At 38.0% G+C, this 69,341-nt stretch overlaps 8 protein-coding genes across 18 annotated transcripts; 4 read left to right on the top strand and 4 right to left on the bottom strand.

The window, feature by feature from the left end:
* Positions 1–18,366: 18,366 nt before the first annotated feature.
* On the bottom strand, positions 18,367–28,096 carry LOC106653918 (glycoprotein 3-alpha-L-fucosyltransferase A). 3 transcript variants are annotated; one of them, XM_023462657.1, is made up of 8 exons: positions 27,282–28,096; positions 24,816–25,458; positions 23,710–23,817; positions 21,803–21,991; positions 21,482–21,706; positions 21,201–21,389; positions 20,897–21,132; positions 18,367–20,810 (listed from the first exon to the last, which is right to left on the bottom strand). In XM_023462657.1, exons 2-8 carry the CDS (start codon positions 24,990–24,992, stop codon positions 20,471–20,473), a joined length of 1,464 nt encoding a protein of 487 aa, XP_023318425.1. In that variant the 5' UTR covers positions 24,993–25,458; positions 27,282–28,096; the 3' UTR covers positions 18,367–20,470. The 3 variants fall into 3 exon arrangements, with proteins under 3 accessions (XP_023318425.1, XP_023318426.1, XP_014229066.1); XM_023462658.1 differs by lacking the exon at positions 27,282–28,096 and adding an exon at positions 25,536–25,928; XM_014373580.2 differs by lacking the exon at positions 23,710–23,817.
* Positions 28,097–29,587: 1,491 nt separating this feature from the next.
* LOC106653922 lies at positions 29,588–37,734 on the top strand. Of its 3 annotated transcripts, XM_014373588.2 has the most exons (12): positions 29,588–29,865; positions 30,192–30,278; positions 30,342–31,084; positions 31,315–31,504; positions 32,230–32,396; positions 33,511–33,986; positions 34,072–34,303; positions 34,381–34,573; positions 34,659–35,144; positions 35,224–35,724; positions 35,883–36,735; positions 36,813–37,734. In XM_014373588.2, exons 1-12 carry the CDS (start codon positions 29,862–29,864, stop codon positions 37,531–37,533), a joined length of 4,653 nt encoding a protein of 1,550 aa, XP_014229074.1. In that variant the 5' UTR covers positions 29,588–29,861; the 3' UTR covers positions 37,534–37,734. The 3 variants fall into 3 exon arrangements, with proteins under 3 accessions (XP_014229074.1, XP_014229072.1, XP_014229073.1); XM_014373586.2 differs by having other exon boundaries at positions 30,192–31,084; XM_014373587.2 differs by having other exon boundaries at positions 30,192–31,084; positions 34,659–35,129.
* A 414-nt stretch (positions 37,735–38,148) lies between these two features.
* Positions 38,149–39,446, top strand: LOC106653905 (28S ribosomal protein S10, mitochondrial). 4 transcript variants are annotated; one of them, XM_014373555.2, is made up of 6 exons: positions 38,149–38,421; positions 38,506–38,613; positions 38,688–38,815; positions 38,893–39,094; positions 39,205–39,265; positions 39,363–39,446. In XM_014373555.2, the coding sequence occupies exons 1-5, from the start codon at positions 38,410–38,412 to the stop codon at positions 39,250–39,252; spliced, it is 498 nt and encodes a 165-aa protein (XP_014229041.1). In that variant the 5' UTR covers positions 38,149–38,409; the 3' UTR covers positions 39,253–39,265; positions 39,363–39,446. The 4 variants fall into 4 exon arrangements, with proteins under 4 accessions (XP_014229041.1, XP_014229040.1, XP_023318429.1 ...); XM_014373554.2 differs by having other exon boundaries at positions 39,205–39,282; positions 39,363–39,443; XM_023462661.1 differs by having other exon boundaries at positions 39,375–39,423.
* Positions 39,124–40,289, bottom strand: LOC106653906. Of its 3 annotated transcripts, none has more exons than XM_014373557.2 (3): positions 40,089–40,289; positions 39,853–40,008; positions 39,124–39,740 (listed from the first exon to the last, which is right to left on the bottom strand). In XM_014373557.2, exons 2-3 carry the CDS (start codon positions 39,944–39,946, stop codon positions 39,340–39,342), a joined length of 495 nt encoding a protein of 164 aa, XP_014229043.1. In that variant the 5' UTR covers positions 39,947–40,008; positions 40,089–40,289; the 3' UTR covers positions 39,124–39,339. The 3 variants fall into 3 exon arrangements, with proteins under 3 accessions (XP_014229043.1, XP_023318430.1, XP_014229044.1); XM_023462662.1 differs by having other exon boundaries at positions 40,079–40,289; XM_014373558.2 differs by having other exon boundaries at positions 39,853–40,289.
* Positions 40,290–41,154: 865 nt separating this feature from the next.
* LOC106653902 (beta-1,3-glucan-binding protein-like) lies at positions 41,155–43,748 on the bottom strand. 2 transcript variants are annotated; one of them, XR_001339420.2, is made up of 8 exons: positions 43,530–43,748; positions 43,263–43,348; positions 42,899–43,035; positions 42,577–42,740; positions 41,890–42,269; positions 41,542–41,643; positions 41,269–41,458; positions 41,155–41,171 (listed from the first exon to the last, which is right to left on the bottom strand). XR_001339420.2 is itself a non-coding variant. In XM_014373550.2 (7 exons), exons 1-7 carry the CDS (start codon positions 43,687–43,689, stop codon positions 41,345–41,347), a joined length of 1,143 nt encoding a protein of 380 aa, XP_014229036.1. In that variant the 5' UTR covers positions 43,690–43,748; the 3' UTR covers positions 41,208–41,344. The 2 variants fall into 2 exon arrangements, 1 of the variants encoding a protein (XP_014229036.1); XM_014373550.2 differs by lacking the exon at positions 41,155–41,171 and having other exon boundaries at positions 41,208–41,458.
* Positions 43,749–44,049: 301 nt separating this feature from the next.
* On the top strand, positions 44,050–45,294 carry LOC106653904 (frataxin homolog, mitochondrial). The gene is made up of 3 exons (XM_014373552.2): positions 44,050–44,370; positions 44,673–44,793; positions 44,865–45,294. The coding sequence occupies exons 1-3, from the start codon at positions 44,129–44,131 to the stop codon at positions 45,111–45,113; spliced, it is 612 nt and encodes a 203-aa protein (XP_014229038.1). The 5' UTR covers positions 44,050–44,128; the 3' UTR covers positions 45,114–45,294.
* Positions 45,295–45,542: 248 nt separating this feature from the next.
* LOC106653795 lies at positions 45,543–51,371 on the top strand. Its single transcript, XM_023462642.1, has 13 exons — positions 45,543–45,617; positions 45,823–46,099; positions 46,172–46,316; positions 47,226–47,425; positions 47,509–47,615; positions 47,787–48,008; positions 48,633–48,836; positions 48,926–49,258; positions 49,330–49,428; positions 49,876–50,031; positions 50,125–50,472; positions 50,929–51,265; positions 51,337–51,371. Exons 1-13 carry the CDS (start codon positions 45,543–45,545, stop codon positions 51,369–51,371), a joined length of 2,538 nt encoding a protein of 845 aa, XP_023318410.1.
* Positions 51,372–51,442: 71 nt separating this feature from the next.
* Positions 51,443–56,994, bottom strand: LOC106653852 (short neuropeptide F-like). The gene is made up of 5 exons (XM_014373445.1): positions 56,940–56,994; positions 56,695–56,797; positions 56,085–56,305; positions 54,904–54,960; positions 51,443–53,043 (listed from the first exon to the last, which is right to left on the bottom strand). Exons 2-5 carry the CDS (start codon positions 56,780–56,782, stop codon positions 52,981–52,983), a joined length of 429 nt encoding a protein of 142 aa, XP_014228931.1. The 5' UTR covers positions 56,783–56,797; positions 56,940–56,994; the 3' UTR covers positions 51,443–52,980.
* Positions 56,995–69,341: the final 12,347 nt, after the last annotated feature.

Raw genomic sequence — 69,341 nt, forward strand, 5'->3', positions numbered from 1 at the left:
TATATCTTCTCACGCTGGAACGGTTCTTTTTTTGTACCTTCGCCTCGCTAGCTGCTGATGCAGCCACGATGCGTCGTCGTCGTTGTCGTCGTCTTTTTGCTTTCATTTCATGCTCAACCGGTGCAAACACATACACACAGACACGTAGCATACGTATCGCACACATAAACATCGGCTGCCGTGTTGTGCCTCAGCCAAGCAGATTCCAAGCACGCTTCCATCGCTACGCGCGCTTATAAGCTTGTTTAATGCCTTTGTGTGTACGCAAGCTTGCGAGGAAAGATTAGTAGTCGATTAATATAGAGAAAACGATCGAGTAAACATGTTGCTCGAGCGATTATTAACGTATTAACGACTGATTAGCTAAACGCTGAACTTTGCAAAACGTGAGCCGAGTACGAGAGTCTGATTTTTACCGCTCCCGAGTCGAATGAAATTGATGCGAGAACTCGCGAGTCCGAGCGAATCGTGATTGTTTTCCCAAACGATTGCCAACACTCGGGACTGCGTCGTTGAGCGTTACTTTGGTCCGCATGCTAACTATATACAGCTGGTAAATCGTACTGCTACGGAATGAGTGTGTGCACGTCAGACAATCCAACGAGCTGCATTTAATCCTTGAAACGCGAAGATCATGAGCTGAAATTGCGAACTTGGGCGTCGTTGTCATTCACGAACAGAATATATATGCGCGTCCGATCGCACGTGTCCACGTATATAACTCGATCCCCGACACATTTGAATCTCACTGAACACGTCCGTGTGGTTCGACATCACGACTCGATAAACGTTTGTATCAGTTGGCGTATCGAAAGGCGAGCAACTTCTTCGTCAGCCAAAAGTTTTGCCTTTGAATACGAAATGAAATCACACGGCTTGTCGTCTGCAAAAGTCGAGACATTTTCTTCCGAAGACACATCTTATTCTTTCTTCGCGTTATTTTAATTTTCATCGAGTCTTATATAACGTGTTTTTGCGTATTATTTAATGAAGGCGTTGCTATTATGAGTCATTTTTTCATTCGGATCGTCAAATGTACGTCAGAATGACCTATGATAGAAGATGCTAATTTTTCTTAAGTCAACTTGAATATAATTACAGAGCTGTGACGATGCCGTTCTCGAGATGAACTGTATAACCACAAGAGAATCAAAAATAACGTTGATTTTTTGCTCACACTTATAAATCTACATACGAAAATCGTTTTCTCTCTTTCTCTTTCTCTCTCTTTTTCTTTAAAGAAATATTAGCTTTAGACGTTTGCTTTGACTAGATGGAGCTAATAATAGCATTCGACTAGTCCATTTATAGGGAATAAGAATAATTTCAAGAATTTTGGGATAAAGCGATGATCAATATTATCATTCAACTTGCCAAGACTCTTATGTCAACGGAGATAACAAATAGCCTTCTCATCTCTGACGAAAAACAATAAATAGCTTATAATTCATGCAAACCGAATATTAGTGGTAAAAAGCTCGAGCATTGTCACGATTTTGATCGCTTAAGAAGTAAACGTAAAAAATGCGTAATCATAACTCCTCCGTGACGAAAAAGTTTTATTAATTTACAAATTTATTTTGATGATACAACGATGCGAACATTTTTTAACTTGCACACTCCAGACTTACTTGTGTTTTTCTAGAGTCATTAGCAAAGTAAGTGAAACAACAAGCAGAAAAGATGCCATTCACACCTTTTCCTTCGTAAAATGTGTAAAGCAGGACTATTTATATACACGAGCCCATGGATGCGGGCTTTCGTTATTTCCAAGCCTGACCTACATTCGTTTGAACGTTTCCGCGGACGCGCGCGAGCAAGCACGAGCTACACACAGTTGTGAAAATAAAAAAAAAAGAACCTAGGTGACTCGGTGGGAGGGAAAAGACAATACGGAAGAATCTGGTCTTTGTTAGGCAGTCCCTGAATGCTTCAACAGTTGAACCTCGCCTACTGCTGCTGCTGCTGCTGCTGCTACTACTGCTCTTGTATTAGACTCGCAGTCATAGTATTTTTGAATGACGAATTTAATGAAGTCGACGCGAATGTAGGCCTGGTTAAATTTTCTTTAGCCCAGCTTACACGTGCACATGTATACACGCTGGGTAAGCTCGAGAATCAAAAGCTCGAAAGAATATTCACGCTTTGATTAAGTGACAAAAAAATGAAGATGCTTTGATTGTCGGCTACGCGATGATGAAAGTGCATTGTGTCACTTCTGGCATTGCCCGAAAGCTACTGACGAGGAAAATTTTCAAATTTTGATTTACGAAAATGCTCTAAAAAACATTGGAGATGCTTGGGCAATTTACAAAGATGTACTCTTTGAATATTTAATTATATGTAAATTGTTAATAATATTTTATGCATTTTTCAAACGGAATTGAATAAGTGTAACTTTTTTTATAATAATGTTATAATCAAAGTATAAACCTCCCTTTGCTATTTATTTGATTCGTGAATATAAGATGATAATAGGGGCTTTTACTTGAGTGTAAAATAGTAATAGGTACTTGATCAGGAAATATCTAAATTACAGGTTTCATAATGTTGAACCAAAACTTCGAGAAGAACGTTAATATGTTACTCATAAACGTAAAGATATTTGAACGCGTCTTGGGGTAATGAAATCGATTAATGTGTTTCTACGATTACATAAATTTAATCAAAAACCGTAACTATGAATTTTATAGACCATCATTAGTTCCCTAGTTCATGTTCATTCAAATTCGTAAAACTCTTGAATCGTCTAACGTCTTACAATCTCTATAACAGCAGTTAGGAACGTCAATCGAATGGGTATAAACGTGAAATTTAAACGACGAAACCATGTACGTCTCTTCGTGGGCCGCTCGGAGTCGTGATTCATTTTTGACATGACGTTGGAAGGTAATAATAAACCTGTCTTACATGCGAACTTTTTTTATGAACAAGCAGAGCGCACGTCTCGTTGCGAAATGTTTTTTATACATACGTCTGTGGAAGTACGAGCCCGAGATAAAAAGCAGAGAGCTGCGCGCGGCTTGCGAGAGCTCCTCTTGTCTCTAAATGATAAATTGTATCTCGCTTGAAAAATCCGAGAAAAGTGCAGAAAGAAAAGGGAATCGGTTGTGAGAGCACAAAACCAGCGGTATTTTATCTGTATAAGACACGTACACCACGCACACAATTGCAAGCAGCAGCAGTAGCAGCAGCTGTGGAGTAACAAGATCGGATGGTGATGCGTCTTTGCTGATGATTGCAACTATCCGGTTAGATTTTTCCTCTCCCTTTTTTTCTGACAATTTAAGCTACTTACGTGGCCAGAGACCAGCTCCGCAGTTTCCTCTTCTTTACTCGAGGAGCTCAAGAGAGAAAGATCGAAAATCATTCGTTGGCTCGCGTGCAGAGCGTTCCCGAGCCCTCCAGGGACTAGTGAAAGATGCACCCCCTGCACGTACGGATACTCGATGTACGCTTTATGAACAAAACTCGGCTGTGCCCTCCCGACGATTCTGGCATTCCACCGCGCCTCAACATTCGTCTGATATAAAATATTAATTTCATTGTTCACTCTGAATTTCGTCATTAAAGCTCATTGCCTTAATTATTAAAACAATTTTGAACAGTCGCTAAATTTGATTTTAAAAAATATACAGCAGCTACAATCGGACTTGACATGTTTCATAAAAGTATCAAGAAGTTTTCGTTCGCTTCGCTCCACTTTTCAATAATTTTCCAAATAATACTCATTAAAATGGAAACACAATACGATGATAAGCTTAAATTCAGCTGCATGGCCCCTTTTTAGCCGGGAGAAAACACAATGCTCACCTGTATTTGCTTATATTGTTTTTGGGATAATAATACGAATTATCTCTGTCTTGAAACAAACCGTATTTTCAAAGCGGGGTGGCAGTGTCGCTCGTTAACCGACTCGTCGTCCGACGAGAAGCTTGAATAAATAATACCATACGGTCTTGCGTCCGCGCGTATGCTCGCGCTGCATAACACGTCCTATATAGATATATCTGCGCATACATCAAGCCTGGCTTTAGCTTTCATGGACAAGATAGCAACCTTCGCGCGCGCGCGCACTTTTAATTAAAACGAACGACTCTCCGCGCCTGCACACCGCTAAGCACACATTGCTGATAGCAAAGTGCTTTATACACGAAAAGGAGTACACCATATACGCCAGTTTTTTATGTCCGAGTACTAAACGCACTTAACTTTCGAAAAAAGATAAAAATTACCGTCACGGTTAGGCCTGCAATATGAAGTTATGCCTCGGCCAACTGCTGCTACTGCTGCCACTGCTGCTGCTGCTGCTACTGCTGCTGCTGCCGCTGCGTCGCGACTCGCGCTAAATATTTCACGTCCAATTCGATTACTTTGGCCAATTTTACTACTTTTTTGTAGTGAGGTCAGGTGCCAGTGTGTAGCACGCTGGAAATTCTAAAGCTCTCCTCGTTGTCCATGCAATATTATGAAAGTAGAAACTAGAGAGACACCCCACGTTCTCGTAACTAACTTGAAAACGTCGCGCAACGAAGATCCTCTGACACAAAAGCCAACTTGACCACTTATACCATCGAACGGAATATCGATTAAAAAAAAAAAAAAAAGAAAGAAAGAAAGAACAAAAAGGGAAAAGGAAGTATTTCAGCTCGGCAACTCGTTATGTATACGCAATCATCGATGAGCAGCGAGCCGTGCCGCATTCTGCAAACTTTCGAATTGGCCTGCGCGCAGTTTATTTAAAAGCTCGAAACGCGAAGCTCGCGCAAAAATCCTCCGTATTTTCCCCAAGTCGCGAACAAAAAACTTTGCCCGTATAAAAGCTCCGCCTGCGAAATCGCAGCTGGTTTTCGCAATCGCGCTCGCGCACAGTTTTCTTCCGCGCTAAGCTGCGGCTCGAGACTGCTTGCGAACTGTATACATACATACGCGGACGAAAATTCTCGCGCGAAGAAAACGCTGAAAAGTGCATTTTTCGCGCCCTCCCCGCAAGCCAGTCGATAAAAAACCCGCGAAAGCTCGAAACTTAGTGGGCCGCTTTGGTAAGTGACAAAAACGCACATTGAATCCAGCGCGCGGCTGGCGTGAATTAGCATGCGAGCTGCAATTACTTTGCAAAAGTGAGCACGTCTATATATGTATATAGGTGTCGCATATATAATAACACATACATAACGGCAAAAAGTCCACGCGTCTCGGGGGTAATTTTCTTTCGCGCGTGCGTCTGACAATTACCATTATTATTATTATCACTGTTATTGTTATTATTTTACGAACTTTGTGGAATATTGCCGCGGACTTTCAGAAAGACAGAGCGCAAAACTTTGTTACTTATTCTTTAGGGAGTGTTTTATTGTGTTATTGTTGCATAACGCACCGGCGACGTATTATTCATCCGATACTCCATTTTATTCCATTTTTTACGCGAATGTGCTCCTGTATTTTTACAAATATACCGCAAGATAAATATTTATAAATTTGCAACTTTTTCTAGCGTCGAGTAATCACAATACGATTGCGCATCCTAAATATGCGAAACAAGCTGTAGGATCCGCCCGGTGAGTCGGCGAATTCCGCGCGCGGCAACTACAAGACAAATTAAAAACTTTGTTAATTAGTAGCACACACATATAAAGTTAGTCGGATTATATAACCGCACGTCGTGCATTATCCAGCTGCGCCTCGACCCCGATTCATCGAAATGAAAATTTCGGGAGAAAAAATTCTCAAAAATTATATCATCGTACGCGCGTATGCGTTTAGCCCGCGGTAAACGAATGGAGAGGGTAAAATTCATTTAGCCGTAAATAGGAGAGCTTTGGTGCATAATGTGTATATAGGCACGCGCGACATTCGAGAGTAGTATACGCGTCGTAGAACTGCCGAGCCGAGCCGCTGCCAGCGACTCTGACAATTTTCACATCAATTTTCAATTACTCACGCGCGGTTATGTACCCCGATCGAGCAGTCTCTACTTCATAATGGTACACCAATCAAGGCCGGCCATGTTCGGCTGATTATCGCGCGCGAATACGTATATGTATGTATGTATAGACGCCTGCCACGCACGTACACACAAACAATGACACGCGCGGACAGAAGAGAGTAGCGAGCTCTGAGAGTAGCGGACCCCCCGCGCACACCACGCGAAATTCACCTCGGCTATTATGCGTTATAGAGCGAGATAGAGAGTTTATATCCACGTACATAGCTAACGGAATTCATAGCGTTTATGACTTTGCTACTTGCTCACGCACCCGCGTGTGTGGTCAACTTCAACGATAGTAACACGCGTTGAACGTTGCATAATTATCATTAACACCTGTTGCGGTGTAAAGTTTAGCAACCGAACTGCGTCTGAATCACTTTCATGGCCAATGTTCCTTCGTGGATTTTTTTTGGCTCGCGAGCGAAATCAAATGTAAAATGAATGTATTTGGATTGCCACATCGTGAGTCGTAGTTGACATAGGATTTATGATGTATTTTTATGTAACTTTGATTAACAAAAAACATCAATGAGTGAAACGATAGTTATTACTAACGCTCGATCAGTCCTTGCTTCATCGACCAGAACATATCCTCTTTCGATAAATTGAACAAATATTTGAAATTATCCGATAGAGATGAGGAGGATCATGGTCGAGATGAGAATCTTTTCTTATTCCAACGCCTCGAACGTAGCGACGGTTAACGAGCCAGCACCAGACTTTCTAAATCAAATTTTCAACAATATAATACGATGAATTATATAAGGGCGAAGAGAACAAGCTGTTCCAATTTAGTTTAGAACTAAGAAAATTCTTGGATAATGGCTTGCTAAAGTTCACAATATAACTTCAAGTTAATCAACTCGAGAGATAGTTCAAGATAACTGTAATGCTTTTTCTCATTCATCTCGTGGACGTACACTTCATTTTATCTGCCAGAATTAATTCATTTATTTTTTAATTGTTATTATTTTTATAGTTCTTTAACTTGAAAATCGCAGCGTTACCGGTATTTTTAGACTCATTCGCAATAAAACATTTTTCGCAACTTGTGTGAATACGTTTTTGCAACAAAATTCGATACAACTCGAGCTGTAGGCGAGTAACTCAAACAACCCCTCGTTTTGCAGAAAATGCATATCCACAGCCGGCGTATAAACACCATTATGATTCGGTAATTATACATTTTAATTTAATAACATTGAATTATAATAATGCGTACAAAAATACATACGAGAGCGAAAACTGAGGGGGAAAATGTATTGTCGGAGCAGAAAAGTCGTTCCTCCGTGCAAGCTAATTTTATATGCACGACTCGTATGAGCGTTGCAGAAACAAAAGAGGTCTTGGCTAGAAAAAATTACACGGCTTATTCCACCGCGTGGTATAAATAAATATGTAAAGGCTTTGAAAAATTAATCTTTCTCCCGCAGCTCGAGCGCGCGCAGCAAGCCGTATACATAAACACAAGTTACACGTTCGCGCGTAAAGCCGAAGAGGCAGAAGCGAGCGCAGATCCTTTGATCGAGCTTGCGTCCCGTAATTTTGCAACGGAGCGCATTTGCGTCTATACGACGGAGATAATAAAAGCCTCTCTGCTCTATTGGTCATCGACGTTTAATCAAGCGCGTGTCTCGCCTCGACTCGCGGCCCCTTTTTTAACGCACCGAGCGTGATGTTATACAGGTTGTGCTCGTGTGCTGCAGCCCCGCGCGCGCAACGTGTGTGCACTCTGTGTGTAGTGTTGTTTTTTTATACACACTCACACGGCAACACCTCGACGCGCGAAGGAAAGGGTAGGAGCGCGCGGAGAGCCGGGGATTCAAAGAGTTGCACCGCGCCGAGAGACGCGTGCGAAACTTTGTCTCATTACTCACGACTGATTTAGTGTATAGTAAAGTCAGTCGCGCGCGCGGAGATGCTTACACGCGCGAGCTTAAAAAGTGAAAGAAGCCAGGAGAATTAGCCTAGTGCGCTGGAAAAACCTTTCAAGCAAAAACTTCGCCTCGGCTAGTTTTTCTCCGCTATATTTATACGGCAAAAGGAGAGCAGCGTGCACGCGTTGCCAAGGTTGCAAAAGATGGAATCTTCTTTACGTGCTTACAGCTATATTTTCAACGAAACTTAATCATCAATAATAATACTTAAAAAAAATTGTTCGTCTGAGATGCAAAAGCTTGGATACTGGCTGCGGGACTGAAAAATCTGAAAAAAATGCAAAAATTAGACTATTGATCGTTATTTTCTTTTTCCGTTAGGTTCTCGATAGGTGGACTCCAGTTAGTATCACTAGATTCTGCTTTTTCGTTTCTTTTTGCGTTTTCGTTTTTTGTTTGTCGTTAATCGCTCAACCCAAGGTTTAGCTGTTTTAAACTTTCTTCTTCTATTTTGAAGTTTCTACTTTACTCTGATAGTCCTATCATAAGGTATCAATACTCACGAAAACCCTCCTCAATAAAATTCTGCTTATGCGTCCATATTATGCTCAAAAAATAAAAAGTACAACACATTTTCATTATTTTTCACCAATAAAATAAATTTGAAGAATTAAATAACTTTTTGGGTTGATGGAAGTATTAAGGAAAATGATGTATCAACTAGTAGGGTTTCTAATAATTTTAAAATCTTTGGAGTTTGTTTAAATTTAATTATTAAATTATTTCCTCGTTGGTTTTTTCAATAAAAACGTATTGTCATTACCATTCACGTCTTTTTTGGGGAAAAATAATCCAGTATTCATCCGAAAATTTATCAAAATTGTACACTTGTAAAAAATCCAATAGCCAACTAAATGTCTCGTTCACAGCTCCAAACGAGACATGAAATTCCACCTCGACTAGAAAAAAGGTGTATAATGATGACAATAATGACTGTAATAATGACATATAGATTCAAGTAAGATACAATCAAACTGGTACAATTTTTATTAAAATTTTAGAAAACATCTGTATATATAAGTATCTTTACGTATTTACAATTGTCAAGAAAAAAATGAGTGCTTTTCGTTATTATGAAAAACTATTCAGAGCATATGATTGCAATGAGTTCGAGTAACCATAATTATTATACACATAGGTCGTCTTATTATGCAAAATATAAATTTATCTCCAATGAAACTTATCCGAACTTGATCCAAAATATTTCGAAAGTCAATATATTATATAATATACTACTAGTATTCACTATTTAAGTCATATTTTCCTGTAAGTTTAAGACATTAATTATTGAAACTCCAAGTCTTCTTATTTTTCTTGAAAAACTGGTTTATGGACGGCCAAATTGATTCTAATTTATAAATTTTTTCAAATTACACGTGGGGACCCGAATTGCCTATATGCAAAATCTTATCGCATTTATCGTATGCGTAATCTTTACAAACATTGAAAATTATCCGATTGGTAGCTTTTGTGAATTTCATGGACTTTCAGTATGAATATACATTGATATTGTTATACAATAATTAATGATTTTTGTGTACTTTCCTTTGGTGTCTGAGCCTTTGCACTTTTTGTCCAAATTTTTTCTCGCATTTGTCGCATGCATAATCTTGGTGACCTTCATGAATTGTCTTTTGGTGTAAAAACAAAGTCGATTTTAATCCAAATTTCTTCTTGCATTTGTCGCATGTGTAATCTTTCCGACCTTCGTGGACTGTCTTTTGATGGTCAAGCAAAAGCCGCTTATATCCAAATTTCTTCTCGCATTTGTCACATGCAAAATCTTTCCGCCCTTCGTGTACTAACTGTCGGTGTCTAATCCATTTCGACTTTTCTCCAAATTTCTGCTCGCACTTGTCGCATGCGTAATCTTTGCGACCTTCATGAACTGTCTTGAGGTGCAAAAGCATATGGGGTTTTTGTCCGAATTTTTTCTCGCACTTGTCGCATGCAAAATCTTTGCGACCTTCGTGTACTGTTTGATGGTGTCTCAACAAATCTGATTTATTTTCGAATTTTTTCGCGCATTTATCGCAAGGGTAATCTTTGCGACCATCATGAACTATTTTTTGGTGCCTGATAAAATCCGCCTTTCTTCCAAATTTCTTCTCGCACCTGTCACATGCATGATCTCTGCGACCTTCGTGTACTGTCCTTTGGTGAAGAAGAAAATACCATTTTTGTCCAAATTTCTTCTCGCATTTATCACATGCGTAATCTTGGCGACTCTCGTGGATTGTCCATTGGTGCTTCAACAAATCTGATTTATATACGAATTTTTTCGCGCATTTATCGCAAGGGTAATCTTTGCGACCATCGTGAACTATCTTTTGGTGCCTGATAAAATCCGCCTTTCTTCCAAATTTCTTCTCGCACCTGTCACATGCATGATCTCTGCGACCTTCGTGTACTGTCCTTCGGTGTAAGAGCAAAGTCGATTTTTGTCCAAATTTCTTCTCGCATATATCACATGCATAATCTTGGCGAGTCTCGTGGATTGTCCATGGGTGCTTCAACAAATTTGATTTTTGTCCATATTTAATCTGGCATTTATCGCACGAGTTATCTTTTCGACCTTCATAGAGTGTTTTTTGGTGAAAAAGCAAATGTGATTTATGTCCAAATTTCTTCTCGCTTTCATCGCATTCGTAATCTTTGCGAAACTCATGGACTGTAGTTATGTGCGAGAGCATATTACAATTATGTCCAAATTTTTGGTCGAACTGGTCGTACGTGCAATCTTTGCGACCAACGTGTACTGTCTTTATGTGCAAGAACAAACTACGTTTATTTCCGAATCTTTTCGCGCACTTTTCACACAAGTAATCTTTTAAAACTTCGTGGAATATTTTTTTGTGCTTGAGTAAAGTTGATTTATTTTCAAATTTCTTCTCGCACTTGTTGCACATGAAATCTTTTCGATCTTTATGTACTAATTTTTGGTGCGTAAACAAACTCGATTTTTTCATAAATTTCTTTTTGCACTTGTCGCAAGCAAAATCGTTACGGCTTTTGTGTTCTGATATTTGATGTCTACTCAGATGACTTCTGAACTCAAATTTTTTTTCGCATTTGTCGCATGCGTAGTCTTTTGGTTCATTGTGAATTGTATCTCGTTGGGTTGTCATGCTTGATTCTAGTGTTACTGCCCCTTGACAAATGTCAAAAATGTGGTTTTTATCGTCTGAGTCAACTTCCTCGGATTTCTTCTCACTTTTATTCATTTCGGTGTCTAAAATATATGATGGATCTTTCTATTTAGTACCACAGAAATTGAGTGAGCAAAATTTCATTTTTGGTATTATTACTTCTTTTATCGAGATAGACAACATTCAAACTAATTTATTTTTCATTATAAACATTGTTAGTGTGTCAAGGGATGATGTCAAAATCGTTTATGATAATATTGTTTACAATTAAATTAACAATTTATCTGTTTATAAATAGTCCTTACACATTTGAACCAGTTAAAAATGTAAACATGATGTTGATTTATTAGAAGAATCAGTAAGTTTTAAATAAAATGGAAGTGTAATAGAATGAAATATAACAGACCAAGTTGAGGTTCTAGACCTCGAGATCACCCACACCCTTCACACTCGACTAGGACATTTTTTTCTATTTATACTGATTTAAAAATACGTTTTGACTTAAAACATTTTAAAAAAATCATGAAGTTTTCAACAATGCAAGCCAATCATTGAAAATTAGTAAAAAAATGTTATGGTGATATGAGCCGATATTAATCTCGAATTTTTTTTATCGCCGTTACCAACGGCAAATATAGGTAGGGACTCTTCGTACTCATGACCTCATTTTTTAAATGCTCGAGATTGAGTTTTTTGAGGTCTGGAAAGAAGTCCGAGTCGAAATGGAACCCACTAACAGAAATTATCGCGGTCTGGCCCTTTTCCACCTAGAAATTCGCCCCAGCAAAAATGCGTGTTCTCCATTGATGCAGACGCATTTCAGGAACGGCAGAAAGTACTCTATTCAAAGAACCGTTGAATTGTTGCATCATACATTTATTTTGAAAATATAGTAACCCATTTACTAAGCTCGCGTTTATCATACACGAAGCAATGCATAAGACCTCATCTTGCATAGAAACTAGGCGGAAGCAGGCGCCTGCTGCAAGACACATAAATAAACACACGTGCATAGTGTGAAAAGGATTTCAAATGAAAAGACGCGTATACGTTAATTCATTTCAGAATAAAAAACTAAGAAACAAAAAGGAACTAGCAAAATGCCAGAACTCTATTTTTTCAATAAAATAAAGTACTATTCCAGCTGACTGAAGAAAACAAAAAATAAATAATAAATCAAATATTTGGTTTGTGTGAGATAAATTTTTTTGATTACCATGTGCATTGTATTTGGTTTTAATAGTTTTGTTTATTCATATTTATTGGAAACTATCTTTTTATTCATTTTTTAACTCAAGTGTCAGTGGTTATGCTTTCCAAATATTTAGGTGATTGGATTTCTTAAGTCTATGAACTTTAAATCCTTAAGCTTGTTCTATGTATAGAGACAATAATCGAATTAGACGCTAAGATTTTATCGAACTCCCAACAAGAGGATTGATGAAATTATTTGCTCTGAAATTCAGTTACCACGTAAAAGGAAAATTAATATTTTTTCGTAAAGAAGTATTTTAAAACCTTCAAACGAAGTTCGATACTGTACAGTTCAGTTTAATATTTTAACAGATTTTTCAATTAATACTGAGATGATTTTAATTTTTACGTATTAGAAAAAGTCAATATTTAATTACGAGCTTCATTGCAATTCTGTGAAAAAATACAAATTATAAATAAACACTGCCAACTTTTGCGAAGAGCTTTTTTCTAAAAATATGTTTATTTCTATTAAAGAAGAAGGGAATTTGTATGATTCTTATATTTATAGAAAAAAAACTAAGAATCGAAACAGTCCTCGAGTGTACAGTGCGATTGGTTAATAGTCAAATATTTACGAGTAATGTAACGCATTTCAACTTGAATTTGAATAAAGAGAAAAAAAGTTGTCTGAATCTTTCCGAAATACTCAATCACTCTCAATTTTTAAGCACAAAACTAGGTAATAGTCGATCTCAAAATTTTTATTGAATTATTTTTAAAAGTATCGAAAGACCGAGAAAAATCTGAATTCGATTAACTTATGCTACGGGTAAAATTGATAAAAAAATTAATTCATCACGCACAGAATTCATCATTCCAAATTCCTTCAGTCGCGAGCATTATTTTAAGATTTCAGCCGTCTGAATATCAGCATACTCAAGCTCAGTTCATCTCGGTACAGAAATAATGCTCGAACGGACATTGAGGCGACCCGACGAGAGATTGTCCGCGCGTGTACGTGTGATGTATAAAAAAAGCTCGTCCACTGATCGCTTTGAGTACGGTTGATCAGCGGAGCGTCAGCGAAGCCCCATGCTCCATCGTCATCAAAGAATATCTCGCGCGCAAATGCGCGCGTGAACGGGATTATCGCTCAATAACGGCATAAAATGCGTATGCGACAAAATATAATTTACTCGCTAATGTACACAGTTTGCCATTATGCCTCTCTCTCTCTCTTTTCTATCTCCCCTCAGCCGAGCTTGTGCATGCACGCTTTAACACTCTAACAAGGCGCAGCTAATTCGCTTGGGCAATTTAGCAAACCAAGCGAAGACATATCGTCTGAGAGTGTTAATTTGTGCGTAAAATCGACTTCTCTTGTGTGAGAGCCTACTGTTGCGCCATACTGCTACAGCGCCGAGCGGCTGTAAAGCACGCGCAAAAAAGATGTCTCCGCGTGATACGAAGAGACGTATCTTGTCGCCCAGATTTGCGTCTTTTTCACCCCCGGCTTATACGTGTATCGGAGGCACGCTTACATGCGCATCGCGACCTGTTTGTGCTTTGGCAGTAAAGCTTTCGGGGGTTTTCATACAAGATGATGAGTCAATTTTGCTACTGTAGCCGGGCGCACGGTAGCTGAGCCACCACACTTGTGTGTTATACGTGCAGACTACTCAGCTTTTGTGCGCGCCGTTTTCTTTGGCTCATATATATATTATATAATGTGAAAAAAGGAGTTTTTAGACGAGCAAATATGCAATAGACTGGCGCGCAACACGCTAACGAGAATTTTAGTGAAAAAATTTGCTTTGACGTGCTCTGATAAGTTCGTGACATAACGACGCTTTCGTATACAAGACAAGATAAATAATTCATATATATACAGAGTCACTTTTCCGGCACGTCATCTTGCTTTACGATATTTATTTTTGCATCCTGTATTAGCTAGTTGTAAGACTATACACGCAACATAGCGTGGATTTTTGAATTTTTGAAATGTATTGTACGCCGCAGCGCACCGCTACGGGGCTTTAATCAGACGGATTGTTTTTCAAAGAGTATAGTATCAATTACAGGTGTCGTAATTCTTTGACAATCTAGGCCAGGAATACGCGACAAAATCCAATATCACTCGCAGCAGCGTTCGTGGCAAAGTTTGAAATTTTATTCGAAAAAAGCGAAACGAAAATTTCGCGACAAAAAAAGCGAAAATAACAGCAGCGATGGTTCGAAACGCGATCGCGTCAATTACAAAAATGAAATAAAAATTGTCCCGAGACGTAGTTCGAAATTGCTGACGCGCTTGTGGCCGTTGAACAAATTAAGCAAAACTTATTATCTACTCGGTTTCCTTTACACGATTGTCCACTTATAGTTGTTGACTGGCAGCAGCAGCAGCAGCAGCTACACGCGCCGCACGAGAAGCAAACTTTTCGTCGGCCAAGAGTACGTGTATTATATACCTGTAGCTTCTTAATGTATACAGTTGCACTGCGAGCAGCGGAGAAAGGTGCAGTACTCTATATAGTACGCACGTCGACTATATAGACTGCTATAGACGAGAGAGAGCCACATTTACGGCGACGACGAAGCTTATAAGTACGTATAACAAGAGAAACAGAAATCCAATACGAGCTGGAACACGCAAAGGGAGAGCGCGTGTACCAGTTACTCGGGGCGAGTTTGCACACTACTGGGTGCAAACTAAGTAAGAAAGCCTCGACTCGAGCTTTCTCGGGGGCAAATTACAGTTAACGAGAGAGAGAGAGAAAGGGAGAGCGAGCGAATCCTTCGTATTTCCAACTGTTTCATTGCCCGACGCCTCGCGCACACACTCCACCAGCTCGCTCGCATGTGCATATAATATATATAGATAAAGGAGCGAACGGACTGCACGCGTGTCGGGACACTTGCTCCGTAAAAGCGCCTTAGCTCGACTCCCTTACTTATTTCCAGATCCCTTTATACATATTCGCACATGCACATTGTTCTACGCATCCTGTATGGTCGCGCACACGGACATTCACATGCAAATGTAAGGTCCATCCGTGGCAAGATATTATTGTAGGCAGACGAGCTGCGCGAGTTTATACACGTGCGTCTCCGTGTGTGTGTGTGTGTAGGTATACGGCAAGCCTAATGGACGAGCGGCGGTGCACGAATAGCCCGGGCTATATAGACTCTGTGCAGACCAAGCGAGCTTATATTATATCGCTGTGATTCGATTAATTCGCGCTCCTGTGTGCTCTGCTACCTCGTGTATGCGCTATATGTAATGTGCAATGCACACGTGGCTGAGAGAGAGAGAGGAAGAGAGAGAGGGAGACGAGAGACGACAACAGAGTTCGATGTGTTGCAGTCAATAATGCCACTCTCGGATCGTTTTGCTGCACACATGTACAGAGAGAGGCCAGCTCGCAGAGACTCTGACCAAGCTCGTTCGTGCATGAATACTATTAGTACATAAAGTCCTTGTAAAATACAAATATATTATACGTGCAGGCCTTTGTCGCTGAAAGCACGATTATTCAATAATACGCAGTTTTTAATTTGTCGCGTCATGTATCATTTTATACCAATGCTTATACAAACTGTAGTTTATCGAATTATGCTCTAGAGTTGAAACGTAAATTAAACTTAAAGAGAGCCCCCGTTTTCTGCCTTAAATTAATTAGAAATGAAAGAATTACTCTCAATTATTCACGATTATCGGAAGAAATTTGTCAAAAGCTGCCATTGTTAATCGTGCCTATTGCAATTTGAATATATTGGGTATAACTGAGTGGTTAAACACAAAAAACGTGTGTATAGCACGGACGAACAATGGCGAACGCTCTTCCATATTATATTCAAAGCTTCGATATTGTACACACAAACCAAAGACGAATATTGGCTATAGGTAAGGACGAGGGGAGTCGCTAGATCGCAGGCAGTACGTGGCCGATGGAGCGTGCGAATTGAATCAAACCGCGAGAAGCGAGTGCAGTAAACCATAAAAATGCTGCTTGCGACTGCTGGATGCTACAGAGAAAGAAAGAGGGAGAAAAAAAAACTGCCCTCCGATTCCCGGCTCCTCTCGCTTCTCTGAATACGTATAGATGTACTCGCTCTGTGTGGGTCTGTGTGTGCTATCCGTTGTTGTTTTGTTCAACGTGCGAGCATACATTGTTTTCTTCTTTTTTCCGCAAGCACAAGCCTTTTTGCGCTACAGACCAAGAGTTTGATGAGCATTTCGTTGAAAATCTCGTTAATTGAAAAAAATACTCCATCTCTCACTCTGTATGTTATACATTTTTTTATTTTTTTTTTCACTGGACTAAGCCTTTTGATCGCAAGTACTCTATTAACAAAATTGTTTTCTCTCCGAGTAAACTGGTGCCTTCATATCGATTATTAAACATTATTAAAGATTTTCTACCTAGGATTTGGTAATCTTTTAGATGATTATGTAATTTCTATATTGTTATTCTTAATATTGAAAATAAAATAATATTATTAGATGATATTATTAAATAAATATTAATTTCTAAATCACATTCAATGTTCATAAAGCAATCAATTAATTTTCTCTAAATGTACGCATTGGTTGACTTGCGATAAGATTGTTGTTTGAACAATAAAATTTAAACTAAATAATTAATTATCAAATCATATAAACATTGTGAACGAACGCATAGTCAGAAGGAAAAGAATTGCACATCGAATGTCAGCGAGTATATCTACACGCTCACACCGAGCCGAAGGTGTAAATATACTAGCACGCAAACCAATTTTAATTACGCTAATGAATATTCCTTGGCTCTCTCCGAGGCGAGCGAGTACTGCGGCCAAGTGGCTTTGCGCTAGTTTATAATACAATGTGCATCGCGCTGAATTCTCCGGAGCATACGTGCATAGCTAGAATGCAGCTGCGGGGAATCAAGAGACACAGCCGACCCCAACTCGCGCGATTTCAACCACGCCTCGTGTTGCCTCAGCCATGGCCAAGGAGATTTCATACTTCGTAACTTGCCGTCTTCCAGTACAGTATTTTCACTTTTTTCTTTGTCGATATTAAAGTTTTAATCGAATGATTTACTTGAACAGTTAATTCAATTTTACAATAAGCTAAAATCATAATAAAGAAAAAGTTGTCAGAAATTTTTTTAATAACAAAAAAGCATATTTGAGTGACATTTTTCATGAATAATAAACCACTGCTAATGAGCATATATTTTTTTATTTGATAAACTTCAAATCTATCAAAATTTATTATGGGTTGTACTTCTATAAAACATCCTTACGATTATGAAGAATTGGAATTTCATTTGTAAAGTTAAATACTTTGCGCAAATAAATATTAAGATCACTAGTCAGAGCACTACAAACGAATAAAATAAAAAATTTGCTCTCATAATTACAATTTTTCACAATTCAACTGAAGCTCCAATTTTCTAACACTCTTAAAAATCAGTATCTCACCACTTTACAATTTCTTGAACCATAAAAATATTATCACAATTAAAAATAACTACGATATCACTATTGATATGCATTTCCACAAAATATAATGTGTATTGACTTGAAACAATAAAAATTGTTGTTCCATATCTAAAAACAACGAAATGCTCGTTTATTTACTACATCTTACTTCTTTGAAGTTATTACATTCACTATGTATAATTTTATCTACTCTTAGATATATATTACTGTATACAGCAATGATTTTGGTATTTTTTTCTTCATATGAGAGAAAAGTTTTCCAATTGTAACTCCTGAATCATTAAGTTGTGTAACATATCCTTATTCTCTTAAGTTCATAATACAATTCACATTTTCGTTCGCGGGCTTTATACAACCCAAAAACAAATAAATAACGATTAACACCTTACATCCGACTATTTACAATTCTTAAAACTAGTTGACTGGATACATTAAGTACAGTATATGGTACATCCATTAATTTTCAAAATAACAATGAATTAACTAAAACTTCATTCCTCGATATATCACGATATACGTCAGTCATTCTCTACTGTACAAAATAAAATAAAAATTCGCTATAAATCTAGTAAAAGATACATTTTTTCAATATAGTTAAATTTGTTTTTACCAACAAAAAAACTAATTCGGCGACCATCGAAGATTTTTTTCTACAACCTCTTTATAATAGAATTTTTTATCTTATATTATGTAGGCTATTTTTCGATGTGCTATCTGATCATGGTTACAAATTAGATTTGCATAATTAAACTATAACATCCGTTTTTGTTAATTAATAATTATTTTAATTAAAAATAAAAATACTTTAAAATCACAAAAACGAGATCAACTCGTAATTCTTAATATTATTAATACCATAAATAATACTGAAAATTCTTGAAACTTTTGATTATCGAAATAAATTGTTGTAATTGTAAAAACATTAAAATTGTGCTTCATCTTCGATAATGTGATTACAAACTTTTTTAAACAATGTTATTGACCTTTCCTCTCAATACGATTCATTTGTAATTAGTGTATATGTATATAGTATATACATTAAATCCTGCAGTACATTTAAATATCAAAAGTGAAAAAAAGTCGTTTGTAAAATAAGTTAATGCCAAACCTGTTCATAAAATTCATTTACGGATAATGATGCTGCTAGATTTTACGATGTTCATTATTCTTTTTCATAGATTAATTAAGATTGTCTCATCAAAAATAAGCAATATTTTTGAATGGAGTATACGTTCACTAAGGAAAATTGTTTTCATTTGCTAATGAAAATTGTCTTCGGTAAAAACTACTCTTTTTATACTAAATTTTTTTTTATTTTCTAGTTTTCAGTAAAAATAATTAAGGAACCTGGTTTTGAATGATTTGCGCGTTTGAATCTGTTATCTTGCCAAAATCATTTTCGCCACAATTTCGCAATACGTTAAAAAATATCAACAGATTGAATTTAAATCACACGAATGTTTAATATGTACTAGGAACTATATTAATTGGCCCAAAAACTTAAATAATTGTGGACTGAAAAATGTTCTTCATTTAATTCGACAATACTATTCAAGATGAAAGTTTGAATTTTGAAGGTGTCTATTCGTCGGTCAAATAGGCACACTTGAACTTCACAGAAAAATTCAACTACACGTTAAAGTGATTCTCTTTTTGGCAATAAGAGCAAATTTTCACAATTCATTTGCAAAAAATTACCACGAAAATTTTTAATAATTAATTTTTTAATTGATTCAAATAAAAAAATAATTGATTTTCAACGATTTTTTCTAACGCATACTTACTTACACATATCAATACACAGTATTTTCTTCATTTTTACATGACCACGCTAACTCGTGTATAATATTGCATTAACCTAAGACAATTATTCAAATCTCGTTAGAATTCCTTTCTTTCAATTCAATTTTTATATTTAATCTTGTAATTCTAAAAAAATATTTAGTGGCTTTGAGCCGCTATCATCTTCTTATCGATTTATCTTTGATAAACAGTATGTATAGTTTCTTTATAATAAGCTACTTTTATCAACACACAGAGCCAATCCTGTGCAGCTTTAAATGATAATGTAACACAATAATCAACGCTTTAAATTGCACATTTCATTATAAATGATTTTCTGCTGTAGACATGGTATTTAAAAGCCTATCAGACTAGCGGTAACCTGAGTGTCTTAAATGTTACATAGTCATACAGTATTAATGTCCTACAGAAAATTAATGATACCCGATGTCAAAATTTTTATAAAAACTTCCTGTCATGTACTAGCTCCATTGAATTTTTTTCTCTCTCACGTCGATCGCGTTATCAAATCGACAATTGAGAAAACCTTGTAGTTAAATAGATACAGCTTTTTTCGCACTGGTACGAATGTCAAAATGAATAACATCATTTGTGCGTTAACGTTTGTGCTTACCGTTAATTTTTCGTTTGTTTTTTTTTTGACTTTTTTTTTAACAAAAGTGCGAATCATTTGGAAAATCGTTGAAAAAGTTGGTATCTATGCTTTTCTCGACGACCGCAATCGTTGTTTAGCAACAAGATCATTTGTAGAGTATCTGTTCCTCGTACTCGGGACTGTACTCGCGATACTCCTCGTCCTCGTCCAACGAGGAGGCGGCGATCGTCGTCGTCGATCACGAAACGGCGTTGCCGTTCAAATCGTAAGGATCGTCCACAGCTACCGGCTCGGTACTGTTCATCAGTTGCTCTCAGGTGTTCTTCAGGTGCTCGAGCTCGCGCCAGGAGTTGGGCGCGCAGATGCCCTCTCCGCGCCACCACTCGTTCACGTCCTTGTAGTGCTTGTGGCTGCGCTGCGAGTCGTGGAGCATGGCGCAGACCCGACACCAGAAGTACGTGTTGATGAACTCGCCCGTGCCCTTCCAGCGGAAATACGAGTTGTAGAGCTCGTCGTCGGCGTCGAGACGATGCAGGTACTGGGCCAACTCCTTCGGCGACTCGAACTCGTCCACGTGGATGTACGATCGATAGGGAGCGGCGCGAGCGTAATCCACCGGATGCGCGCCCATCACGATCGGCAGTACATTGTGCCTGTTATGTAAAGGTATTTTTTAATCATTCCTCTCCGTGATTAACGTTAAATTAAAAAAAAATCTCCGATTGAAGAAGCTCCTTACCCTAGACCATTGACGAAAAACTTTTCTGTAATATAATCTCGGCAGTTGGAATTTTCAAAGGCCAAGTAAAATTTGTAGTCGGCGTCGAGCATCCCAAAGCAGGCCTGAGCTTGTGATCTTGAACATCTCAATGTACCGCAAGCTCCATAAATGTCGACTTGAATGTATTTGGAAAGTTCTTTGGCATAGTTCATTCGCTGATTTCTGGGATGGCAGTTTGACACGAACCATGCAACCTGTAGAAAATTACGCTTATTATAGTGTGCGCACAGTAAGAGTTGAAAAAAATTGATGTTGTCCGAACCTTCTTTGTTTTATTGGCAGCATAATTGAAGCTCTGTGGAATTTGTGTGACTTTTGGGTTGTGATACTGCCATCTTTCATAGGGCGCCACTATGTCACTGTCATGCCGGTATGTTGCTGTCCAATTCACAATTGCGTTCTTGACGCTTTGAGTGTGATAAGGGCACTCCAAAAAGTACAGCATCCAAGCCTAATCGAAGCAGCATCATATTAATTGAATTTAAAGATCAATACACAACAAAATTCAAAAATATAAGCATTATGTTACATAGATTGACTCACTTGATTAGGATTACGCTTTCCGACGTGTGTAACGTAATCTTTGAAAATGATCAAGTCGGCGTCGTTAGGATTGTCGCGTGTAATCAAACACGTATTTACAGGACATCCTTGTTGGAAGAAAAGATCCGGACCACTTTTGGCTTCATTCATTCCGTGCGGAATGTAAATTTTCTTGAAACGTATTTCGTGGTTTGACCTATTGTAATCCGGTGGTACAAACATCAACTAAAAAATTGAAAATTATATGCGTTAGATGAAGCCTCAAATTTTCAAATTTATTTTGAGCCCTAAGATTGTGGCCAAGTGGATTTCGAACTTTACCTGATTAGTAACACGATCGTCATTTGGATTTTCTTCGGGCCAAAGACGAGCCAAGCGCTTACCACTGCGACGAGATCTCAAAGCAGCATGCGGTCTCCTTTGACCGCCTTTCATGTACCACGGCCTCTTAGACGGATCGCTGATATCGATTATGTCTTCCGGATTAAACGAGCCAGTAACATTGGAGACCTGACAAATATTCATGAATCAACGAATTATAATTTCACGCAATAAATGCAACGTTATTGAAGTGAAACTTCTTTTGGCTCGCCGAGTATAAGAAATCGACTCGATAAGATTAAAGGACGAGTACAAGTATCATGGCCATCGCAAGACAGACACACTCTTTGAGAGCCGTTGAACGAACCATTTCTTTGTATCTGTCTCACGCTTGGTGGTGTACTGTTTCGGTATGGCGCGTATTTATACGGGCTTCAGTGCATTTACCGCGTATACGACCGTGAAAGCAGACCCGAGCAAAAATTCAACATTCAACTTGGAAAACATCACTAAAAGCGAAACTTTTAACTTCCGAATTTTCTTTTTAATTTGTTTCACTTTTTTACTTCGTTTATAAAGAAGTTTCACTTCTTGCAGCTGTTCTTGGACGTCTGCTTATAACTTTTTTTTTCATCTAAGTTTCTATTGCCTATGTTTCGCTTGTTTCATACCATTGCACTATACACTATTTGCGAAAAAATGCATACTATATCATTGATTTTGTTGTATTTGCCTGGTAGAGTTTTGATAAAGTGCAGATAAGCAACTTTATTTTTGTGTATTATATTGATTGATCAGTGAATTGTAAAGCAGCTTGGAAAATAAAAAAGCAGTGTTAGAAGTTCGATTTTTATTTCGATTTTTATTTGTAAAAAAAGTTTTCTGGAATTTTAAAATATTCCACTTATTTCAGAAATGTATTCGATGTTTACCCGATAAACCCTTAAAGCCTTCCATAACATAACTATTTTACTGAAATATCATGAATTCAGTTGGAATTTTCATGCACGAAAAATTCAAAAAATGCTGTTCAAAATTTTTTGATATTGCTCTTTTTCCATTTGATTTGTTGTACGAACGAATTTAGTCAGCACAGATTATTTGTTGTATATTTCAAGTTGAACTTTTTGTTTATACAAATATTATTTTCATGGAGTGAAAAAGTATTGACGTAAATTTATATGCCACCAGCCGTTATGAATAAGGAAAAAGTAAATTCGAAATATTTTGTAAACATAAACGACCTAGTTAATGTGAGTATAACTAAAATCTACGTTAGAATCCTTTTTTTTATGAGGCTTAATTTATTGAAAAAAATGTATCTCTAAAACAAAATAATGCCAAACGTTCGCTAGCTAGTTTAAAATCTAATTCGTGTGTTGCTTGTACAAGTAGGTGTGGGTGGGTGTCGTAGGGTCATTGTCTCATCGAAAAATACATGTATACAAAGCCACTATAGTCAGTACAATAAGGGTACATATATGTAAAGCTCGAGCGTGCTCACAATGCTGCAGTGCAACTTTCAAGTTTGTTTTTTTCTGCAACATCTTCACGTACGGTACAAACACATACATACACTTTAATGTTGCATATTGTTTTATAAAACCGCCAATGTGCCATCTCTAAGCATTTTTGACGCGAATTTGTCGTGTTTATATACGCTTATATGAGGGACATTACGTCGAATCAGAACGAACGGTACGCTAAAACGTTAAAATTTAACGTTTTCATGCGCGCACGAGACTTTGATGCGGTCATAACGCTCTCATAAACATTATGATCGCACATACACGACGACCGCTCGGATGATTTTCATTTTTATTCCGTCATATTTTTTTCACGTACATATGTATTATATATGCGTATATAAACTGTGCACATCGACGTCACGCTACTGACAATTTTACCTCGACAAGTGGCAGCTTTCTTCGCGCGGGTCTCAATCGACCGGCACGCGGCACCGAGATTTTCTGCTGCGTCGTCGCACTTTTCACAGGTGCCATTAGTAGCTTTATCTATATGATGACAGCCGATGATAATCATTATAATAACACATGGTAATAATAACATTAATGCGATAACTATTTTTAGCTCCCTATACCACTTTAAATAACAAATCGAATTTTATACGAATTTGGGTCTATTCGTGTTAGCAATTTTAATTAATGGAATACATTTTGGTTGTTTGACAGGTTTGGACGAGAAACGCCATTCATACATGATCATCGATTACCGATTTTTAGAGACAGCCGCACCATTAGCGCCACCGATCAATTTTTCTCCCTCGTTTATCGACTAAACCTTAGGTCAAGAAATTTTTAACTACAGCGAAAATTACACATGTAAGAAATTACAGTTATAACATCTAAATTGAACCATTTATTTAATTATTATGCTACATTTGAAAGATCGATACATAGTTAGATAAGAATCGAAAAACATTAAATTGGTGATACTCGAAATGATAGTGCGCCGTACTAAACTTTCAACAATTCAGACAAGAAAATCCGTGTCTGATCCTAAAGAAAATATTCTACAACATTTGTATAGTCATAAAGCAAGCTCAAAGCATAATACAGACCGTGCATTACATCATTTTTAATAAGAAAACAAGTATAAAAAAGTCTACGAAGAGAGACGTACGATTGATGGTCTTAGTGGGCTATAGATGAGATATAAAGAAGACATAAATAAAATGAAACGCGAATATCGACACTTTTTTTCTTGTCGGGTTTGAAAATTCGATATTCCCATGACCCAGTTACTGAATGATTTTCCATAAAGAAAAAAATTATCTTTGAAAGTAGTTTTCTGGTTTTCAATGAAGATGGGAAAAAACAGGATAATTAATTAGCAGATCCATTTATAAGAAAATTTCAGAACGAAGTTGAACGCAAGGATAATTGGTACACACATAAAGTATACGTACAAGTACAACTGCATAGTCTATATAATATAATAACGAGGAATATGATGTATCAAAGGAAAAAATAAGTAAAAGAATTCGACTCACTTTGGCGTTTTCGAGCGCAGCCGCGGCGGCGGCGGCAGTTTTGGTCGGCTGAACGGATTCAGCTCGCATTCCGTGCCATATTTCCTTCTGCTTCACGTTGACGAAGACGAGAAAGGTGCCGGTCAAGCAGACTATGTAGAGGAAAACTCGCTTGAGAGTGAGACGCGGCAGCGGCATGTCGATTGAATGATAATACTGTGATGTTGCAGTGCAGCGGTGGCGGCGACGGCGTGTCTGCGTAAAGAAGCGCCGAATGCTCCGTCATCAACAATATCAATCGAGCGGCACACGCACACACACGATAGATCGCGAAAGGCGATATTATTACGCAGGTGCAGCAGCGTCGTCGACAAAGCACCTAGCTCGCAATTCTTTTTTTGTTGGCTGCGGTAGTCGCTATTCTTCGTCGCGCGAGACTCTCGAGCACCTCGCTGACGCTGACTGCTGCCGCTGTTTCTGCTGCTGCTACTACTTCTGTTTCAATGATACTCGGCGCTCGTGATTTCAGCATTCGGCTCTCTTTTGACACACGACTACCGCGTGCAGTTCCGTGTCAATGTGTCCGTTGTGTGTGTGGGTGTGTGTGCGTGCGTGAGGACAGACTGTGCCTCTGCTTTACGAAACTCCGTCGGTGTCAACGAGTCTGCAAAAATATTACAAAAGTCGCATGAGCTTGCGGACTACACACTTGTCCCACTGTTTTTTGTTTAATCAATATACCAAATATCGTCGTTCTTTAGAGTATACTTTCATTGAAATTTCGCGCGTTGAAGTTCGCGAAAATAGTCCAAAGTTTATTCGTCAACCCGATAAACGGAGCTATTGCGCTCGACCTCTACGACTGATTGACAAGTATTGTTTACCAAGTGTCGACCTTTTGATCGATTAACAATAAATTATTAAAGCCACAACTATATTATAATTAAGAGACAACTCGAACGAAAACTCGGGCTATTTAGTCACGCGCGTCGGGGATTAAGTAAACAAATCTAAAGTGGAAAAATAATAAGCGTCGATAGTTCAAAAACAACAGCCGCTTAGCCTTAAATCGATACTCGTAAAATCGTCCAATTATTTTCGCGACATACGCCTCCGAGTTGTAATTATTTTATATATCAGGCTCGTGCATAGCGTCGCACAGCTTGCAGCGTGTTGTGCCGTACGCCTACTTTTTTTTCATTTTACGTTCACGCCTATATAATTACAACGCGATCAGCAAGTGTAACGTTAATCTTAAATCAGCTTTATTTATTGCACATGAATCGTGCGCGCTTAGCGTGAAAATAAATTGAAACTTTTATCGAATACCGTGTTTATCGTCTAATGTTTCGCTCCGTGGTGAATCGCAATAATCGCCATAGTCGACTTAATTTCGATGCTATGCATTTTCTGCAAGAGAAATAATGTATTTTTTTCTTTTTTTTTTTTTAACGCGATGAAATTATTTAATGCGTGTACGGTATACACCTTGAACCTTGACATTGAATAGTAAATACTTTTCTTGCCTCGAAAAGTTACCTTTCTCTCGATTCGAAAAGTTAATTCTCCAGTGTTCGACGAGAAGTTTCAGCATAATAATTCCGCGTTCGATAAAAAAGAGCGCGCAAAAAAAGGCAACACATCCTCGCTGCAACCAAGTCGCGCGTAGTTTTTCCAACTTTGTGCATATAAAAACGATCTCCGGATTGATTTATGCACTCTTGGACATAAAACTCATTCACAAGTTGTAACACTTTGGCTTCGTTTTATCCGCGCGCTCGCTTGTCGTACAACAAAGTATATATCGAGTCATTTATTTTTTCTCTCCCGTAATCTACATCATCAGCATCATCATCATCATCGTCGTCGTCGTTACTATTATAGCCTTGCCGCGCAGGAGTTACGATAAAAAGTCGAATGCACGTGCTGGTGGCGTCAAAGCTAATTAGAGATAAAAGACTAGGCGAGATTCGTCGAGCAGCACACGAATCGGGAAAAGAGAAAAAAGCTCGCTTATATACCGCACGAGTATAGGAAGAAAATAAAGCGTTGAAAAGTCAAAGAGGCAAAATAGAGCGTTGGCCTGCGAGAGTTGCATCTACAGGGAGCGCGAGCGAGCGTGTATATAAAGGGGCAGAAAAGTTTTTTCATTTCCTCGGCAAAGCTCATTAAAGCTGCTCCTTATATAGCCGCGCGTGCAAAAAATTGGCTTACACTCCCTGCGAGCAATAAAAAATATATATAGAGAGTCGGTGCGCGGCGGCGAAACGACGTATCGGAATCGCGTAAAGCACATGTACCCGTGCGTGCGTGTGCAGCTAGCCAGGGTTACTCAGCTCAAGGACCGAGCTGCTATAGTCTCGGGGACGAAGCTTTTTTTTTCGGCTCTTACGTGTGTGCCAGCCACACGCACCGGTCATGAAATAGTAATAACGAAAGGAAGGGCGACGCTGGAACGAGTTAAATAATAAGCAAAGAGAGGCTCACCTGTCGCGGGTGCTCGGACGGCGGCGTGGTTGGCTGCGATGCGTCGTTGGCCGATGCAACGATACAAGCTGGCCGTTGCAGGCGCGATGAAAGCTCCTCCCGTGGACGACTGCGTGGAGGAAGCGGCATGGGCTAGAGCAGCAGCACAAAGTCGTGTGTGTCGAGCACGAGGCTGCAACTCGAGCGGGGGAGCGCTCAACTACTACTCGGCTGCACTCGACACTCGGCAAAAAATAGAGAGAGAAAGAGATGCCAGCGATAGATCGTGCTCCGTATCCTAGGCCGTGTGTGCGCGTTTTGTGTGCAGTTATCGCGAGCGGCGCCAGGTCGTGTCTCTCTATCTGTGCGCTACAAAACACAAGAGCACAGTGCAGCAGGCAGCGTGACAGTTGTCTCTCTCCCTTGTTAAAGCAGCAGCAGCGTACAGATGTAGACGCGCCGACGCTGGAGAGAGAGAGAAAATCAACCCCGTGCAGTTTTATCGACTCGGCGACGGTAGCGCGACGAGATGCGAGTAGTAACGGTAGTAGCTGTAGCGTAGTAGGCAGTGGCTGTGGTGGTGGCGGCGGCGCATCTCCCCGTGCACATCGCGCACGCCAGTCGGACGAGAGAACGAAACGTGCGCGGCCGCTATTCCGCCGCCTTGGAACTGCCTCTGTCGTTGTCGTTTGGCGTTATAGTTTCAAGCCGTGTGTATAAACTCCTGCTGCCGATGCACTTGCGCACTTTTTGAAGAACGATCGAGGAGCGGCACTGGCGCACGCACACATGCTCGCGAGGAGCATCCACTTGCTGTGTGTATATGCACTTGCTACGAGCTGGACTCGAGGCGCGCGCAAGCCACGAGATTCTGCGCTCTCTCTCTCTGGGGCACATACACACGTTTTACACGCGGCGTACAACAACGCTGCAGCTCCGCAATATGCTGCTACATCGCCTAGCTTGTACGGATACACCGACTGTGCCGAGTGTACTCCCCCGCGACGGGCTCGAGTCTAAGCCGCCGCTCGTAAGGGAAAATCCATAAACGACGCGTCTGCGCCCTGCCATCCTGTGTGCGATCCACTGCCTGACTGCTATAGTGTATACCGCTGCAACTATTGCTCCCTCGAGCTTCGAGCGCGCCCGCACGAGTACGTGCTCTGCTTGCCCAAGCTCCGACGCTTTCGTACATAATAGTACACGAGCACAGGACCGCTGCAGCTTGCGACGAATGCTCGAGTCGCTTCGATCGTAGATAGACCGCATTTAGATCCGACTTCGACCTGCGTGCATTGAGATAGTGCATTTTTTGTATCGATCACGAGCGCTTCAGCCTCTAATTTGTGAGACAACTATTGTTAACGCCGATTTAACTGTTGTTTCGTGCCTTTCGTAGGCCGGTCACGAACGAATTACCAAAACCGAGCGACGAGCTCTCAATCGATACAATTTTTAAATGTCCCCAACGTTTACACCTAATTGAATGATCTATATTATGGAATTGGAAATTCATACTTCTATATGATTGTATAAATAAAATTAAAAGTCTGCGAATAAATGGTTCTTTGTTTGTTTACCAACGAATGACCCTTCAACAAGTTTCCGTTACACGACTGTTTACTAATAGTATATTCATCTTGCAAAGTCCTAAACATTTCTAAAGAGCAAAAATTTAAAAAAAAATTTAGTGAAGCTTTCGAACGTGCGCAACAACTGCATTTGCCGGCACAGGTGCTTAATACAGCAAATGCAGCGAGCCTGATCGCCGAGAACTCGTGCGCACGTTCTCGAATCGAAACTCGTTCGACTTCGGAGCTGAAAGAGACGAGCATCATCCTCGACATGGCCCGCTAATCTTCAATCCGAAATTCATCAAGACCGGCATTTAATAAGGACATCGTGGCTGTATTCGGCGCATCGCGAATGACAATATGGCATGCTATTACGTGCGATTGACTAAAGCAGTATGGCAAATCAACGTTATATTCTTCCTTCTTCGACTTTCAATCCCTAATGCGAATCTGCGTCCTCTTCGGTGAACATTGCGAAACTATACGAAGAGCCGGCGAGCGTCATTATATTCTTATACATTTGTGCGCCGACCCTATACAGCGAGTACCTAGAAACTTGATTTCGAACTAAACTGGGCGAGATTTTGAGCCAGAACTCGCTGCGTCAGCGACTCAGCGCTCCCATAGCCGCTAGACGCGCGTGACGCGGCTGTTACTGTGAAAACTCGGTCGGTAATCGGTATGCAGTATAGTTTGTTTTATATCTCGACGCCAGCGCCTGCGATGCTTATAATTGTAAGCGTGGAACGTCTGAATTCAGCAGTTATACGTAAGGTGATCATCGGATTGCCGAGGATACCGCACCGAGTCGAGTCGCAGCTCGCATATTATATAGATTCGCGTTAGGGCATCGAGATTCGAGAGAAAAGTCGGCCTCAGCCTAAAGCGTCGAGTGCCATTCCTGTAACGTGCAGCGCGAACCTGTATCTACATGAACTGTCGCAGCTACCCGCGTCACCTGCTTATGCAAGATTGATTATTGCGATAAAAAAACTCGCCATTGAGTTGCTTTCGAATTCACATTAAGATGGGTAAGCATAACCGTTTTTTTTTTGTTCGAATACACCCTAGCCTTGCCCCGCGGACGTCTTCGCAAAGTCATCGTATGTTGATATGTTGGCTACGAAACGATCCTTAACCTCCAACCTCTTCCTCGAGAATAATCGTCTCTGCCTCTTTGGGCGGACTATGCATATTGACCTTACTTTCTAAGATTTTTCAATTTCTTTTCCAATGAATTCATTTGTTCTCTCATTTAATGTTTACATTTTGTTTAGAAAATATCTTATTTATTTCTGACCTCCAATGTTTTTATTTACACAACTTCTTAATGATCCTATACTTTTTATATCTTCAGATGACTCAGATATTCCCATGTTGGATGTTGGCGACTTTGAAGTTTTGGATGAGTGTGCCAGTGATGAAGACGATGTGGATCAAAAAAGTGAGTATGACTACGAGTATGATGAACCAGATGTTGAGGACAATAACGATGAAACTAATGAAGGTCTAGAGTTTGGAGATAAAGAATGTTCCAACTTGGAGGAAGAAAATAGTGCTGATAACACAGATACAGTTTTGGATGTATCTATAGATGTAACTGAAAACGAGTTTCTCGAAACCGTTGCAAAGGATTTCTCTGAAAACATTGAAGATGAAGCCAATGACAAATCTCCCAAGAAAACAAACAAAGATGAAACAAAGGCTGCATCCGATAAAGGAAAGAATGATCAGGAGCTTGAAGTCGTTGCAGTGATCCCACAAAAAAAACCTGGGCCAAAATCAAAAACATTAGTTGATTCAACTAAGAAAAAAACTCCAATTGTTATCACTTTTGATGATTCTAAAGAAAGTAAAAATTCTGTTTCTAAAGAATCATCAGGTGATACTCAATCTAATAATCATCAAAAAAATAATTATCTCAATAAACCATCAGTGGCTCAAACAAACCAAGGTTCACAAAATTTCCACAAAAAAGCAATGACCGATGAAGAAATCATGAAAAGTTGTGATGAAATTGAAAACTCAGCACTTAACTCTGATACCTTTGTTATAGAGAATGATGTTAAAGAAATTAAAGAAGAAAATAAAGAGGTTGCAGAAACTGAATCAGATGGAAAAAATGTAGCAGAATCTTCTCCAACAGAAAATTGGGATGAAGAAATTGAAAAAAATGCTGCCAAAAAGATCGTGAAAAAAATGGTCTTAAAACGAGAATTCAAAGAGAATGAAATGTGGTATAAAGATAAAGTAAGTTATTTTTATCAAAATATACAATGAATGCAATGTTTAAGTACATGTGAAAATGAAAAACTAAGTATTTATATATTGATACATAAAGGAAAGGGGGTGATGGGGCATGCCCTTGTAACAATATGAAAAAAAAAATTTTTTTAATTTTCATTTTCATGTATCTTTTGACATTCTTTAAACTTATAAATTTTTATCAACATTAAATAACAAATTTTTATCTATTTCAGTTAGAGCAAAAAGAACAAAGTGTTCAAGATAAGTTTACTAAACTAGCCAAAATTATACAATACTCTTATCCAATGTATAAGAAATGGCTGGATAAAAATGAAGCTTTATTTGGTACTGCTATTTGTAAAGTTGAACCTTCAAGATTTAGCCCTCTGGACAAATTGTATCCTAACAGATGGAAATTTATGTGTGAGTATGCTTAAATGACATTTTTTTTATCTAAACACTATTTATTATAATTATTAGTTTATAAAATTAAACATTACGGACACATTCATAATTATTCAAACAATTTTTGTTGTCCTAAATAAAAAATTGAGGTGTGCTTTGAGTGATAGTGTTTAGATATGTATGAAATAAGTTAACTGATACTCTGGAAGAAAAGTCCTATCTTGTCATTTTGTGTTACATAAAATACTGATAGTATAATGAACAACTAAGAAAATATTTCAAAGCAGTTGAGTGAAAGTACTTGGAAACTTTTTCTGTCTGTGACATTAAATAAAATTAAATTAACCAATATTCATAAAAAAATGTCTGTTGGATTTCAACATCTAATGGATGTTTCCAACAAATTCTTTGCAAATCATCAAGTCACAATGCTAAGCATTGATGATTTGGATTGTTTGCTAATCAATTGACCAATCATTCAAAATTATATTAAACTAGTATGAAAGTACTGTTTAATAGAAAATTTGATTGGTTTTGATGTTTACATTAACATCAATAAATATAGAAATTTTTGTAACTGCCTCGACACAAATATTAAGGTTTGTTTTTTTAAAGTGGAAAAAAGGTTCTGTATGTAATTATACTTAATGCCTTTTACTCATAACAAAAAATGGGCAATATTAAATATAATCTTGAAAATTAAATATGGAGATTGAAAGTCATGAATTTTATGGCATGTTTAGGCAACAAAAAAGTAAATCAACAATCATCAAAGGAGGGGGATAATTCAACTGATAAGTCTTCTGAAAACAAGGATAATCAATCTGAATGGGTAATTGTTCCTGGTTATGCTGATGCCAATGTGGAGAATGCAGAAGAATATCCGCCGTTTATTATGCGTGTTGTGAAGGTATAGCAGCTTTTCATAAGTCAGCCATATGGCAAAAAATATAAATTGTACACAAGTATAAAGGATAGATGGAATATTGGTTGTGCGGCAACCAATATAAACTATGGTAGATAGTGTATTTACAGAGCTGAAGCAAGTTTGATTAAGATGAACCTACTACAACTCAGACTAAAGAATTACGACATCAAATTTATTTAGATTATCTCAAGAATGAAGATTACAATATCTATCAATTATGTCGAGGATGCATCAAAGTTTTAAGAAGATTAAGGAAGGATACAACAACTACTTTTCAAAAATCAAACATTTATACAAGGTTTTTTGAAAACAGAAAATGCACCAATAATGATTTTATGATTTTAACAATCATTAAAAAGTTGAAACTTGCAAGCAAACGACTGAAGTATAACCATCTACACTTCTTGGAAAATGTGAGTTCTCAATGATGAACAAAGTACTGTGTATAGTATTGTGAAAAATGTATGTGTAATGTACCATTCTTCCACTTCAAGAGAAAAAATCATGTGCTGTGAAATTACATTTGAAGGAAGAAAAGGCAAAAAATATATCTAATCCATTGAAAGGAGATGAGAGCGATAAGATTATAAAAGCCAAAAAGTTGAATCCATCTATCCCTTGTGTACAAAAATGAAGACAAAATTTGCATTAAATTGCAAACTAAGTCTTACATAAGATGAGTTTTTACATATCAAACATGAGTTCAATTTATTGAACTATAAGTAATAATATTATTTACTAGAACTTGAAATTAAGAACGGATGTCGGTAACAGATCTTGATTCTATATTTAAATACATATACGATTAATCACCGTTCTTCAGGGCAAAATAAACCGATATGCTATAAATTGAACTTTTTCCCAGTTAAAAAAATTGATTCTGTAAAATTCATCGCGAGTCGAATTTGAATAATTATTCATTGTTTTTTCTTATTTTGATTTTAAAATTTATAAATATCATTATTTGATGTTTTACAAGTCATCATTATATTTACTTTTTAAACGAATTCTACTAATCAATATCAAGCTATTATTCATTCTTTAAGTTATTAATAATAAGTAGGTTTTTCTTTTCACAATGCCACATTTTTTGTAGATCTTTGAAGAATTTCTAAATTCACTTGAGGGCTCAATCACAAATGCTCCTGATATCGAAAATGTTCCTGAGAAAATTCCTGAAGAAAGTAAAAAAAGTGACAATGTTAAATCTCCAGAAGCCACCAAAACTGAAATTTCAGAAAAAGAGCCAGAGAAGGAGCCTCTTGATGTAAAACCAGAAGATGAAGAAGGAAATGAAGAAAAAGCTGATAAAACCCAAGCTAGCCAACCTGAAACTTCTCCAACTCCTGCTGTCACAGAGAGTGAAAAAGAATCACCTATTAAAGAATATAATAGAACATTTTCAGAGGGAGTCAACCTATTATTCAGAAGCTCAACCCAGCAGCAAATAATGATTAATGTGACTGGTAAAAACCTCAAACAAGACTTTATTGACAAAGTAAAGACATTTTTTGAAACTGGTCCAGGTAGTGAATGCAATGTTAAGTCGGTGTATTGCAAGAATATCATTAAGTAAGTAGATGAAATTCTTTATTAAAAAATTTTTTGAACTACCTCAAGATCAATTTCATTTTGAATTGGTATTATTGTCTTACAGAAAGAATAAGAAAATTGAAACCGAAAATGTTTTTTTGAGTGGTACTAAACATCTAGAAGATTTGGTAGGTGATGTTAAAGTTATTTTATCTCCTCAAACAAACATTTGGCCAAATTTACACGGGGTAAATATTTTGGCTGATGTTGTTGCTGAGTTTCTGGTTGTGTCCAAGAAAATGACAGTTTTGGATATTGGATGTGGCACTGGTTTAATCAGTCTAATGTTGGCGACGGTAATTTTTTTTCTTTTTTTTTGGAATCATATAAATTATTCACTTAACGACTGAATAACATTTTATAAATATTGCAGAGATGTCAAAAAATAATTGGTGTTGATATTCAAAAAGAAATCAAAGAGGCTCAAGCGGCTTGTGAATTGAATGAGATAAAAAACGCCACGTTTGTTACTGGTAAACCAAAAATGGTAATGCAAGAAATCAAGCATTCTATTACAAATCTGAAAGCTGTAGCAGTTATCAACACAAATAATATTTTTGGGCGTTGTAAGTAAAATTATCAATCATTTAAGTAATTTATCAAGGTATCTTGTGAAAACAAAACGAAAACTAAATATAACTATTTTTACAGCTATTGACGTCATATCATCGCTTCGAAAAATGCCAACATTAGGGCGGATTGTGATAATCACAACTTTGACAAAGCAAGCAATTCGTTCCATTTTAGAATTAACTCAACCTGCTGATGAAATACATGGAAATCCATTTATTCCAATAAAAGCTTGCATTGTCGACACTACACCCAAACAATTTGGATATGAAATAGTTATGTCTATGGAAAGAAGGACAATGAGGAATTTACTAAAAGTTTCTCCTGTTCCTGGAGTAAACAATACCGTTGGGCTAATTAGCAAATCAAAACAGCAGGCTGCTGCTCTAAAACAACAGAATCCTGGAACGCTTCCCATTCCCCAATATCAACCACCTAGATTAGTCAAAAACATATTGAAGAAACCAGGTTTTGGAGAAGCTCCTCTAAAACCAGGATTGAAAAGGCCATTTCCCGATAAAGAATTTGAACCAAATTCAAAAAAATTCAAAGGTCTCGATAAATATGGTATTATTACAATATCTAAACTTTAATGATTATTGACTGAATGTTTTTTGTTGAGATATTAATACATGTGTAATTTCAGGGCAAGACTTACGTATCAATCCACTCGTAGATAAACGATTACGTGAAACCGGAGGCGATTTGCGTGAAAGACTGTCTAGTCGAACAACAATAATGAATGAAATAAAAGAGCAAAATAAACTCTTCGAGACGGTAGGATCTAAAATTAAAGGAGTTGGCAATTCCGTTGATTTGGGTACTATTCAAAAACTCCAAGAAATGTTGAATCTGGCTATCAGAAAAACTAACAAATTGCAGAGTCAATTACCTCCTCGATCCGTTTGGGATCGTATTGCACCCGCAGATAGTGAAGATTCAAAATCGAAAAATGTACCTTCGCGACCAGATTTTGCATTAAAAACTAAAAAATATCATAATGTACCTCCAGCTGAGCCGAATCAGATTTTACCCGTTGATTGTAGACCTAGTCGTTTAAAAATTTTACCATCTGTAGTTCAAAAGCCAATGAGTGGACCATATCAAAAACCCGGACCAAATCGTTTTCAAGCGAATCAAGGACCAGGTAACAAATTTTATTTCATATTCAAGAGCATATATTATACTATTATACTATTATTTACTTAAACAACGTAATCATTCAACAAATTATATGTTTTTACTCAACGAATTAAAATTAATTGAAACCATTCGAATTAATATACTCATTCAAAAAAATTATAGTGGAAACAAGTTGGGATCGTGGCAAGCCATCATATTCTCAAAATGAATCCTCTCGGTCCGATACTCGTTGGGGTCGAACTAACTCACCTCATACTCGTGGGCCTCTATTGCGTTCTCCACCACGACAGATGTCTCCTCCGCGTAGACCCATGTCTCCACCACGTAGGTTAATGTCACCACCTCGTAGGCTCATGTCACCACCTCGGCGACCATTGTCGCCACCTAGACGTCCGCTTTCTCCTCCACGTCGACCTTTATCTCCACCAAGGCGACCGCTTTCTCCGATTAGACGATTGATGTCGCCTCCACGGCGGCTTATGTCACCTCCACGTAGACCTGTATCGCCGGTTCGACGACAATTGTCACCACCACGGCGACCGATTTCACCAGGTTTCAGAGGAGGACGTGGAAATGTAGGAAGACAGCCATCCCCACCGAGGCGGCAGCATGCATCACCACCACGTAGAGCACCGAGTCCTCAGCGTTTTAGAGGAGCATCACCCCAGAGAGTGAATCGACAGCCTTCCCCACGAAGATTCAATGACGAATGGGACATTCCGAGTAGAGGCTCTATGGATAATAATTGGATGCAAAATAGGTCCGACATGGAAAAACCAAATAGCTGGCAAAACAATCAACAGCCATCAATTCAACCTTTGCTTCAACCTAATCATCAATCTTTGCTTCAACCTAATCATCAATCTTTGCTTCAATCTTCTCATCAACTTTCTCATCAATCTCTGCATCAAAAATCGCATCAACAATCGCATCAACCTTCTCATCAATCTTCCCATCAATCCTCCCATCAACCTTCTTATCAGTCTTCGAATCAATCTTCGCATTGGGACAAGAGGTAAATTGAATAATCTTTGAATTTGGCTAGTATTTAGATGACGACTATTATATTATACTTTTTTCTCTAATTTATAGATATCAACAAGAATCAAGTGGTCATTCTTCATGGGATATTAAAAAAGAAAAACCTTTTGAACCACCGGGTAGTAGTTGGGATATCCAAAAGAAAGATGCCCCTCCTCTTATGCGAGACTCTGGGAGAAACGATATGAAATTAGAACAAAGAAACGAGCCTAGACGTGAACCTATTCACGAACCTGCGAGACTCGATTTTCGATCTGCGGATAAGGATTCGTGGGATGACTTACCAGAAGATGCTAGGGACCCATGGGGTGACGATCCGGCACCTACGCCACCGACTGAATTACGCCAGCCATGGAATAATCAATCTCAAATTCAATCTAATAATCAATCATCGTGGTCTCGAGATAAACCACAACTTGATAATTGGCAAAATAAATCCAACTTCCAAATGAGTGGGTTTTCTACGAGTAACAATCAAAATTCTAGTATGCTTACTAGTAATCTTATGAACAAACCAATGTGGAATCCTACTCAGACGCAACAACCCTCGATGCAATCTCAAACCAGACCCAGTAATTGGTTGCCACCTGGTAATTGGCATGGAGCATCTGGACCACTTACTAGTAGTATTGGCTCTCAAGGAGGTAATAGCGGGCTAATGTCTGCTAATCAAATGAACAACTGGCAACAACCGCAAACCCAACAAAATTTGATGAACTTCAATACAAGATTACAGAATGCTAATAATGCGTTTATGAATAATCGACGTTGATTAAAATGAGTTGGTTAGACAAATTGAGTTCAAGCATGTATTGCCTCAAACAGTTTTTTACCAGAATGTATCAAACAAATAAGTTTGCTTAAGTGTATAAATTATACATTATATAATTACTCTTCTATTATACTTGTAATTGAATGAAATTTCCTAGAAGTAATTATACTTCTCCAAACAAGGGCCATCCTTGTGACCGTATATTTTTCTCTTGTTAAAAAAATATTAATTTTTCTACTATTTAGTTTAAAAATGAAAGTAAGTATAATTTTATGTATTCTTGTACTGAATATTAAACATTTTTAAGAATACAAGTTGGTTTTATTAAATTGAATCTTTTTCATAATGATAAAATGTATTTAGAACAAGAAGACTTGTTCCAATTTTATAAATCAATAACTTTGTAAATTGTCTTTATTACATAAATTGATTTATTAAAAACTTACTTGAATAAATTTATTTATGACCTTAATCTTGTTCACTTTCTTTTTAATTTCGACCATCATGTTAATTTGAACAAAAAACTTAAATTTTTATTTTTTTATTAAACTATATTTTTTATATAACTTTATTCGTATGTCAAACAAATTTTTCATAAAAATTTAAGTTTGGCTGAAAATTATAATTGTCAAGCTCAATTCGATTGAGAATTGTTTGAAGTTATTCTCTTCATTATGATACGTTTTTCGGTTCTATCGATAAAGTAGGCATAAGTAGAAGCAGACACTAACATTCTGTAGAGATGTCATTATTATAATCATTGATTTAAGTATAAACTGACAAGATTATATTACATGAGTTCATATAACATAAGTTTAAAGTTTAAACATTCTTCAAAAACTACTTATATTAATTCGAATAATTAAAATAAACAAAATGTTATCGAGAGTGAGTTTTTAGATGTAGAAATACGAAATTGAGGTTAGCGGTTAAAATTATGTCGCATGGTATTTAAATAATTTATTATTTTAGATAACAAAAGTACTGTCTAGTCCAAGTTTGAGACAATCGGAACCAATTAATCTCATCTTTCCTGTGGTCAGCAGATTATTTTCAAGTAATTTACCATCTACAGAACAAGTAAATAGATTAATATTTTGATGAATAATATTTTTATAATTTCAAGACACTAAAAAAACTATGTATGCATGCAGGTTCAACCCGATAAGTTATACAAAAAAGTAGAAATTGAAGTTCGAGGTAATGACAGTGCAGTATTGAAAAGTTATGGAATATTTGCCACCACTGCAGCAAATCATTTAGGAATAACAGTTGGAGAAAAGTAAGAATATTATTTGTTTTTTAGATTTTTTTGTTTATCATACTTATCGATAAGCTATGTAATTTATTTATTTTTAGCTATGCCCCACGTAAAGCAAATCATCAAAGATGGACTGTTCTCAAGTCAAAACATGTTCACAAAAAGCATCGTGTGCAATATGAAATGAGGACTTATTACCGTTTTTTAAACTTCTTGAAACTAACTGGATCAACTGCTGATACCTTCTTAGAGTATATTCAAAGAAATTTACCCGAAGGCGTTGCAATGAAAGTGACAATGGTGAGTTAGATAAAAAAAATTAATTTCAAGAACTTTCTAATTTTGTGAAAAAAAAAAGATTTATTGATTGTCTTTGTTGATGTTTTAAAAATTGTTACTTTGTTTTTTAGGTTGAAATTAAACCACTACCAGAATCAGTCAGTTCTCCTCCAAGTTAAAAAACTGTAAATGGTATATTAGATCAGTAGGTTTGTTACTAATGTGATTATTCGCATTAAATAAATTGTTTTATAAAAATTATCAGACTACATTATTTTTGGCTTTAAAGTATGAACTACAGTGATAGGTGTATCTGTATCCAAATTTCTGGCTGATCCTCGTCTGTCAAGTTCTGGAAGAGGATCTTTTTTCTTGAAAGCCTTTGGAAAGTCTTGACGAATCGGTTGAACATCAACTGTACCAAGTGGGGAATCTATTTTTTTTAATATCAAGTTTCTACCTTTAGACTTTGATTTGAATCTTGAGCCACTTCTCAAATGCTTAATACTATTTGGACCCTTGAACTTGGAATTATCTAGTTTCAATGAAGCTGAAGCAAGATATGGTAAATTTGTCTCTTCTACTACCAAACGTGATGCATCATTTATTCTATGTTTTCTTGTCAACTGAGCTGTCGCTATGCAACTTCGTAGAATAAAATCTGATTCTACACACAAACAGTAATTTATAGTACTTTAAAAAACTTTAATGTATTAGATAAAATAAAAACTGAAATGTATATACAAAAAATTGACAATTTTTCATGTCATGGAAATTACCAGCTCTTTTCATTCGAAATAAGCGACGTAAATTTGCACCATTACAAATTTCTATTGTAACTATTCCTATGAAAAGTAATATTATAATCTTCATTGTTCCAACGGTTGATTTTTTTAATTATATATTTATTTCTTAATATTTAGCACTGCAATTGCCTAAAAAATATTACACAATGAATTTGTATCAGCAGAGTAATCTTTTTGAAACGTAAAAGTTACTTTTTACTTGATCTCACTTAATTTAAAAATTATTATTTTTTACTTTTTCCGTAATTTTCTACCCATTGAATTCTATTTTCTTGAAGAAACTGATAACGATATCTTAGTTAATGTTAAAGTACACAACAGGCAGCACGAATTTCGTGTATTTATTCGCGTTCAAAACAACAGCAGGAACTCGACTGTCTCTCATGTTTCGATTTTGTTTAACCGATCGTCCGCGAGCGTACTCGTATAAAATTGATAATCCATTCCGCTCTTTTACCACCTCCTTTTTCAGAATATAATTTCCTCCCTACCACCTTGAGACCATAACCATCATCAGCAGCAGCAGCAACAGTAGCAGCAGAAGCAGCTTCTGCGAAGTGTTTTTGAAACAATAAGTTTTCAAGATACAGCAGCATCAACGATCTGAAGTGTGTACACATATTATTGTAACGATTCCCAACCGGTTTCCTCGGCCGCGCGTACAAGTATAACATTGACATTGACTCCCAAGAGATAAAAAAAAAAACCCACATATAGGGCGGATAAGAGCGCAAACTCACTCGACCTTGCTGTATTTGAACGGAATACGCAGGTTGAAGCGAGACGATTATTGTCATTCCTGACGGCAATTCAGTGGCGCGCTCGAAGCATAATAAAAAGATGACATGGAGCTTCGTCTCGTTGAAAGATCCTTTCTCTTCCCTCGTCCTCTCTGGCCACTCGCGCGCGGCTTCGTAAGATATGCATCTTTTATTATCGTACATTTCGCTCACGAAGCTCGATGCCTCGATCGTCTGCACGTAATGATGATACAAAATGCATACCCAAGGCGTATGCGGCGGTCTTTTTTTTCTGCTCGATGGCATTTTTTCATCGTCTCGCGTGTGTATTTAGTCTTTTTACCATCTTGTAAAAACCAAAACGAGAATCGACCATTGCAGGGCAGTTATGCTAATTAGATGATCCAGTAAACTAGAACGTTATATATTTAAAAATACACAGCTTTTTTACATTTTATTTGTAAGATGAAATCTTTCGATGAAAACTTCGATACTCTCAAGTAATAATCAACAAACTATTGGGGATGATCGATTGATTAATTGGTCCTTGGTCTGATTTATGAAAATTTATAATCCAAAAATTACAAATACTCTTAAAGTCTCATTTATTGTTTTTGAATCATAAAAAAGGAATATTATAATTTCGTACGCCATCGATAGTCGATACCGGCAATCATGATTCTATTGTCAAGAGTCAATGGACATGGCTGATAGATGCTTATTCTCTAATCGAGCGAATAAACTCGTACGTAGTCTATCTCTAATGCAGTCTGTGCTCCTTGGTTGGGCTGCCAGCTCGGGAACCACGACGTTTTGGCTTGCCAAAAGAACAGCATTGCCTGAAAGGTGCGTAAAAGTAGCAATAAAAACGTTAGCGGAACAAAAATTATATTCTCTCGTCTATTTATAAATTTTTGTTTACCTTTGCATTGATGTTTCTCCACGGCTTTACGTAAGATCGCGTCTGAGTGCCATCAGGAAACGCGCGAACACCTCCGACTCCCAATCCGATTGACAGATAAAACTAAAAACAATAAATTTTCACTCTCCGTCCATTTTTATTGTCATCGCGATGAGTAAGTAGAAAAATATCCTATGACGTTACCTCGAACGCGATGAAGTTGATCAATTTGTCATAATTATGCACGTGTCTGCGCGAGTAAATTTAATTTTCCCCGTTAAAAATGCCCCGAGTATAATTTTTCATTGATTGATTTTTATAACGCACAACCTGATTTTTTCACGCGCAACGATGAAAAACTGCCCAAACCTTTTCATCGAACGGAGTCGTGAGCTTGTCGAGCGCCTCCTCGGTATAAGTGGTCCATCCGGAATTCTCGCTGGGCAGCAATTTGCCGACCAATTGGCCGTCCACGTGAAAGCTGAAGCCCTTCGGCGACCAAGTGGTCTTGTAAATGTGAAACTCTTTGTTCCAAGCGCCGCCGTTTCGGCGCAACTTGTTCACGTTCTCCTCGTGAAACTCGTTGCCGGTGCCGTTGGCCACGCCGAACTCCACCATCCGCGCGCCGTAATCCTTGTAGGTGTCGCCGATTTTCGTCAGCAGGGCGTTGCCCCGGCTGCGGCCCAAATCGATCCGAGCATTGGCCGAGCCGCTCTCGTAACTCTTGTACACGGGCTCCAGCCACATTTCTGCGCGGAATATAGGGGAAAAAACGTTGACTCTTTGTCTGGGAAATACACGAGGAAATCTTCGCGAAAAAAAGATTATAGTTTTTTTTTCTGGAAAATATCCGCGAGATAGCGATCGAAGCTGGTAACAGCTTCGATTGAATCTTACCTCGAGTCGTGAAATTTATCGCATTATTCACGGAGCTTCTTAAGTGAGATTAATGAACCGATCAACAACAATCGGCGCCGGTCATTTTTTTGTAACTTATAAACGCGAACAAAAAATTAATCTATTAGAGCCAGTATGTATAACAAACGTAAGTATTACCTGGATAAAGCCAATCTCCTTCTGGAAATTTGGCTCGTACCTCAACGACACCATATCGAAATTCGAATTGGTCTTTCGTTGTGATTTTAGCTGAAATAACAGGTGGCAGAACGTGATACGACGAGGCCTGCTGACTGCATTCTCGAGGACTCGTGCTCGTGCAGCTATAAAAGAGGACACAATGAAAGGATGTTTTTTTTTCTCTTTTTTCTCTGCCGGATGGCGTGAATAATTTTGGGTAACGGACTTTTACCGCTATTGCACGAGTGCGTTTCGTATATTTTTATTTTTCGGGACGCGTTAAGTAAAACGAGAAACTCACTCGGCAAGTCTCAACTGTCCGATGTAGATGGAATCCTCGCCGTAGATGTCCTCGAATAACCTTGGCGTTATTCGCAAAACTCCTCTCTTCAGCTCGAGGTTTTCATCGTGTTTGTGAAACACGCAAAATTCGTAATCCTGCAGGAACCAACGGTAAAATTGCATTAAATAAAGAGGAAAGACAGCGATGCGTGGATCACCGCTTTATTGCCCATATAAAATTTGCCTTGGTGCAATCGTAAAAGTTTACATGCGATTCTTTGTCAACGTTGAAAAATGATTTGCAATCAAAGTAACGTATGTAGCTCCAAGGCAAAGCTTTTCATTGAAAAATAGCGATAATGAATTACAATATTATTACTTACCGGCTCTAATGGTATTTTGATTTCTCTCTTCCATACAGATTTATTTAGACTCTCGCCGTCAAAGTTTTCTTCGAACAGCAGTCGACCTTGAAAAAAAAAAGATGATACACAATTTATTAAACGCGCTAATCATCGAAAGACTCGATGATTACTATATATGTGATCTGAAAATACGCACGATCGAATGCACATCGGGAATCGTGACCGCTCGCGAGACTTATACGCAGGATAAAAATTAATTACATATTCACTTGTGCACGTACATACCGGTCGAGCTTTGAGCCGTAGAAAAAACGTTGACATTCGTGAAATTGATCAGAACCAGAACTAGAGTCCATAAAAACCGACTGGACGCTGCGGCAGCGGCGGCGACGTCCGACGATGCCTCCATCTTCTTGGCGATTTTCCTCGCGCCGATCGTTGACATTCATACGCGCCGCATCGTCGCTTCGGCTCGCGGATAATACGCGTTACAAACTCGAGAGATGCTGCGATCGAGACGCGACCGCCGCAGCATCGATGAGTTTACGAGAAAAATGAAGAAAATAATAAACGATCGAATGTCAAGGATAGCGTGGTGCGGCCGCTCGGGGGACGAGGGGAGGGGCCACTTCAAATTGCAGCTCTTCGCGAGCACGTGAATCGCGATCGGTTTTCCTCGTTCGAACACTCGATACCATATTTACGATGCAGTCGTGTGTATCATCCATCGTTCAAAGAGAAATCTCAGCTGATTCGTTGGCGATTCGCCAGAGCGAGCTCCGATCGCAATAACACCGCGCGGACGACAAGTGCACCAGGACTGCAGTTTCTCGCTGCAGCTTTTTGAAAGTTTGATCGATACGACTTATCGAAATAACAAGAGAATGATCGGTACAGTGGCCAGGAGCACGAGGCTGAATTTGTTTTCCTCTCGCTTGAAGAGTCAAAGATTTGTGACAATATCGTTATTCAAGACTGACAGCTGCCTTCCAGTGCAATCCAGAGGTTATGTTTATTTGACACGCGATGAAAATGTTGTTTTGAAAAGCTTTACTCAAAAACAAAGGTCATTTTTGGGAGAAAAATTACTGCAACTTGATTCCAAAAGACATTCGTCCTCGGAACAGTGAGTACTTTTTTAATTTATTCGAATAATAAGCATACATTTTAATCTATAATATAATTTACGATGTTTTAATTGTTCTTTAATTGCATTGTGGGTCGATTGTCGGCTTATCATTGACTTTAAAGTGAAAAGTATTTATTGATAGTGAAATTGTTTATTGTTATTGGAATGTAATGTAAGTAAGAAGTTACGGTACTTTCACATAAATCAAATTACTGCACCACAATGCTTTTAAATGCACAATTTTTTATGAATTTATTTTTATAATCGAAGTTTTATTCATATTTACTTTTTATTTTTAGGGAACTTGTGTCTATGAATTTCGAAAAAATTTCCAATGAAACTTTAGAATCTTTATCAGAGTATTTTGATGAACTTATTGAAGATGCAAGTCACTTACAGGATGCAGATGTATGCTATGGGGCAAGTATCTCTACTGTCACTTAATTCTAGTGCATGAATATTTTTTTAATTGGCTTATTGCATTCTTTCAGGATGGTGTTTTAACTGTAAAATTTGGCAAAGAATATGGTACATATGTTATCAATAGACAAGTGCCAAACTTACAAATCTGGCTATCTTCACCAAAATCTGGTCCTAAAAGATATGATTTCATAGATGGAACTTGGATATACAAACATGATGGGAAATCTATGCATGAATTATTAAGTGAAGAAATTCCAGATATTGTCAAGGGTCCTGTTGCATTTGATAATTGCTCTTACAGTACCAGAGAAAAATGACTAGTTTAAATTCTGCTCATAAGACTTCGATTTTGTACATAATAAAATGAGGAAAAATTTTGTTAATCAAGAATCACGTATCTGCAAATGCGGCAGGCAAGCTACGGTGATACACTTCTCTATGGTGCATTAAAATTGATTGAGAGTACTTTATATTTATGTAAATAATAATTGTAAATAGTCAGAAATTAATAAATATTCTTTACTGTATTCATTTTGTTGAATCATTTATTTCTAAGACCATAAAATTTATCCACAAAAATTTTCTGAACAAATTAAAAAAAGTAACGTTGACGCGCAAAATTGAATAAATTTTATTGTCAAGCACTCGTAAATTCGGATATATTCTGGAACTCATTCGAGCGTGAACGAACTTGCATGCTGAATTTAACATGACTTTCTCTGTTTGTATTTTAGCAAATTATCAAGATGGAGATAATGGAAGATGGAAATCTTTTGGATCGGGTGCGGATTTTACTCCAACGGGACATGCAATATTACGAGGTAGGCAACAATATACGCATGTATTTCTACGAAGACCTTTTATAAATTCCTCATATGACGGATGCGAGAAATAAGTTTCTTGAACTTTTCTATGTGTAATGCGGGAGAACGCCAGCGAACGAACTCATAACTGTAAAAGCGTTGACCCCGCTTTCCTGGAGCTTTCGATTAAAGTTTTCTTTTTTTCCACGCACGTTATCGAAAGGAGCAACAGACTGTACTGAGAGAGCCGCTTTGCGTTCGAGTGTCCGGCGGGCAGTTCGATTTTCCGCGTCACGCGTCCTTCGCCGCCGTGAAGATGGTCATGTGGTGGGAAGCCGAGTTCGAGCTGGTCTTCGTAGAGTCGTCGGGCCTCAGTCCACCGAAAAAGGATCAGCAGGACTCCGGAGAACTCGGCGACGACGATCTCGAGCCCGTCGTGAAAAAAGTTCAACCCGATGAAATAATCAGCCTCATCATCGAGACCGCCGAGCAACTTCTCGGTAAGCTAGAATTAACCGCAAGCTCCTATCCGACGTTTCTTCCGATAAAATTTGAACGCGTCGACTCCACAGAGCATCTGCACAAGCTCGTACAAGAGTCCTTGGATCACGCCGATCTGACCGTGCTTACGGCCACCCTCGGCGCGGCGGCCCTCATCCGCAACACCATCTGGCTCTATCACAAGGCTGCCAAACCCCAAATTTCCGAAGAAGTGAGGTACGCAAAAACGCAACGAGAACGATGCGAAAATAGGAAAAGTAGTTGGTCGTATGCGTAACTCGTTGTGCGCGCGTCGTGCAGTTAAAATACGGCATATATGTATTATTTCAGGCTCGTGTACGAGAGTCGAGCGCTATAAAAAAAGCCACGAAAATGGCTTCGAAAGTTTGCAAAAAATTTGCCTGGCTTTTCCCAGTCTACAGCACGCGGCATACACATGAGAGACGACGAGACGCTGCTCGTATATGTATGAACACCTATAATATATGTGTGTTCGCAGCTCGCGCGCATCAACACGTGTTTTTTATCGATTGTTCTCTCTCGTACGCGTGTTGTGGCCGCGTAATATACATATATAGCAGCGCCGTTCTTTCTCTCGCGCTCAAGCTCGGCCAACAAAGAGCCATAACGCACGTGCGGAGGCAACTTTGTGTACTTTTTTCCTTGGTTATTCTTTTTTCCTCTCCTTCTGCTTCCTTTGTTTTTTGTTCGCCATAAATGAATTAATTATTCCTTGAATTTTTATTCCTCGCGGTCGATTTTCTGCCCATTTTATCGAGTTTCAAGTTTCTTCGAGAAAAGAAAAGTTGGCCCCGAGAATGCGTAACTTTCGCCTTTTCATCGTTACAACGTACAAAACTCGAGCGTTCAGGTGCTTCAACGGCATGATTTTCCTCGGCATCCTTCCTAGATTAACATCTTTACCCTTCAAGGCTCCGATGTTTGAAATTTCGAATTCATGCAAATGACCGTAGCGATGCCGTGTGCAAGCTCATTCGAGCTAACGCAATTTATCTATTGTCTCCAATTCGAGAGTTTGAAATTCTTTCGTAAACAATTACACGATTTGTTAGAGAAGCTAATGGAAACTACTTGATTTGTTGATTGTCGAACTCGGCTACTCAGCGAGCAGCTGTGGAAGCAGTACGAGATTTTCAGCGAAATGGTCGAAACGATTGCCGACCGCCTGTTGGATCTGCATAAACGCCTCATAAGCTTGTACATCCTGAACGAGGCAGAGTCGCTCGGATGGGACGACGAGGAGCCATTTTTTGAGAAGAAAAGGTGTTCCTTCATCTATCAAATGTGGTGGCTCTACATGAAAGGTAAAAAAAAACTGAAACGCATTCGTGGATAGCTTATTCAATCGGCTACATGATCAAGATTAAACCTTCACATTAATGTCTAGGTACTAAAACGGATTTGTGGAATACAGTCTCACCAAAAACTGCCCAACGCATCTTTTCCGGTATGCTGAACGAATCGTTGACCATCATCGTCACGCGTTATTTAGATGTAAGAAATATAACATTGATGTATGAGAAAGTAAAAATGAATTATGATTACAAATAATTTGAAACTGATAAGCTTCGAAGCATGTGTTACACATACGAATAGTTATCCACGAAGAAAGGATGCTTGAAAAACAATTAACATTGCTCGTTGCGTTATTTGCACTTGATGCAGGCTAGGCCAAGTCTCGAACGCTCGATGCAATTCTGGGCCGACGGATTGAACGTGCTGAGCTGCTCGGCCTATCTGGCGCTGCACTGCTGCGTGTCCGGTGACGAAATGATCGGCGTCAAGCTCAAGCGACTGTCGATTTTCGCAAGGGACATACAGGCCAAGTGCGGACACTTGCTTGTTTGCTTTCTGCTGCGAGGCGCTCCGCTTCGAGTGCTCTTTCAGGTGATTGCCAAACCGAGCCGCGATCGATTTTGCGCGCGCTCGCGCTATTTCTATTTGTATCGCTCGGTACTATAACGCTGCTGATGCTGCTGCTCCTCTTTGTCTCTCTCTTTCTCTCTGCGTGCACGAGGCCGCTCTTTGTATCCGTTCGAGTTTCGTTGGAAATTATACGAAATGGAGAAAATCTGCATCTGTTTTGCCCCCGCGTCCTGAATTCGCGATTCTATATGTCTCTGTTATAAATTGAAATACGTATAACAGCCGAGAGCGAAAAACCAAAGTTGATATAATGCCGCACGGCGCGATTTGATCTGGCTAAATCTTCGATTCGACGTCGACTATACTCGAGAGTGCACGCAGCATCGCGTCGTGTCGTTTGCATATCGATTACCGCTCGAGGGACTTTTCAAGGCAACTCCGCTAAAATCAATCGCTCGGACTCCAACTTTAAGCCTCTCGAATTATAATGAAATATCCGCGCGCTTGATTAATTTCACGCTCGGACTTTTGGCTAACGTATACACGTATACGCACTTCAAGCGCAGTATGTGAGATATACAGCTAGACAATATTTCGAACAGAGAGAATCGAAGCTAACTCGTCGACGAGCGCGTCAACTTTTAGGTGTTTCGCAACGGCATAGACGACTTGGCCATTTGCAATCCAAGAGGCGGAGGACCAGCCCCGTGGCTCTACGTAGCGGCCCCGCACATCTTCGGTGGCTCGAGATCGGACATTTACAAAAAAATCGACGACAAGCAGGCGGTCATCGTCGAGCTTAATGTGCTCAAAGCCCAACCCCAGCCCCAATGGGGTCAAGTAATCCAAGTACATAATGAATACGAATGTGCATGCGCCTGCCGCAGCAGTTGCGCGAGAAAAAAATTCTACAATGTGGCCCTTTCTGACGCACGTAGGTATTGGATACGGCTGAAAGCGTAGTGGGTCGCTTGCTAATGTCCATTCTAATTCGGCAATGCATTGGCTTCACCGAGATCGAAACGAGCGAGCCGTTGAAATTGCGGGAAACGAAGAAGCACGGCAAAGACGCCGACGAAAAGGAGCCCGATACGTGCGGAGGTTTTCTATGCCACGGCGGCACATGCACGAGGGAGCTGCGTCTCACTGCTCCGATGGGCCTCTACGCGCTCACTTACATACTGATAGAGGCTAATTTCGAGCCGACCAATGTTTTCATACCAGCTGTTAAAGAGGATCCTAACTGGTCCAATTACGTTGACAAATATCAGGTACGATCGGATTTGATTTTCTACAACGATGAATAAAAAACGGAGATAAAAATAACAACTGCTCGATGAAGGTGTGGAATCAATCGAGACCTCCTTGGCTCAATGCACTCATCGTTAATATATTACCAGCAATCAAACCTATCACCACTGCTGTACTCGATTCGTCAAAGGTATATTAATCAGGTTGAAATAAAAGCCACGTATTATGCGTTTCAAAAATAACACAAATCCAGTGTACACTGGAAAAAACTTGTTTTCATATCAAAACAAAAATGAAAATTTTAAATTCGTGACGCACGATGAACAAAAAAATTATACTGCACGCGTTCGTTTGCTCCTTTATTTTGCACACGTGAAAAATATTTTCATTAATGAAATAAGCATATTTTATTTAGCGAAAATCCGTGAATTCAAAGTTTTCTACGTTGAATAGGTTTAGATCAATACAATTATCAAACTTTTGCATTAATTGTGGTATACTTTTATTTTTCTTGTACCATTTCAATAATTTATGTATAATTTTACGATCGATGCACGCTGAAACAAATTGTGCAACTGCAATCAGTCATAAGCCAAATTTTAATACATTTATTGCAATGTTAATCTCAACATCAAAGACAGGCGCAAGCATGTATCAAATGATGTCGTCGGTACTGGATCTTTTCGAAGAAATTTTTGAATGCATCCCCATTGGAATTTTCCGAATAGCCATCGCCATGGACGAGAACATTCCAGCTCACTGTCGACCAATCGGAAATTCCGTGATTCTCCAGGTATAATATAATTAAATTAAAAAATGATTGAGGTGGTTTTCGTCTATTCCGATCATTGTGAATGTACATGAAATTACTATTCACTTTGGATAGATACTGTGTGCAGCTTTGTACACGTCGCTTTTGGAAGAGAGTAAAAAATATCCATTACATCCTCCGAATTATGACTCCAAACAACCGCAAGAACAATCTAATGATGCGAAACCATTAGATCCTCAAGATCGTGGAGCGATGGCTCTAGCCATAGCCGAAGGTCTATGCGCTATCGACGAAGCAGACCGACACACTGCCCAAATAAAAAGTTTTGTGGAAAATGTGCGCAAAACAATCAAGGAAAACGCCGAAAACGACCACTGGAGGGGTTCGGAAAAGACTCGGGCTTTCGGCAACATCAGAGGCGATTTGGTATTGTGTTCGGACATCGGAAAACGAGCAATGAGAGTAAGAATATTCAAACTTTTTACCTGCTGCATATTCCAGCTGTCGCTTGAAACATTTCTATATTCATCTCGTTATGCTTTCAATCGACGAACTACGATAAAATATGTATTATGGCGAACGTAAACTTTTTGCTGCTCGCAGCTTCTATAAAACATCGCAATCAATTTAACTTTTCAAATTAATGTCTAGTACACATGTACGACATCGCTTTACACTACAAAGGAGCTCGATTTTTCACCGCGTACTGATGTAGGGTAAAAGTTGTTATGCAACAGGCGAAGCCATCCGAGGCTTTTTTTACGGCATAAACGACGACTCATAAAAATCGAAACATTATAGTGGCAGCAACGTTGCGCGCGATGCCACGTGTCCATTAGACGAAGCGAAAAAAGAAAAAAGGCAATCGATAATTTTGAAATAAAAATTTCAGTCTTTTTCATATTTCTCTTTTGTCAGATTGCGTACGAGTACTTGTTGCGCACGTCGGATCATTTATTGAAAATTCTCAAAGGCCAAAAGGTTTCGGACGCAAAAATCTCGGCACTTCATCCTGTCAAAGTTCCGCCGTTGACCCACACCATGTTCCACATCGGCGATGAGTTTCCCTTCGATCGATTGCTTCACAATTACGACTCGTTACCCTGGGAATTGATGTTCAAAATACCTCTTGGGATAGACACCGATCGTGTAAGACAGGAAGTACTCTGCAGAACCGAATTGATTGTAGAAAAATCTAAACTGCCGAAGCACGAGCGAGAAGCTGCTAGTTATCTCAAACAAATTTGCACTCCTGGTAAATGATTTGTTTTTAGTTGAAAATGTACATTTGGAGAAAAAAACTAATGATTTCTAATCTTTTTACAGAAAAGAGAACAATTTTTGATACCGATCTGGAATAGTAATATCTTGTACTGGTCAATGTACAAATATATGAAGGAAAAATAATATCGAATACTCATTTATGTTCATATTATTATTTATTTTATTAATATTTCTATTTTACTGGATGAAACAAGAGAAGTAAGAAATATTCCTTAAAATTCATAATACTTCTTTACTTTCTCAATATCACTTACAAATTATGAATGTGAATTTTCTCCTATAAGTGACATAATAAAAACTTAATAAGAACGCAAACCAGGCGATCGTACAATTTTAAAATCATAAAAATCACAAATAATAAAATTTATCGTGGCATTAATTAATTAAATCATTTTTCAACAATCTTTGGAATGAAATCAAATTCGCTATAAATGAATACTTAAAGGCACCAGAATACATCTACGTAACATTAATTGATTCGTCTAGGTCGAATTTATATCGATCTTATAAATTTTTCGATTTAACAAAAAAATGTCCAGTCGTTCCTTGACTCAACGGTAATGTTCGACAAAATATAATTTTTACTGATAAAATGTATCCATCGTTGTCCTTTTTTTTCTTTTTTGGTTAATTTTTTTGTTCTACTTATACGAAACAACAAAGCGAGGATAAATGTGCAATCATAAAAGGCAATATAATATTATTTAATATGAACCTTCACGTTGCAAGTTTTAACATACCTTCGTATACTTTTTTCACTTGAGCCTTCCGTATTTTTATTTTAGATTAGTATAGATTTTTAATTTAAACATACACATACCGGGTATGAGTAAGAGCAAGTATGATAAATATATAACAGATCTCTAGCTGAGAGTACACGTACAATAATAGAGATTTGGAATTTTTGCAATATGCGTTTGACCAATGAAATGAGTATCACTTGACGCATCGCATGAGTTATGATTTTTTTGGTCACTGTTTGTAGTATTTTGTTTTTCTGCTATAAATTTTTAACAATTGAATTGATCGTTAAATTTTTCACAATTACGCATAATACATATATTATGATTTTATAGTTTAACGAATATTCTTGAATAACTTCTTAACTATATATTTAATATATAAATTACATGTAATATGGAGGAACAGCTTTATTATAAAAATGACACTACTCAGTTCGTTTCTCTCCTTTGCAATTATTTTCGCCTTTTAATAATAAACGTCAAAAATATCATACTGCTTCGATTAGAATGATTCTCCTCACTTAGGCCATTCATATAATTACTTTTAGCCATATCAAGCTTATATTCATTGGAATGAAATTCAAAATAAAAGCCTACCTAAACGAATAATACTATTTTTATTTTCTAATGACACCTCATGTGTGATCGATCAGTTCTGATGCATTGGAAATCACTAAATGTACCACCACGAACGTAGGATTTTTTTTTTTACTTAAAAAAATCTCAAAAAATAAAAAAATAGTTCAACACGTGTTACTAATAAATTAATTACGATTAAAATACTGTAACGTATACGCTTTGTACAAAACCCAACAAAGGTATATCTACTGCTTTTTTTTTGTTTTTCGACTGAAAAAAAACTAACATACGACCATACAGTGGTGCGTATATATACAATATACATATATAAATTTAGTCACTGATTATAAGAGATTTACTTATATTAGTTTGCTTCGAGTGCTGCCGCCGACGCTGCTGCAGACGTGCTGTCGTCGCCCTGTCCGACCTGCAACACAAAATTTAATCATTGTTTTCGCGCTCACTTTTCTTTCTTACTCTATAAACTTGAGAGTCGGAGATCGATGAAATAAAAGTTTTGCTTTCTAAGATTCTATACGTCGTTTCCAAGATCGATCGCAATTACGTACACCTCATGGCTTCTCGGCCATGACACAAAAACATTTGAAATCATCTTTATTCCGTATCATTTCGAATCAAAATGGTGCAGTGGCAAGAAATTAATTGATAAAATAGTGGTTTTCAAAAAGAATAAAAAAGAATAAAAAAAAGTTATAATTTTTTTTCGACAAGTTATAAGCTTACAACGTTTCATTTAAGCGGAATGATTTGTACACCAGGGTAAACGTGACATGAGCCAAGTAAAAATAATGGATAAATTTATACGGTCTGTCGCAGGTAAGTACGAAAATGAGACAGCTGAGCGCGTCATCTGTCATCGGTAGCAAAAACGTGTTTTTGTAATTAAGAGACATATATATACGTATATTCGTTTCAATTTTATCATTTCAGAATCATATTCCATTGTCAACATGTTGCATGAAAAAATTACGAAAAGCCCGGGGGTTATGAGGTTGAAAGCTATGTAGCTTATAGTACAAGATTCGCCCAAATACAATATGCTAAGAAAATATTTTTTTAGTAGCCCATAACTTTTACTGCAATAAAAATCCTTTCTCATTTTTTTATTCTATGCAAATATTGAAATTGTGCAACGCGAATAAATTTTTGCTTTTTTATTGAGTTTAAATTCAAAAAGTCAAATTATTAATTTTTATTGATTACGTTCTACGTCGAAGGGTTAAGTTTAATGATTTTCTAGCTTCCTGTGAAAGTCATGAATTTTTGATCGTAAAGACTAGTCTCTTTCATCGCGAACTCAACTTAGTAATCAATTAAATTATTGACACGATTGCGTAATCGAGAATTTCCTGTTACGTTCATCAGACAAATTTTTATTTTAGTTAAATTTCTTTTAAATAATTGAATAAGGAAGCTTCCAACGTATGAAGCAACCTAATTTTGAGTTTTTTTCGCACAAGTTTCGTTATATATGTAAAATAAAATTAGCTTTAAAAAAAAATAGTTACAAATGTTTATGAAAAGAATGTTGAAACGAATATAAGATATTTTTGAGTTACGAAAGATCGTTTATGCGCGAGCAATTTGTCGAATTCAAAATTTTCGTCTTTTAATACGAAAGCGTAGAGAGGCTTACAAATATGTTATAAGCTTGAAAGACTTGAAAAATCCAGCAGGAAGATAATAATACTTCATCATCATAATACCTATAAGCAGATGAATAGGCCATTTACGCTTCGAAATTCTACCACTGCTATGACACTCGTAACTGGAGGGGTGTGTAGCACATGCATTTATATCTATATATTTTTGCATGTTACGTTAGATTATTATCACTTCCGTAGCGCTACTCGACAACGAAGAAGACGTAATTTCCTCGTTCTTAAAATATTACCTCATTTGTGACTGAATTTTCATTTCCAAAAAATTAATCGATACGGCTCGATTTCCTTATCACGTGGAATGATTATTCATTTCGTAACATCTGTTTTCCAAATTTATCAATTCAAAATTTTTCTATTTTTAATCTACAAAAGCAAACTTTCATTATCACGAATTCGAGTAAAAAAGTATGTGTCGAACGGCTAAACTCGTCCACTATTCTGATTTTAGGTGTGCCTGACAATACACGGACTTTCATCACTTTTATATGACGTCATACTGTATATAAAAAATATCCTGGCATACAAAAAGTTGAATAGATTCGTACAATTTTCGATCTACTGCGAATTCAATGAGAGTTTTTTTTATAAATTGTAAAACTTACCGGGCTGGATGGTGGATAGTAGGAGCGGCCAAAACGTAAGCGCAGCGAGGGTGAACGCTGTAACAGACAAATTGGTCATGGTCAGATATCCACATTCTATCAATCACATATCCATAGAGTGAAGTGTGCAAAAGAAAATGGAAGTAAATGAAATTTTATCGCAAAAAAATGTCTATTCGATCAAATTGGAGTTGAAAATGATATTTTGATTTTTCATTTTCTGGACTGCACAGAGTTACTCGTGCCCCTTGAAGATAAAAGCTACGAGGGCATTTAATATTATTACATGTCTCCCGCTCGAGCACAAATAACGTCTACGCGTGAGTTTCGTTTCAGATCTGGTTTCACATATGAATCTACTTTGTATATTATACATGCCACGCGATATCTCTGCCTCTAAAGCAGCAAGCTTGCTTTCCCTCTTTATACAGGATACGGCTTTTAGCCGCAGCTCGCTTATCAAAAGAAGACTAGGTCAGCCCGATGATCCTGTATGATGTAATGCTAATTTGTAGTAATTTCAAGCAATTGCGTCAAAATATTCGGCTACATAATTAGAAGCTATTTCGGTACTACTCGATGCGTGGGTGGAGTTTAAGTATCTCTTATCTATAGATAGAGTTCGAAAGTTAAAAAAGTTTTAAGCGACGATGCTTTCGGATAGTCAGTGGGTTGAAATTAAATCGAACGAGATACAACGCGGTTCTACGAAATATTCGAAAAATAGATTAATTTTAAACCCTCGACAATCTAAATAAATTTTTTAATTCAAATCAACAACAAATTTTCCAAATCGCAATAACAACCAACAACGATCCGTATCATACCGTGGTCGGAATTTTAATAACACCCCAATTTTAGCAGTTCGCAATAATCCTGTTTAGAGGAATTAAAAGAAAGTGTGATTTACTCTCGGTGTGACCCCGACAAAACTAATAAGTATATACCAATGAAAATGAAAATGAGCCGACACATTTGCACCCCTCGTCGGTAAATTTTCTTCAACGTCTCGAGTCTCACGCGTAAAGCCCCGTAATTTCTGTATATACATTCACGATCTAATCACAAGCACAAGTATTTCATACGGCGCGTCTGATTACAGGCCATGTGTATGAGAGGGAGCTAATACTCGCTGTACGCACAGAACACACATATATCGTATAAAAGAATTGTTAACACACCCTCACCGGATACTTCGAGTAAGACCTTCCGAAGCGTAGGCGCAGCGATGGCGAGCGCTGCTCGAGTCCGGCGCGCGGCTGCAAATGTTCCTGCTGCTGCATGTACATCAAGTCGTTCCAGTTTATTTCGTTGGGATTGTGCTGGACCAGAAATTTGTAGAGCTCGCGAAAATTGACTGGCTTGTTGTTGTTGCCGCTCTCGAGTCCGTTCGCACCGTCGTCTGTGAGAACACAAATAAAACGCAAATAGCGCGAGATGATTAGTATAACATACGCGCTTTCTCTGCCGGGAAAAATTCTGAGAGCAAATTATACGGGGCCCTTGAACTTTTTATTTCAAGGAGTGAGCATGAGAATTTTCTGTACTTGAATTAATTTATTTCTAGCTTTGAAATAAGCTACTTTTTCCTTTTTATTCGATATTACAAATGCTGAATTTTTAATTGGTGATTGCTCTTTCTTTAACAGTTACTCATTTTGAATCGATTCGAATATTTTATCATTTGAAGTTAAACCAAGAGAATAACAGAAAATCAGGTGCAAAACAACAAATATCAATGATCATGACTATCTGAAAAACAAAAAATATATTTCATAGATAAATACTCACTGCCATAATCCATGTAGTTTTCTATAGCCGCAAAAGAACCGGCGACAGATAGAAGGACAATAGCCCAAGTGTAGTGGTTCGTTATCATGTTTGACGGGTTTATCTAAAAAAAAGAAAAAATACATTACAATTAAAAATTGTCTCGTGTATCTGGTAAACAAATTCTTTGATCTTGATTTATTATTTTATAATAAGGGAAGTTGTAACAAAATTGATATTTTGATTAATTTTCAAAGTTTACGAACGCAAACACGTGGTCGGGACGTCACAAGCCGAGCAGCGACACACCTGATGAGTTCTCGCGAGCATACGAATATTAATTTATCGCCCAACGCGCGTCACTATTCGATACACAAATTAAGTTTTCAGTCGATGTATATATAGCGATAAAACTTACGAATGAGCGTGTGACACCTATAATGTCAGGGTAAATATCGCGATACGTTTCGCGATACTTTTCTGCTGATGCATTTTTCAACGTATATACAACAAGAGTAATGCATAATACGGCGAAAATGGTCGATATATTATGCAAAATTGATAAAACGCACTCGCGCAGACAGACACGGCGCTTGACTAATTTCTTCGAAGCTGTGTTGCAATAGCAATTCGTTGAAGAATTTTTGCGGTTTCGATTCGCTAACGCGCGCAACTGCATTGAATAACACCTTACAACGCATACGTCTAGACAACGGAATAATATTTATAATTTAATGATTGCTTGGCGAGACTCTTCGAGAAATAGAAAAATCTATTCCGTGCGTCGTTTAAAATCTAAAATTTGCCCAGATTAATCGTGCAGCCGCAGCGTGATTGATGCGTCTCGCGCGACAAGCATTTAGCAGCTAACAGTACTGAGAGTGAGCTATATATCACCCTTTGTCTTCCTTAACATCATCCGGCTTGTAAACCATTAAGATTAATTTTGCTTATCAGAACTTCATCCTACACGCATGAATAAGTATGGACCTACTAATAACCAAAGCTTACGGTTAGTTACTTTTATAACCATGAATATCAAATTTATTAATACTTTTTTTAATTGTATGAATCAGTTTAAACCAAAAAAAGACAGAGAAATTAAAAAGACGATGTTAAATGTCGAAATTGCGCACAAATGTTTGAGCTGACACATCGAGATACGAGTAACTTTGCTCCCATTTATTCACTTGGCAGAATTTAAGAGAAAACTTGACAAAGACCGATAGAGAGAATTATTTCTGTACGAAGTTTGCGGACATTTTAATCGGAAAATTAAACCTCATCATACGCTACTGTCAATCGCACGAAACGCATTAATGCGTAATTTTATTATAAAAAATACGTACTCTGAAAATATGGTCCATAAAATGGAAAAAAAGTTGAAAAGAAATCTATGTTTGATAATATCGCATGGCAAGATTCAACTTTACTGTTCCGAGACACTTACTCTCCAATTAAGAAACGAATGAAATGCTCACACTTAAAATTATTTTGCACGAAAAAGTACCTTTTGACGCGATCATTTACCTTATTAACTAACGAAAATGTAACTAATGGTTCATTACATCTCCAGTAAAATGAAATATTTTTTATCGACTCATCGAGAAAAAAAATCGAATGATTGCGTAATTGAGAAAAAAACGTGCTTCGTTTATTACCCTTTTGACGCTCACGCATTCAGGTATCAGTCCATTGAAAAAAATCACGTGTTTTACCATGTTTCCCCCACTCTCTCTTTATTTTACTGTATTTAATTTAACTAGTGTGTTATAAACGAGAAAAATGTAAATCCGTTATTATTATTATTATGATAAAAGTTAAAATGTCACATTACACACAAAAAGCGTACGAAAAATTGTAAGCAAGGTAAAACGAGGGAAAAAACAGACGAAATTCGAGTGTACACAACCGACAGAGTGTGACAATCCGTGTAAATTTGATCTTTCTCACTCACGTGCGGTGCATCAACTGAATTTCTTTTTTACCCGCTCTATTTTAAGAACGCAAACATCTCTTTGTGCATTTTGCAATGTATTTCATTTCCGCGCGTGAGAATCATTAAAATATCCGTGAGTGCCTGAATGAGCGTTTTTTCATCGACGCGTACGATAAGAAGACAGCTCTCAAAACACGACTAATTAATTTTTGGCCTTATCGGAAATTGATAAAAATACGATCGCGCCTACACCGCGACGCTTACGATACACGATGCACGGTATGCGATCCGCGCGCGACGTATGACGTTATTACACGCAAACGCATAAGTAAATAAATTCTGACGAGCTGGCGACGCTCTTCTCTCTCTCCCTCTTGTTCGTCGGGGCTACATAGGAAGTCTCGAAAATGATTGCGCCGCCTACGCTCTTGCCTCGTGCAAAGTCAAGTTGATAGCTGATACAATGAGCATGCATCATTTCAAGTACGATATTTCATTATCGAAGTTACGTACGATACGTGCATTATTATACATACAAAAAGTACAAATTTTTCGATTGTTATATTGAATGCCGCGTATCTTGCACGTATATACATCAAAATGCTTTATCTTGCGATATTTTTTTCTGATGTAATTTCGCTAAGGTACAAGAATACGCGGGGATCGAATAAGTTTTATTCCGTAAAATATCTTTTTTTGCCGACCTATCTGCACAACGGCATATGTACAAATAGAATCTGGTTGCACGCACAAACGCATAGTTACGCGCGCGCGGCGCATCTCTTTTACTTCGGTCTAACAGAGCCTTTCAATCAAAACTTGCATTTCCGAGGCCGTATCGCTGCGCGTCTCCTTACGCCATAGTCCATAATCAACGGATTTTTCTCGACGCATATGCCGCGCGTATATAGTATTCCTTTCTTACTTTGATATCGCAGACCTACATTCACCGATGGGTTATTAATATCTATATCGGTAGCAGTTCGTTTCGCGATACGCCACTTGTGCGCTCATACGTCTTTGTTTGCTCGGCAGGGCGAGTTTATCGTTCGTTAAAATATTACGATCAGCCCCGCAACTGTACTTTCCGCAAGAGCTTTCTCCGATTAATGATGTATTTATTTTCGATATTATGACGTCTAAATTCATTATTTTTATGTATTAGCTATTAAACGTGGGAAGTGAAACTCCGACGTCGACTTTTCGCTCGTCAACTTGGTCGATCATGATTTCGCTCACCTACTCTCCATCCAGCAACAATTTTTCGTACGAAATTATTCAAGCGATACACGTTTTTAAAGTAATGAGTTTTGCAATAAAAAGTGTCGTTGAAGCAACGAGCCACCTACATTCGGACAAAAGTTCTTGATGAACTTCTTAATGGAGAATATACGATGTATCGACTCCTCTCGACTCGATTAACGCGCGCAAGTGATAATGTTCGACTTTAGTCAGACGCGCTCGAGCACGCGTATACGCGTACGTTCGCTCGCGAGTTCGATTATACTTTCGTGGGAGTTGTTTCGATATTATTTTTAGACGCGCGGGAATTTATCAAATGTTTTTTTTTTATTTATAATCGAAGAATATCGAGTTCTAATGTAGCATTTGAAACGCTCTCACGTAGGCCAAACGTCCAATGGCTTCGCGCCCGCGCGAGCGAGCGACGAGACCATATTGCAATTACAAGCGTTTAAGCTAATCGATTATTAATAATCGCCCATGACAAATTCAATATCCCAGGGCGCGATTTGCGAAAACCGCAAGTGCGTGAGCGAGCGCAAATGGACGCGCGGCCGAGCGTCAACGGCTCTGTACTGAAGCGCGATCATCATCATCATCATCATCATCATCGCCGTCGCCGTCGTCATTGCCATCCCTGCTCGGTGTTAGCCGCCATTGCCGTCGACGAATAAAATACGTACACAGCATACATCGCGTCGGTCGCGCGAACCAAAGTCGCGGCCATCTCGTCGGTTTTTGTCCCTCGGGACTCGATATAGAGAGGAAGCGAAAAAAGAAGAAAAATAGCAGTGTCGCCTCAAGATACTGCACGCAGATAATAACTGTATACGCGTGTATTATAAGACGACAATATAAGATTGTCCTTTCCTCGGCGATAAAGATAGAAATGTTCAGGAAAAAGCAGCCCCGTGGCGATCGACTCGAGCAGTTCTCCTCTTTCTCGCGAGCAAAGGTCCCTCGCACCCTATCGTATTTTATAATTTTAAACGCTCGACTTGCGACTCGCTGCCAGCCGTTCATAATTTGTTTTTAGAACAATCGCAGTGGCGGCTCTGCACCTGTGTCGACGATCGACCGATACATACGATGCGTAAATCGAGCGATTTTTTACGCGCTCGAGCGATTTTACAAAGCCACTGCGTAATTCGTGTACTCGTGTATGTTACTTTGTTGTATACATTACTAATTATATTGTTTACTCCCTTTATTGAGGGTAGTAACGCGTGTTTTTGGTCGCATAAATCGATGCTCTTTTTTACTTCCATTTTCGCTTCGATGATTTTACTGATTATAATCGTATACGAACTTTGTAGAGTTTTGCGTCAATTGCAGTTTTGAGGAATCTTTGCATGGTCGGGTTACGCGCTCGAAATAGAAATAATTGAAAAAAGTTCCAATTACCCAAGGATCACTTTCGGAAATGACCGCATGCGAAAATACAACTTGCGAGGGTGTTTTATTTTTTTTTCCACGGGATACTGTAATCTCGCTTGAATGACGAAGTTGCACACAATGGAGTATATGATACTTTTTCATTAAAGATCAATTTTCATTCGCCCATCGACGTGTATCGGTGAAAGTTATTTAAAATCAGAAAAATAATTATCCGTGTCTCATGTCTCATACGTCATTCAAGGATGCCGAGCATCTGCACTGTGATTTTTCCGATCGTCCGTTAAATTGCAAAAATTTCGAGTGACTTGATATCGCCCCGTCGCGCTCGCAGGGCCAGAATACTGAAAAAAAGTTGGCGAGCTTTTTTTTGCACGACGCTGCTTAAAACGTATACGAGTCATGTATTTATTTGTTCAGACTCGTTAAGCCCATTGTTTAAGCTTCTCGAGCAATAAATTTCTCGTGACTTGATATTTGTTTTACCTCTTGTATAATTACACCCGTGGCTCGTATATATCTCTTGACAACAATGTCTTTTGCATTTGCGCGCAGGAGTGCACACAGACAGACAACGCACAGGGCGACGACGGTGTAAAATTCAAGAAAGCAAAACAAATAGCCAAGTTAGAACTAATCTATATTCTTTAAACGCTCTGCTCTGCTGCTGCTGCTGCTGCTGGTGTTGCTGGGTATACGAGCGACGAGACACGGGTAATTACAAGAGCGCGACTCGAGTGATATGAAAATTCGGGTAGAAAAAAAGCTCGTTTAAATTTAGCCGTTTAAGCTAAATAATATGCTAAAATATACTCGCCCGAGTTAAGTACAGCATACATGCACGGTCCCTTTTCGAATTTCACCGAAATATCGTGCAATTTTTTTAAATTACTTCGATGAAAAGAAAAAAAAAGGGGGGAAAACAGATATCCCTTTGTAAGCTTTTCACATGCAGCACTTTTTAATGTAAAACACAAAACTTGACACTCATAAATTCACGTTCACAGTCGAGGGTCCATGAATAAAAGCACTCGTTAACATATATATAGAGAGTCGGGAGTACAACAATAGTGTGAGATTTCAACGACAAAAAAATCAGTACTCACGAAATTTGTTTCCCTAGTCGACGTGCGCTGCCCTTTGAAAGCAGAACTTGCGTAATTTTCACGATCGCTCGACGCTCGTATGCGGCCGACTTCACGTCAAAATAAATTCAAAAACGATAAAATGCACACTACGTCTCTCAGGCCTCCGCAAATAAAATAACTCGGAGCTCTGCGGATTGTGTATACGATGCGCTCGGCTCTGCTCTGTCTCTGTTGTCTACGTGCGGAGAGATGTATAAACCGAATGACACACACTTCGAGGCACGACTCGCCTTAACTTCGAGCTCCAATTGAATCCATCCGAGCGCGCGCGATGGTATATATACCGCCCGGCGGTGCTGCTGCTCCTCTCCACGCAGGTGAAACGACGAAAAGGGAGGAAGCGAGACGCGCGCGCGTTTAACGATGAAGCAGCACACACAGACGCGCACACGTTCGAGATAATGTGTATACATCGTCGTATACGCGCCAGAGCAAAAGGAGAGGGGCAAGCTTGTCCGAGCGTTTAACATACAGGTGGTGTGTACATGCGTATATGCGCTATCGTCGAGCAGATATATATCTATACGGTATCATCCTCCGCTGCCTCGGATTATTTTATTCCATTATTTAGCTTCCCCTCGCGTGCCTTCGTCGCGTCGTGGTCCGAGGCGACGCGACGCGAGTTGACGTAAGTTGCGACGAGCTGGTGCGGCATTTCCGAGAGCGTCCGTCGCTTATCGCGATCAGAGATCGTTAAGCGCAAATTCCAAACATCTGCACCGATCTCGAGCTCGCTCGCTCGCTCGCTCACCGACCTATGTCGCGATCGTTCTCGAATTTATTTGCATTGCTCGCGTCGAGACCAGCATTTTATTGACTCAAGGGGCGTGCAGTACCTGCAAGCTCTCTTTGGGCATTCGAAAGTCAGGTGACAAAAATTCAAGTATTTTATTGATTTTTCAGAGGCACGTCAGTCTGCGATTATTGCCTTTCGGTCGCGCGCACATTTACTCATCAATTGTGATAACGTTCGAGGTTCATTGATTTAACAGATTGGGCCCCGACGAGCCGCCGTAAACACTATACTATACAGCTTCGAAATTAAAAGCTTCGCGCGCGCGTCGACTCGACCAAACCGAGTCATTGCATCAGTAGCCGTAGTAGCCCCAGTACGTCACCAGATAAAGTTTTTATTTCCGCGTACGGCAAACTTTCACGATCAATTCGCGGGTGAGATTCCGGCGGCGCGATATTGCGTAGGTTAAAAAAATCTAGATTCGTCCGATAAATATATAGGCACGAATTTCGTGATAAAGTCGATCGGTGACGACGATACTAATTATCGTATCGTACGAGCAATGATAATCGTGTTTTTTTTCTGCACATAAACCAGAAGAAAGCATCCATTGTGCGCGCGCGAGCGACTAATTTGGTGCACGTACAATTTCAGAGATTTCTGCAATTTCAAATCGTAGTAGCGATTGATCGGATCAATGATTCACAGATTACACTCATTAATTACATTCTTGAGCGATACAAAGCTTGCCAACAATTGCTGCATATATCGCAGATTTTGGTAATCTCTCGAAATTGAAAATTATATTCCGATTATAGAATAGCCATTATACTTAATCTTTTGCTTTCTGACACTCGGATGTTTTTTTCATCGCTAGCATAATATTTACATTTTTCTGTGTGCACTCCTCTTTCGGGTGGGAAGATAAATACAAAATGCAATGATCCACGATGACAATTAAAAAATGCAATTGTGCGCAACGCGTATATATTATTATACATGAGACGGGTGAAAAATACATGAATAGGAAGCTATATGTTTGATATTCATGTAATGCGTCTTTAAGAAACCATATAAAGAGATAATATAACTTTGGAAAAATATCAAGGGCGCTACGATGCAGGAAACTTTAATAAGCATGTGAAGCAAATATTCGATATAATGCAAAAAATCTCATTTTAAAAATAACATACAATATTATTATTAGATATACACTTGTACATTTTCACATTTCTACTTTTTATTCAACAGAGATAAAAAAATGTATGGTTTTGAAAATTCCACAACTGGACTTGCATTAGCGGAACATGATTCAACAAAATCGCGTTGTTCAAAGCGCATAAATTCATAACTAGTGACACTGGAGGTGGAAAAAATGTTTATTTAATAAAGCGCATTCATCTGCATAATATGTGTGGCGCCGAAGAAAAATCCAGAAAAAAAATATTGCGTTCGATCCCAGAGCTTGTCCCACCTACCTTTGCGAGTCAACATTAACTTCCGCGAGTGCGTAAGAGTAATTTGAAAAATGTTCATGCAGCAAAAGTTGCTGCTCCGCTCTGAGTGCAGCCGTGGACACCTCGTGCATTCCCAATCGATCTTGCAGTCGTTTACGGAGGCGACTGCACAACGCCCAAGCTCGCGCGCGTCTCTTACGCGGTAGTTTTTTAAATTTGAAAGTGAAAAGTTTTGATTTGGAAAGTCTTACAAAGATCCGAACTTGACAGGTGTCGTGCATATCTTGGCGAGCATACATACATTCATAAATAATAATTGTTGCATTTGTTCAAATTTTAACGTAAAATAATTCAAGTAAATATTACTAAAGATTGCCATTTCATTGTTAAAAATTGCTGTAGAGAAAAAAATTATTTATAATTCAATTTGAAAATAAATCATTGAATCGAATTGAAAAATTAAAATTAAAATATTTATTTCATATTGTAGAGAAACAAAAATGATTCAAAACAATGCAGCATAGAGTATTGCTTCTCTTGTAGCATTGTGTCACGTCGTCTGATATCAGAGCTTTCAACATTTTAGGAAGAATATGTTTTCAATTCGGAAAATAAAAATAATAAAATTTATACAATTATAAATTTATATAATTTTACAAATTTTTTTTACTTTAACATACAATCAAAGTATTGTAAACTCATCTATATGTTTAAAACTGTAAAAACTATCAAACTCTTGGCAAAATCATGTAAAAAACCATTGATGAAACGAAGCTCGAAGTCGCTGTAATCTTCCACTTCTTTGGTGTGCAGTCTATATCAACTTGGTATCAGACAATAATTGAATGATAAATTTTTTTTTATTTAAAAAAATTAATTTTAATACGGACTTATCTGTTTATTATGGCCTTAAACACTGACATGTCCTCTCGAGTCTATACCAAAATTTTTATCTTAAGGTGTTATTTATTTGTATATCTGTGTAGACACTACAAGTGGTTTCATCAATCTTTTACATAACAAACCTTTTATAATCTTGTTTTGTAAACGGTATAGAAATCTCATAAATGCATGTTACGATTTATGTTTTCCAACCACGGAAAGTTTGCTTTTTATAATTCTTTGTTTTGATGGTTTTCATGAAAAAAGGTAAAAGCCAAAGATTATATCACACTTCAAGCTCACTCAAGAGATTTACATCATACTTCGTTTTTTTAAAATAGGAGGGAAAGTTTTGTTTTCTGTTTGGGATATTTATAAATATCGTGTGAGTGTTTCATCGTTCTTTTTTTCTATTCACCTAATCAAAAATGGATATTTCTTAAAAAAGAATCGGTGCATTGCAAAAAATATAAGATGAATCAAACTGACGTTCATCACGCGGCAAAAACCCGCACGCATTTTTTATTTGTAGTTAATTTTTCAAATTCATGCATCAAGTGGCGAGAAAAAAATCGATTCAATTGGTAAGGTGAGCCCCATCAAATTAATCATTAAATAAAAGATCATGCGTCATTCAAACAATTCGAAAAATTTCTAGAAACTGAACACGTGTATAAACATACATTTTAAACACAGTGATGATCAAATTTTCTCGGTGACTGGTACGAATTTTTTTTCAATTAAAATATTTGACGTGGTTAACAATGTAACAAAAAAAGTTTTTTTCAAGTTATCAAAACAATTTATGGCAAACAACGGATGATCGGTACATTTTTGTTACGAAAAAATGTGCAATGCAATGCAAAAATACGATTATTATTTAAGGATTTAAAAAGATAAAAATACGGAGTCGTATGTTTCGATATAAATGGAATTATTATTTGATCCTTGAATCATTACTTATCTTATCAGTCAATCTAAGATCATTTTTGTTTACCTGTAAATCTGCAAATCTTTTGACTTCTTATATACTCGTAAAAATTCCAAATGGCTCGATTATTGTTTCTTATAAAACAGTGATTCACTATATAAGCGTGAGAATTTTGTTATTTATAGAAAATTCTTGTATTATCTAATGTTTATTTATTTTGAAAAGATCAATGAATCTCTCCGGAGTGTTTGATATTTTATAATTCTCGAGGCAAACGTAAGACAGCATAAAGATGCTTCTAATATTTAGGCTAATGAACTCTTTAGTAAAGAAATCATTGAAAAATTTCACCCACAAGCACGTGTATTTAAAAATAAAACCTCTCTTTGTAATTAACCAATAAAACGTGCTCACGCGTACAATTTTTAACTATTATACCTTCGCCTTGAACTGATGTCGCATCGTGCAAGAATCCACGAGTGTCTCGAAAAAATGTTAAAATTTGTATCGATCCGAAAAAGAGCAGAAAGAAAATCGCCTCAAAATAAACGCGACATCTCCCACGTTTCGAACTCTTATACAGCTATAATATGGTGCTTATATTAAGTGACAGACCAATACATAAATCTAGGTAATGTCTCATACGATGACACTAAATAGCAATTATTGCTCGGGCTTTCACGTACACCCTACGTAGATTGGATTATTTTCTCGCGTAGCTCTGATAACATTATAACGAAGTCGAGTCCATCTGCAATAACTTGGGGGGTAAATAGTTGAGCCAATCAACATGATTTTCGGAGAAAAGTCCAAGAGCCCAACATATGTACGTCTGGGTGGACAATTGTAATATAAATAATAATATCGGTGATTAGCGAGATCCAGACTTTCTTGCGGGAATTTCGACGCGTCGTACGGTTGGACGCAAAATGGATTTCAAGTGCTCGGCCGTGGCTGCGGACACGGCTCGTGCAAATACACGCGCGGATTCGTTAATTTTCGCTGCGAACGAGACACTTGAAAACGTCGGAAAATGAATGCGAATGTGCCGCGCAAAAATGCAAGTCACTGTCACGCGATATTCTCATCCGCGGAGAAAGAGAGAAACGCGATATTAATTACAAATAGCATTAATAACTCTCTTTCTCGCTCTCAAGTGCGATATGAAAAATCACCACCGTAGGCGCATAATCCAAAATTGATTGCGCGCGCGAGCTCGCTCATCAAGTCGACGATAAATCGCTCTCTTGGATCCTTGACTGCGGTAAACAGCAGCCGTTGCTTGCGTACATACAACATAACGCACGAAGCACAGACACAACAACAAACGAGCGCCGCGCAGAATTAGCTAATATTTCAATTTAGGGAATACGTCTGTTTTGCGCTCGAGCGCGAGAGAGAGAGAAGATACGACAGATATGATCCGAGTGCAGCTCTCAACGGTGCAGCTCTCGACGAGATTGTGAGCGCTGCACTGCAGAATCGCATATCGAATCGCATCCAATGAACGTTTCAATTTTAATTGAAATCGGTGGGTGGGTATGTACGAATTTGTTTCGTATATATTATTATAGTCGTCGGTAAACAGACGCAGCCGAAATTCTTATCGAGGCAACAATGACGCGCATCGTGTTTGTTCGTCATCGCCGTACGCTGTCGTATATACGAAGTCGTGCACGCCAAAAAACGCGTATATAATACGCGACAGATATAACGCATATTGGGATGGTCACGCAGATAGATACGTTATACTACTACGTTGATCACTCGAGTCAGGCGAAAAAAATTCATCCTTCGTACTACGAGATAGCGACGAGGCCTCGTGCGGTCACGCACTTTTTTAATCCTCCTCAAGTTTTATTTCCTATGTGTATTCGTGTAAAGAGTGACAAAGGTCCGACGAGCGAGTCGGCTAATCAAGTTCCTCTTTTTTCATACGTATATTCGATACGCGCGTATTTGCACTTCGCTTCAAAGACACGTTTGAAGTTTTTCAATAATTGATTCGATGATTAAAAAGTATAATAATTGCATATTTTTGTGAAAAATCAATTGACGCAATTCAAGCATCCACGACTGAAATTTTATCGAGGCAGGACACCGCGTAACAAGTTATGGCTTTACAACCGAATAGATTTTACAATCAATGAAATTATTTTTTCTTTATCTTTTCCATCAATTTCCATACCACTGAACTGAATAGCAAATTACATCGTTACGAGCAAATCAATCAATTTTACGCTTTGATGTTTCCGTAAAGATAAAATCTTAGACTCGCTTGGCCATTCATTCTTCTTCTGCCCGATAAACATGAAAGTCTTTTGCAAATGCAGATTTTCCACAAATTGAATATAACCCGCTAATCCATTTTCATTGCCATATTTAAAACAAAATGCTGGCAAAATGTAATAACTTTATACGTGTAAGCTGCTTTTTATGGCGGACCAGATCGAATGAACAAAATCGGTTGATTAAATTGAATTCTGAAAGTGCAGTTTATCGATCCAAAATATAAAATGTGATTGAATCGAACCCTTGATGATATTTTGCAAATGCAAAGCAGCACCCGAGAGAAAATTTACCATAGGAGTTAACAAAAGTTCGTGTTGAAATAAGCCCCGGCTACTTTAGACTGTACTTTTTTGAAAATCGATTGGTGCAATACATATGTTGATGGGAAAGCTTTTAGCACGTAAATCTAGAACTTTCGAATTGCAGTTTGTGTAAAAATGCAGTGAATGTTTTAATTTATATATTTGCTAAAAATATATTTGCTAAAAACGTCTTCCTTTAAATCTCACATGAAATAAACCAATAAATAATATATGTAATAATCTTTTACATCATCGATGATAAAGTGAAATCCTTATATATTTCTAAAAAAGTTTGATGAGCTTTTGTTCTCATAGTTCTAAGTGAGTATTAATCAATTATCGAT

This window comes from Trichogramma pretiosum, unplaced genomic scaffold (assembly GCF_000599845.2).
Source record: "Trichogramma pretiosum strain Unisexual culture from Peru unplaced genomic scaffold, Tpre_2.0 scaffold11, whole genome shotgun sequence".
Classification (NCBI taxonomy): Eukaryota; Metazoa; Arthropoda; class Insecta; order Hymenoptera; family Trichogrammatidae; genus Trichogramma; species Trichogramma pretiosum.

Coding starts and splice junctions, on each gene's coding strand:
- LOC106653904 (XM_014373552.2), top strand. CDS start 44,129: ATGATCGGTACAGTGGCCAGGAGCACGAGGCTGAATTTGTTTTCCTCT. Junction 44,371..44,672: donor AGACATTCGTCCTCGGAACA/GTGAGTACTTTT, acceptor TTTTATTTTTAG/GGAACTTGTGTCTATGAATT. Junction 44,794..44,864: donor ATGCAGATGTATGCTATGGG/GCAAGTATCTCT, acceptor GCATTCTTTCAG/GATGGTGTTTTAACTGTAAA.
- LOC106653918 (XM_023462657.1), bottom strand. CDS start 24,992: ATGCCGCTGCCGCGTCTCACTCTCAAGCGAGTTTTCCTCTACATAGTC. Junction 21,390..21,481: donor GAAAGCGTAATCCTAATCAA/GTGAGTCAATCT, acceptor TGCTTCGATTAG/GCTTGGATGCTGTACTTTTT. Junction 20,811..20,896: donor TTTTTCGTCAATGGTCTAGG/GTAAGGAGCTTC, acceptor TTTACATAACAG/GCACAATGTACTGCCGATCG.
- LOC106653906 (XM_014373557.2), bottom strand. CDS start 39,946: ATGAAGATTATAATATTACTTTTCATAGGAATAGTTACAATAGAAATT. Junction 39,741..39,852: donor ATTTCGAATGAAAAGAGCTG/GTAATTTCCATG, acceptor GTTTGTGTGTAG/AATCAGATTTTATTCTACGA.
- LOC106653852 (XM_014373445.1), bottom strand. CDS start 56,782: ATGATAACGAACCACTACACTTGGGCTATTGTCCTTCTATCTGTCGCC. Junction 56,306..56,694: donor AAACTACATGGATTATGGCA/GTGAGTATTTAT, acceptor GTGTTCTCACAG/ACGACGGTGCGAACGGACTC. Junction 53,044..54,903: donor ACTATCCACCATCCAGCCCG/GTAAGTTTTACA, acceptor TTTGTGTTGCAG/GTCGGACAGGGCGACGACAG.
- LOC106653902 (XM_014373550.2), bottom strand. CDS start 43,689: ATGTCAACGATCGGCGCGAGGAAAATCGCCAAGAAGATGGAGGCATCG. Junction 41,644..41,889: donor CGACTCCGTTCGATGAAAAG/GTTTGGGCAGTT, acceptor TATTGTTTTTAG/TTTTATCTGTCAATCGGATT. Junction 41,459..41,541: donor GGAGAAACATCAATGCAAAG/GTAAACAAAAAT, acceptor CGCACCTTTCAG/GCAATGCTGTTCTTTTGGCA.
- LOC106653922 (XM_014373586.2), top strand. Junction 34,574..34,658: donor AAATAATATTTTTGGGCGTT/GTAAGTAAAATT, acceptor CTATTTTTACAG/CTATTGACGTCATATCATCG. Junction 36,736..36,812: donor TCTTCGCATTGGGACAAGAG/GTAAATTGAATA, acceptor TCTAATTTATAG/ATATCAACAAGAATCAAGTG.
- LOC106653795 (XM_023462642.1), top strand. CDS start 45,543: ATGGAGATAATGGAAGATGGAAATCTTTTGGATCGGGTGCGGATTTTA. Junction 49,259..49,329: donor ATTACGTTGACAAATATCAG/GTACGATCGGAT, acceptor TGCTCGATGAAG/GTGTGGAATCAATCGAGACC. Junction 50,032..50,124: donor GAAATTCCGTGATTCTCCAG/GTATAATATAAT, acceptor CACTTTGGATAG/ATACTGTGTGCAGCTTTGTA.
- LOC106653905 (XM_014373555.2), top strand. Junction 38,614..38,687: donor ATTTACCATCTACAGAACAA/GTAAATAGATTA, acceptor GTATGCATGCAG/GTTCAACCCGATAAGTTATA. Junction 39,095..39,204: donor TTGCAATGAAAGTGACAATG/GTGAGTTAGATA, acceptor TTTGTTTTTTAG/GTTGAAATTAAACCACTACC.